Here is a 72,089-nt window from a genome sequence, read left to right on the forward strand (position 1 = left end):
GGGTATAACCTACTGACTTGGTGCAAATCCTTTAATATTTGTTTCCAATGTATTATTGCTCATGCCAAGTAAAAATAATGATCTATTTGCCAATTTCCTATTTTCGTCATTTTCCTTCCACTTGCACCTTTGCCTATTTAAGTAGAAAAATCCAGACACAGATGAGTATACAGTTGAAGAATACTAACCCCAGAGAGGCATAAAAGAAGGAAAATGTTTCCAGCCTGTTAGTCATATATTAAACTATAATAAATTTCCTTTGAAATTACCATCATCAATTTTGCACATTTTTGCCCATAATGTATATAATCTTTTAAAATCCTAAAATAACAGGACATTTCAAAATGAAATATTTCAAACTCTAATATAATAGGAAGCCCTGTAGAAAAACATGGCATTTTCTCATGTTTTCAGCATTAAATTACACCCATTTAGGAAGAGTTTCATTAGGGAGACAACAATATAACTGTTAGCACCGGAGTCAGATTATGGAATTTTTCCTCCCTGTGGTTTAATGGGCTTAAAGGTCCTCAGGACGGAGTATATCAGTGTCACGTCCTTGATGTAAAGTTTCAGCCTGCGTTGGGCTCCTAATTGAAAAAACAGCTGCATTGTAAATTATCTCACTAGGCCTTATCCTAATTGGTCTTATTTCTTCTCTGTTGCCCGGATGTTTCCACACTTGATACTATTAATCACAATTAAATCCATCATCCAGAAATAATTTAGGAAGAGTAATAAGATTTATCTTGGCTTACTTAGACAAGGAGAAAATATGACCTTGACCGCGTTTTTTTCTAACCCAGAATTACTTATGGTTTAATTATAAGTAGAATGGTTCAATTGGTACTCTATTTTATTAAAAAAAAAATCACATACTCTGTTTTATTACATATTTTCCACATATTTACAATTAAAGAGTTCTACCTTAAACAAGTGGAATGGAAGAAAGGAACATTGTTACATCTAATTGCTAAGGCTAGTTTCACACAACCATGTCTTGCAGTCCAAGTACATACCGGGGTGCACAGTATGGTCCCTAATCTCCTGGCTTGAATTGGACAGCCTCATATCTGCCTATGATCTGGATTTGCTACTATGAGCTGGGTGGACATTAAAGAGGGCACTATGGGAAACACACTGTAGGGTCTCCAAAACCTTGATCCTCCGGCACCCACTCTATACTCCCTCACAGAAGTTATGTCGCTTATCCATGTTATAATGATAATAATAATAATAATTTTATTTATATAGTGCCAACATATTCCGCAGCGCTTTACAAATTATAGAGGGGATTTGTACAGACAATAGACATTTTAGCGTAGCAAAAACACAGTTCAAAATAGATACCAAGAGGAGTGAGGGCCCTGCTCGCAAGCTTACAATCTATAGGATTTTTATATGGATTTTTGGCATGTTGTCAGAGCTCAAGTTGCAGTTCAAGTGAAGGTCTGGGGTGCTGGGTTTCTTTTTATACACACACACTAATTAACCGATCATTTACTGAGCACAGTTGAGGATGTAAACTAGGATTGGGTGCATTATATGACCAGGCGAAAAAACTTTTGTCTTGCCCAAATCTGACCATTCTGTGTCCATTAACTGATCAATATTTCTGCATTGATGCCAATTTATTTTCTTAACCTAAACCAAATTTCCGAGGGTTTCAGCTTTCAAAATAATAATTTATACAACCAATGGATGAATTTAACGTCAGGTTATAAGCTTTTATTTACATAACATGGATAAGCGACATAACTTCTGTCAGGGAGTGTATCCATATATCTGCTTTTAACAAGGGTGGCCCATGAATCATTTTTAGCTCTTATTTACCCCAATGGAATCCTTAGTCTTGAAAGGAATGGCGGTCTTGCTTTTTCACTTCTGCTTCATTCAGTATTGACAAGAATGTGCTTCACGCCACCATTCAAGACAAGGCTGCAGAGTTCTGTTCTCTGGATTGCTGGTGGTCCCAAAGTTGGAACCCCAGTGATCAGACAGTAGCTTTATTTTCTTCATTGCAATCATGACACTCTTGTGTCTGTGCTCTGCCTGTACTGGAATGGCAGTCCAGCTGTTAGAGATGAGCAAATTGATTCGTCTTACAGGAGTCCTGTGAACTGTGTCCTATCTGCCAGCATCCCAAGCTCCTCTTTTGATTAGTCAGCTTGGCGTGATATAGAGTATACATCGAAAACAGGTCAGCAGGGCTCCAGTCTGGCATCCACAGAATACTAATGAGGCCGCTAGCCCAGGTTCTTGCAAATTTATTCTCTAATCTATATCCAACACCAATAAATAGACCATTTTTTTTATTTATCTATGTAGCCTCAAACTCATTTTCTTTTCTCTTATTTTGGACACAGTTTTTGGTTTGACACCAAAGGATTCATTTAGCCAATTTATATAATATTCCTGACTTAAGGGTTTTAATTGGAAAGTGTTCTTTTAAGAAATTCCAATACAAGTCCAAGAAAAGATGTCTCCTTAATAAAAAAAAGGTGGAAAATTGTAGGAAAAGAGGAAACATGGTTATGCTGTTGTCAATATGATGTTTAGCACAGGCCCTTCATGTATGGGCAGAAACAAGGGTTGGTAATGGAGGTCACAACCTACGCTGTACATACCATAGAGGCACATAATGTCAATGATAAGAGCTTCTTAAGCTCAAATTGGTTACTTCACTTGTGCAACTCAGTGGAGCAAAGATTATTTAGTGGGAAACAAATACTAAGCCCTTCTATGTAACAGGGGTCCCATTTTGATAACTATTTGCCCTTTCTCTTTTATGTCTCATATCTGCTTGGGGGATCATCATGATGGCTTCATCATATTGGCCGTAGTCCTCTGATTGGGTGTAATTTAGCTGCCAAGATAGTATCACTGCATGAAGCAATCTGAGAGCATGTCAACAGTGAGCAAGGCTGGAAATAAAATGTGGCGCTATTATGTGTCCTTTAGGCACAAGGGTGTAAGTAGATTGCTATTGCACCCTGGCCCTAGAGTCTGGGGGGCTTCAAAAGTTTATTTGGCCCATATGAGAAGTCCAATACTATTAAAGACTAGTGTTGAGCGATACCGTCCGATACTTGAAAGTATCGGTATCGGAAAGTATCAGCCGATACCGGCAAAGTATCGGATCTCGCCGATACCGATACCCGATACCAATACAAGTCAATGGGACTCAAGTATTGGAAGGTATCCCTGATGGTTCCCAGGGTCTGAAGGAGAGGAAACTCTCCTTCAGGCCCTGGGATCCATATGAATGTGTAAAATAAAAAATTAAAATAAAAAATATTGATATACTCACCTCTCCGACGCAGCCTGGACCTTACCGCTGTGAACCGGCAGCCTTCTTTGCTTAAAACGAGCGCGTTCAGTACCTTCCATACCGCAAACGGTAGAGGAGGAAAGTATGACTGTGCGCGGTGGGGGTGAGTTAAATATCATTAACCTGTCTTGTTACAATCTCTCTGAAATTGAAAAGAAACTATTATCTAAGGGCCTGTCTTTTTCTCCAACAAATACTCTTGATAAATTTGAGTTAACCAAAGATCTGTACCTATTCTGCAGGCAATTAACTTTTCGGCTGCTATATCAAAATCCTTCAGCATTGGATAATTTAACGGATACAGATAGACAATTACTACGCGATCTCACAGATCTGCTGGAGGAGAATGAGAGTCATCAAGGTAGGCGAAAATTTTCGGGCAGGTTACCTTCCCAGGCCACTCCATCATTTACCCTTTTCCCCGCTATCCAAATTTTTTTTGATAAGACGAGCAGGGACATCCAGGAATTAGGACTGGACAGGTTTGGCCAAAATAATTTGTCTAAGGAGGAAAGAAGAGCACTTAAGGGATTGAGATCCAATGAATGTTTTGAAATCAAAGAGGCGGATAAGGGGGGCAACATAGTGCTGTGGCCCAAGGACATGTATTGTAAAGAAGCCAGAAGGCAATTGGATAACCGACAGCACTATGTTGCCCTGCCCTCGGACCCGACATTGACATTTAAATCAAGTCTGGACAGACTCTTGGATGAGGCCTTTGCTCGTGGTATAATTACTAAAAAGGAGTTGGACTTCCTCACAGTGAAATACCCGGTGGTTCCAACGTTCTATATGTTACCAAAGATACATAAGTCATTGTTGGAACCACCGGGTAGACCCATAGTCTCGGGGATTGGGGGACTCTACGAAAAATCATGTATTTACTTGGATTTTTTCTTGCAGCCCATGGTCCTCAGGCTTGATTCATACATACGGGACTCATCCTTCCTGATTCAGCAGCTGGACCCCCTAAGGCTACCCGAAGATACCATTTTGGCCACACTTGATGTGGAGTCATTGTACACCAGCATTAATCATGATCTAGGTATTGCAGCGGTGGGATACTTTCTGGATAAATGTACAACTGGTAATAGGGGCCATGACTCGTTTATACTGGACCTTTTGAGAACCATCTTAGAAAAAAACTATTTTATCTTTGATAGGGTCCACTATAGGCAAGTATCTGGTACAGCAATGGGGGCTAGGTGCGCGCCCCCATATGCAAATTTGTTTATGGGGTGGTGGGAGGAGACTCAGGTGACCAAGAACCAACAGTTTGAAGAACATGTCTTAAAATGGTACCGTTTTATTGACGATGTGATTGTCTTATGGACAGGTACGGCGGGAGCACTGGAGGACTTTGTTAAGGAACTGAATACCAACTGTTACAATATCCGGTTAACATCATATTATTCCAGTAGCTCTGTTGACTTTTTGGACCTGAGAGTGATGATCAAGGACAATCGGATCATTACTACCCTCTTCCGCAAGGAAACGGCTACTAACAATATTCTACACTACTCCAGCTTCCATCCACATCACCTACGCAACAGCATCCCTAAGGGACAGTTCCTGCGGGTCAGGAGGAACTGCAGCACCATGACGAACTTTAAGGAGGAGTCAAAACTACTCACAGACCGATTCCATGAACGGGGATATCCACGCAGGGTGATCTCGAGAGCATTTGAATTTTCACGACAGAGATCGAGAGAGGAGGTCCTGAGAATACAACAGAGAAGCAACAAGAACAAATTAAGCCTGGTGACCAAATTTAACAACCAGTGGAGGGATATCCACCATATCATGGAATCGAACTGGGGAATTTTACTGAGCGACACAAGACTAAAGACGATTATTTCAAGCAAGCCAAGAGTGGTGGCCAGGAGAGCGACAAATTTGAAGGATTGCTTATCAAGGAGCCATTACAGACGGCCGACTTCAAGAACAGCTTCAGGTAAAAAGATCATTGGCTCTTTCCCATGTGGTAGCTGCTCTGTTTGCCCATTTATGTTGGCTGGAGTAGGAACATCCGTTCCATCCCTGCCCTTTCAAGTAAAATCAAAAACGTATTTTAATTGCCGTACACGGAATTTAGTATATGCCCTGATATGTGGTTGCCAAAAAATATATGTGGGGCAAACTACTCAGGAGTTGCGCCGAAGGGTGCAACAACACATCTCAAGTATTACCACAGCCAAAACGGATAGGGAGAAGGGGAAACAAATTACGTCCGTAGCATCCCACTTTCTGGAGGCCCACAATGGGAGTCACAGGACACTTCAGGTAATGGGCCTAGAAGGGGTGACATCTAATATTAGGGGGGGAACACCAACGGATGAACTACTGAGGAGGGAGTCCCGTTTGATATACGAACTCAGAAGCTTGGCACCGGGGGGTTTGAACGAGGAGCTGCTTTACACAGGCTTCTACAAAAAGCTCTAGGCCATTGTTCCTATGTTCTTTTTGGGTTTGCCAGGAATACAACTGTGTATAGCATCACCTACAGGACGCTGGCTTAGCTCGCATTGCCTCCGGGCTGTTTATGATTTTTGTCACCCCATTTGAGCATGCCTTTTCTATTTTAGGTAGCCCGAAGAACTTGGGTTGCTACTCATATGATGTAGCTCTACCGTTATATAGGAAAGACTGGATCCCCCCCCAAAAAAATAAGGACTCTAGCTTCTAATGGAATGGTCGGAAACCGCAGGGGCTTCATCTCCTGGACAGCAAAAATTCATTTATATAGTCAAATTTCCGTGCGGATATTCTTTCCCAGTATGTGCCCTGAAAATGACTTCTTCTTTCTAAGCACCAATAAGGACACATGGACCATATCATTTGGACAAGGTGTTTTTTAATGATGTGTGGATATGTTTATTATCTTTGTTCTTATGATGATTCCACTCATGATACTTATAATAACATATATTTAATTGTGAAGGTACTTCTATAACATAGCCATGTGTATAGGTGCATAGCATCCCACTAGCAACAGGCTGTCTGTCAGTTTTGGTTAGGCATAATAATTACTGTGCCACTTGTGCAGACTTCTTACCTATCTAATATAGTTTATGGGCCATTGACTAAATCCCTTGGATAGTCCGACAGGATGTGCCCCCAACATGAATGATTACCTGAGTGTGAGGATCTTTGTGGTTGGTGTGTACCCTGGCCAGGGTGAGTGTGAGGAGCGCCTGTTTGTGAAGTTCGTATACTTTTCTGTGTGGTGTGAATCATTCACTGCTGCTCAGCACGACAGCCCAGATTGAACTAAACAGGACACCGTACCTGAGGGCAAAAGTGAAACTTACCAGCTCCATGGGAACTATCATAATGGCAACCCACACATGCGCACTAGGTCTGTGTCAGGAGCTGAGGGAATTTCCTAGCACCTGCGCAGTGTGATCTGGGAGACGCCGAGAGGAGGAACTCACACCACCATCGCTCTGCACACCTGGTAGGAGTTATACTGCTTATTCTTTTTATTTAAACCCAGAAACATACCACTTGGGAGCACACTGACCTTGAGGAAGACGCAGGCAGCGTCGATACGCGTGGGTCTGTGTATCCACACAGCCCCTCTGATCGGATAAACTGCACAGCACAGGGTTGCAGGGCATTTCACCCCGGAAAGCTGGGTAAGAGCCTTTATTGAAGGGTTGAAGTAGGTATAGGGCATTTTTGGTATTTTCATATATCTCTAGTATTTGGGACTTTTGTTCCATTGCCCTCCTTTCTTCCCCTCTATTTCCCTATGAGGGTTTATAGCTAGGAAATTAGGTTTTTTTGGCAGGCTCTTTTATATCAGCCAATCACACTGGTACACAGTGTGATTGTCAATGCAACCTTGTATATGGGTCGATATATGTGATCTGTTTATGTGCACTGATATTATATCAAATATTAGGCTGTGGTGTGTTTTACAATTATTTTGTGACATTTGTCAATTATTGTTATGGACTCAGTACCCCACTACGATGGTGTGGGTTTTTAAATGTTTTTAAATTGTTTTTTGTGGACTGTTTCTAAATAAAGATTGTGTATATTTTTTCTAATTACTGTGTGGTGATCCCAAGTTTGTGCATACACATTTACTTATGTGGTACACAGTACCTTCCATGACGTCACGGCTTCTGATTGGTCGCGTGCCGCTCATGTGACCGCCACGCGACCAATCAGAAGCCGTGACGTCATCCCTCAGGTCCTAAATTCCTAGAAGGGAATTTAGGACCTGAGGGATGACGTCGCGGCTTGTGATTGGTCGCGTGGTGGTCACATGAGCGGCACGCGACCAATCAGAAGCCGTGACGTCATGGATGGTGCTGAACGCGCTCTTTTTAAGCAAAGCAGGCTGCCGGTTACTACCAGGGCGCGTCAGAGGGTGAGTATATCCCTATTTTTTATTTTAATTCTTTATTTTTTACATGGATATGGATCCCAGGGCCTGAAGGAGAGTTTCCTCTCCTTCAGACCCTGGGAACCATACACTGGGAACTTCCGATTCCTGATACCACAAAAGTATCGGATCTCGGTATCGGAATTCCGATACGGCAAGTATCGGCCGATACCCGATACTTGCGGTATCGGAATGCTCAACACTATTAAAGACCTGTGCTAGTTTGGGACCCTGTTGGAGATTTTGCATTGGGACCCAGAAGCTTCAAGTTACACCGCTGTTGGGGTTCTGTTAGGTGAGAAAAAGGACATTTTCGGGAAATCTGAGGAACGACCCACTGCACACATGCAATGAGGTACTAAATAGAATTTGTGGCTCATGTTTGGAAGATTCCATGCCACATAAGCTTATCTTGCCCTAACTGCATATGATTTTACCACCTTTGCCGATATGGTAATGTAACAAAACAGTAAAATTTGCTGTGATGTGGCACAAGGCACATGCGCCCTGTATGTACTATAGGAATCTCTTCTAGCTTACCACCAGTATTTGCCGTTAGAATCTTGCTTGTTGCAACCTGCAATCAATAAACAGTAATTTTTGTAGAAACAACGTTGTCTTTTTGCAGGGAACAATGTGAAGTATTCCAGTTTTATACTAACAGATGAACACCTGTTATTTGCATGACATCTTGACTCCTGACACGCTGTCTCCTTGGAGGAGACTAAAGTGATTGATTATCTCTAAGGACAGGTGCTGGTAAGGTCAGCATGTCTGGCTGTGAGGCATTGTGCCCACTGGGGCTATCCATGGAGAATATTACTAACCCCCCTGGCTGAAAAAACAGATCTGGCTGTAACTGACATTACTTGTTGGGTCATAATTTATCTGGAATTCAGAGTCAACCACTTTTCCACATTGCTTTACAGAGGGTTACACTGGCTTAAGATGCCTGAGAAATATGCAATGAGCGTTACTTATATTACGACAAGCTTTTACTTTCATTCAACCTGTCTTGTAAGGACATTTAGATTGTAGATTTTTAGCATTACTGTTGCAGATTTCAGCTTTCAGCAGAATTATCATAATCAGTAGTGTTGAGCATTCCGATACCGCAAGTATCGGGTATCGGCCGATATTTGCGGTATCGGAATTCCGATACCGAGTTCCGATATTTATGCGATATCGGGAATCAGTATCGGGATGCATGCATATTCATGTGTAAAATAAAGAATAAGAATAAAAAATAGGGATATACTCACCCTCTGACGAGCTCTGGTTGTAACCGCTGCAACCGGCAGCCTCCGTTCCTAAGAATGAGCGAGTGAAGGACCTGCGATGACGTCGCGGTCTTGTGATTGGTCGCGTGAGCGGTCACATGAGCGGTCACGCGACCAATCACAAGCTGCCAGGTCATCGAAGGTCCTTCACTCGCTCATTCTTAGGAACGGAGGCTGCCGGTTAACACCGCTAGGTCCAGGGTCCGCCGGAGGGGTGAGTATATCCCTATTTTTTATTTTTATTCTTTATTTTACACATGAATATGGATCCCAGGGCCTGAAGGAGAGTTTCCTCTCCTTCAGACCCTGGGAACCATCCAGGATCACTTCCGATATTTGTGTCCCATTGACTTGTATTGGTATCGGGTATCGGTATCGGCGATATCCGATATTTTTCGGATATCGGCCGATACAATCCGATACCGATACTTTCAAATATCGGAAGGTATCGCTCAACACTAATAACACTGGTCAACAGCATTTTTGGTGCCAAAGATATTTCATCGAATTTAGGGTATTTTTGGGGTGCTGATTCTGAATATGTCATCAGTTTTGCCAGATTGGCTCAAGTTTTTGAGATTTTTGGTATCTTATTTATAGCACTTGTTGGTAAATGCGACGCATCATCTCATTAATTTCATTGGATTAGTACTTGAACTGAGCAGTTCTCAATATAGTTTTGTGTTAATTAGTGTTCTAAAAGTTTGTTCATAGCTTGATTTTTGCACTAACTTTATGTTGTTGTCTGTTTTCCAGTGAAAAGCATGAACTCATCAAGAAGAAGTTGTCTTAACGATCCAGACTCATTCTGTTACATTTGTGGTGAATACACACTGCCAAAACATAGAAGAAACATAACAGACTTCGTAAAAAAAAGTGTATTTTGCCTATTTTGGGGTTATGCTTGGGGACCAAGACAAGTTTTGGGCACCACACATAGTGTGCAAAGCATGTATCGAATTATTACGAAAATGGAGCAAAGGACAAAGAAAAAGCTTCAAATTTGGTGTTCCAATGGTGTGGAGAGAGCCAAAAAATCATCATGATGACTGTTATTTATGGTAAACACAGGTACAGGCACATCTTCACAATGAGGGGCAGGCCTTCTTGCAGATTCCATGTTACTCCCATTTTCGTTTCTTATGCTTATTGAATCCTTGCACTTGCACTGCACAGAAATAACAGTCATCATGATGATTTTTTGGCTCTCTCCACACCATTGGAACACCAAATTTGAAGCTTTTTCTTTGTCCTTTGCTCCATTTTCGTAATAATTCGATACATGCTTTGCACACTATGTGTGGTGCCCAAAACTTGTCTTGGTCCCCAAGCATAACCCCAAAATAGGCAAAATACACTTTTTTTACGAAGTCTGTTATGTTTCTTCTATGTTTTGGCAGTGTGTATTCACCACAAATGTAACAGAATGAGTCTGGATCGTTAAGACAACTTCTTCTTGATGAGTTCATGCTTTTCACTGGAAAACAGACAACAACATAAAGTTAGTGCAAAAATCAAGCTATGAACAAACTTTTAGAACACTAATTAACACAAAACTATATTGAGAACTGCTCAGTTCAAGTACTAATCCAAAGAAATTAATGAGATGATGCGTCGCATTTACCAACAAGTGCTATAAATAAGATACCAAAAATGTCAAAAACTTGAGCCAATCTGGCAAAACTGATAGCATATTCAGAATCAGCACCCCAAAAATACCCCAAATTCATTAAAATATTTTGGACACCAGAAAAAAAAAATTTTTTTGTTGACCTGTGTAATCAGACATTGTGGGAAAATGAACTGTTTTACATGTGATATAGAACAACTATTACACTGGTCTACAAAAAAAAAAAAAATTCTGGCATGGACTTTAAGAACAGTTTTAGACTAATTTGAGGGTGCTGAATTCAAATCTGATCTTATAATTTCTCTATCACATCACGTTTTTGCGCTATAGGTATATAGCCCATTTTCATGAATTCCATGATAAATATAAGTAGTGTATGAAAAGTGCTGGTTTATACGGTTCACTAAGGTAAATTTAGTTTAATTTGGGTGGTTAATTTGTGTTGATTTGAAAATGGTTAACTTTCTTTTGGGTCTGCAAGGAGGGTACACAAAACACCCTTGTTTTCTGTGCTACTGGGACAGTAGAGCTACAGCAGAGCATTGGGTGAAAACTGAATGGCCTCAGCGACAGAGTTTGGCATCTGGCAATAAGAATGTCATCCATGATCCTCTAGTAGATAGGAAGAACATTGTCTTTCCTCCCTTACACATAAAACTTGGATTGATGAAGCAGTTCGTCAAAGCTCTCAATCACAGTGGAGAATGCTTTAACTATAAATGTTCAACTTTTCCTGGTGTTAGTGAAGAGAAGAAAAAGGCTGGAATATTTGATGGACCTCAAATAAGAACACTTATGAGAGACCCAAATTTTATCACATCAATGAATGAGACAGAAGAAAGAGCTTGGAATGCATTTTGTAATGTGGTGCAGAATTTTCTAGGGAATAAGAAAGCAGACAACTATGAAGAGATTGTGGAAGAGTTACTAATGAGTCTGCAAAATCTTGGATGTAGAATGAGTATCAAGATTCACTATTTACACAGCCATTTGGACTTTTTTCCAGAGAACCTTGGGGATGTGAGCGAGGAACAAGGGGAGCGTTTTCATCAGGACATTAAAACAATGGAAGAACGGTATCAAGGCCGATGGGACTCACATATGATGGCGACTGTTGCTGGAGCTTGATGAGAGACAACCCAGAAGCTGTACATCACAGATCAGCCAAGAAAAGAAAGTTCAAATAACTGCCATTTGCCATTCATCTGTGTGCCATATATGTGTTTTTATATTTTGTAGTTTAATTCTGTAAGTATATTTAATTTGCTGTACATAGACTTTGTAATCTTTGTTATTCCTTGATTAACCCCTTAAGCTCCAAGGGTGGTTTGCACGTTAATGACGGGCCAATTTTTACAATTTTGACCACTGTCCCTTTATGAGGTTATAACTCTGGAATGCTTCAATGGACCTTGGCGATTCTGACACTGTTTTCTCGTGACATATTGTACTTCATGATAGTGGTAAAATTTCTTTGATATAACTTGCAATTATTTGTGAAAAAAAATGGAAATTTGGCGAACATTTTGCAATTTTCCAACTATGAATTTTTATGCCCTTAAATCACAGAGATATGTCACACAAAATAATTAATAAGTAACATTTCCCACATGTCTACTTTACATCAGCACAATTTTAGAACCAAATTTTTTGTTTTGTTAAGGAGTTAAAAGGGTTTAAAAGTTGACCAGCAATTTCTCATTTTTACAACACCAATATTTTTTAGGGACCACATCACATTTGAAGTCATTTTGAGGGGTCTATATGATAGAAAATAACCAAGTGTGACACCATTCTAAAAACTGAACCCCTCAAGGTGCTCAAAACCACATTCAAGAAGTTTATTAACCCTTCAGGTGTTTTACAGGAATTTTTGGAATGTTTAAAAAAAAAATTAACATATAATAATAATAATAATAATAATAACAATAATCTTTATTTATATAGCGGCAACATATTCCGCAGCGCTTTACAGTTTAACAATTTCAAACAACAATCATAGGTAACAATGTTAACAATACAATAATAAAGCAAAATAAGACGACCCTGCTCGTGAGAGCTTACAATCTACAATGAGGTGGGGGAGATACAAAGTACAGGTGTGTATTTACAATGATGTATTTACAATGATGGTCCAGCCATCTTCAGGGGGTGGGGGATAGATGGAGATAGTGAAAGGGCTACACACACAAACATAAAATGACATTGATTAGTTAATGTGGTAGGCAGCTCTGAACAAATGTGTTTTGATGGAGCGCCTAAAACTATGCAAGTTGTGGATGGTCCTAATATCTTGTGGTAGAGCATTCCAGAGGATTGGCGCAGCACGGGAGAAGTCTTGGAGTCGGGAGTGGGAGGTACAGATTAGTGCCGAGGTTAGTCGAAAGTCATTTGCAGAGCGCAGCAGTCGGCTAGGCCGATAGACCGAAATGAGGGAGGAGATGTATGGGGGTGCGCACTGTGGAGAGCTTTCTGGGTGAGAACAAGAACTTTGAATTGTATCCTGTAATGAATGGGCAGCCAGTGTAATGACTGGCGAAGATCGGATGCATCTGAGTAACGATTAGCCAGATGGACAACCCTGGCTGCTGCATTAAGGATGGACTGGAGAGGGGAAAGTCGAGTGAGGGGGAGGCCAATTAATAGAGCATTGCAGTAGTCAAGGCAGGAGTGGATCAGGGCGACAGTGAGGGTTTTTGTTGTCTCCATGGTAAGAAAAGGGCGGATTCTAGAGATGTTCTTTAGGTGTAAGCGGCACCAGCGGGCAAGAGATTGTATATGGGATGTGAACGAGAGATCGGAGTCGAACAAAACACCCAGACAGCGCGCCTGCTGCCGGGGTGTTATTATGGTGCCACCCATGGAGAGGGAAATGTCAGATTTAGGGAGGTTAGTAGATGGCGGGAGCAGAAGAAGTTCAGTTTTGGAGAGGTTGAGTTTCAGATAGAGAGCGGACATGATGTTGGAGACTTCAGACAGACACTCAGTGGCTTTCTGTAGTACAGTGGGGGTAAGGTCAGGGGATGACGTGTACAGTTGTGTGTCATCAGCATAAAGATGGTACTGAAAGCCAAATCTGCTGATGGTCTGTCCAATTGGGGCCGTGTAGAGGGAGAAGAGAAGGGGGCCAAGGACTGAGCCCTGAGGTACCCCAACAGTGAGAGGAAGAGGAGATGAAGTGGAACCAGAGAACAGAACACTGAAGGAGCAGTCAGAAAGATAGGAGGAGAACCAGGGGAGAGCAGTGTCCTTAATGCCTAGTGACTGGTGCCTAGAGAGTAGGAGAGGGTGGTCAACAGTGTCGAAAGCTGCAGAAAGGTCGAGAAGAATGAGCAGAGAGTGGTCACCGTTACATTTTGCTGTCAGAAGGTCATTGGTCACCTTGATGAGTGCAGTTTCTGTCGAATGTAGGGGGCGGAAACCAGACTGTGAAGGGTCTAGGAGGGAATGAGTGGAGAGGTAACGGGTAAGGCGGGAGTAGATCAGGTGCTCCAAGAGTTTAGAGATGAAGGGGAGATTGGAGACTGGTCTGTAGTTGTTTATGCAGGATGGGTCGAGGGTGGGTTTTTTTTAGTAATGGAGTAATGATAGAGTGTTTGAAGGAGGAGAGTAAAATGCCAGAGGAGAGGGAGAGATTAAAGATTGTGGTTAGGGGAGTTGTGACAACTGGAGAGTAGTGTTGAGCGATACCGTCCGATACTTGAAAGTATCGGTATCGGAAAGTATCGGCCGATACCGGCAAAGTATCGGATCCAATCCGATACCGATACCCGATACCAATACAAGTCAATGGGACTCATGTATCGGACGGTATCCCTGATGGTTCCCAGGGTCTGAAGGAGAGGAAACTCTCCTTCAGGCCCTGGGAACCATATTAATGTGTAAAATAAAGAATTAAAATAAAAAATATTGCTATACTCACCTCTCCGACGCAGCCTGCACCTTACCGAGGGAACCGGCAGCGTTGTTTGCTTAAAATTCGCGCTTTAACTTCCTTACGCGAAGTCCCGGCTTGTGATTGGTCGCGCGCCGCCCATGTGGCCGGGACGCAACCAATCACAGCAAGCCGTGACGTAATTTCAGGTCCTTCAGGATTTTAAAATTGCGTTCCGGCGTTGTGATTGGTTGCGTCGCGGTCACATGGGCGACGCAACCAATCACAAGCCGTGACGTCACGGGAGGCAGGAGACGCGCGCATTTTAAAATGCGCGCGTGTCCAGCCTCCCGTGACGTCACGGCTTGTGATTGGTTTCGTCGCCCATGTGACCGCGACGCAACCAATCACAGCAAGCCGTGACGTAATTTCAGGTCCTTCAGGATTTTAAAATTACGTTCCGGCGTTGTGATTGGTTGCAGGTAAGGTGCAGGCTGCGTCGGAGAGGTGAGTATAGCAATATTTTTTATTTTAATTCTTTATTTTACACATTAATGTTGTTTCGATACCGATACCCGATACCACAAAAGTATCGGAATACCGGTATCGGAATTCCGATACAGCAAATATCGGCCGATACCCGATACTTGCGGTATCGGAATGCTCAACACTACTGGAGAGAGAGACTGGAGGAAGTGTGAGGGAATGGGGTCGGTAGTGCATGTAGTCGGACGAGAAGAGGAGAGGAGCTTGGAGACTTCTTCTTCTGTGATGGGATCGAATGTGGAGAGTGAGCCAGGGGAGATGTAGGGAGGGATGGGAGTCATTGCACTTGGTGTCTGGGAGTGGATTTCCTGATGGATATTGTCTATTTTCTCTATAAAGTGGGAGGCCAGGTTATCAGCACAAATGTCTGTGATAGGATCTTGTGCTTTTGGCCTGAGGAGGGAGTGAATGGTGTTAAAAAGTTTCTTGGGGTTGCTGGATAGTGAGGAGATCAGGGTGGTGTAGTAGGTCTGTTTGGCGAGGTGAAGGGCAGAGTTATAGGTGCTTAACATAAATATGAAGTGTATGAAGTCTTCTGGTGTGCGTGTTACCCTCCATAAGCGTTCAGCACTCCTAGAGCATCGCTGGAGAAATCGGGTTTGCGATGTTAGCCAGGGCTGTTTCACTCTGTGTTTGGAGGTTCTGAGGGTGAGGGGAGCTACTTGTTCAAGGGTGCTTCTAAGAGTGTCGTTGTAGTGATGTACAGCCAGATCAGGACATGAAAAAGAAGAGATTGGGGACAATGATGAGTGTAGGGAGTCTGAAAGTGTATGAGGGTTAATGGCATGTAGATTTCTGAATGTGTTGTAGGTAGGAGAGTGCTGGGGTGGGGGAGGAATTGTGAGTGTGAAGGACAGAATGTTGTGGTCAGAGAGAGGAAGCGGTGAGTTATCTATGTAGGAGATTGAACAGAGCCGGACAAAGACCAGGTCCAGGGTATTACCGTCTTTGTGTGTTTTAGAGGTTGAGAGCTGTAAGAGGCCTAGAGAAGTGGTTAGTGATAAAAGCTGGGATGCAGATGTGGAAGTGGGGCTGTTAATGGGAATGTTGAAGTCTCCCAGGATAAGGGTTGGAAGTTCTGAGGACATGAAGTGCGGCAGCCAGGCTGAGAAGTGGTCCAGGAAGTGGGTGGGTGAGCCAGGGGGGCGGTATATGACCGCTACTCTGACATTTCACTTTTTTCACAAAAAATTAACTTCAGCTCCAATTATCAAGGGTAACAGGAGAAAATGGATCCAAAAAGTTGTTGTACAATTTGTTCTGAGTACGCTGATACCCCATATGGGGGGTAAACCACTGTTTGGGCGCATGGCAGAGCTCAGAAGGGAAGGAGCGCCGTTTGACTTTTCAATGTAAAATTGACTGGAATTGAGATTGGACGCCATGTTGCGTTTGGAGAGCCCCTGATGTGCCTAAACATTGAAACCCACCACAAGTGACACTATTTTGAAAAGTAGACCCCCTAAGGAACTTATCTAGATGTATGATGAGCACTTTAACCCACCAATTGCTTCACAGAAGTTTATAATGCAGAGCCGTAAAAATAAAAAAATCATATTTTTTCACAAATATGATCTTTTCGCCCCCAATTTTTTATTTTCCCAAGGGTAAGAGAAGAAATTGGACCCCAAAAGTTGTTGTGCCATTTGTTCTGAGTACACTGATACCCCACATGTTGGGGTAAACCACTGTTTGGGCGCATGGCAGAGCTCAGAAGGGAAGGAGAGCCGTTTGACTTTTCAATGCAAAATTGACTGGAATTGAGATGGGACGCCATGTCACGTTTGGAGATCCCCTGATGGGCCTAAACATTGAAACCCTCCACAAGTGACACCATTTTGGAAAGTAGACCCCCTAAGGAACTTATCTAGATGTGTTTTGACAGCTTTGAACCCCCAAGTGTTTCATTACAGTTTATAATGCAGAGCCGTGAAAATAAAAATTCTTTTTTTCTTCGCAAAAATTCTTTTTAGCCCCCAGTTTTGTATTTTCCCAAGGGTAACAGGAAAAATTGGACCCCAAAAGTTGTTGTCCAATTTGTCCTGAGTACGCTGATACCCCATATGTGGGGGGAACCACCGTTTGGGCGTATGGCAGAGCTCAGAAGGGAAGGAGCTCCATTTGGAATGCAGACTTAGATGGCTTGGTCTGCAGGTGTCACGTTGCATTTGCAGAGCCCATGATGCATCTAAACAGTAGAAACTCCCCACAAATGACACCTTTTTGGAAATTAGACCCCGCAAGGAACTTATCTAGATGTGTTGTGAGAACTTTGAACCCCCAAGTGTTTCACTACAGTTTATAACGCAGAGCTGCGAAAATGAAAAATCATATTTTTTCCACAAAAATTATTTTTTAGCCCCCAGTTTTGTATTTTTAAAAGGATAACAGGAGAAATTGGACCCTAATAGTTGTTGTCCAATTTGTCCTGAGTACGCTGATACCCCATATGTGGGGGGGGAACCACTGTTTGGGCGCATGGCAGAGCTCGGTTGGGAAGGAGTGCCATTTAGAATGCAGACTTAGATGGAATGGTCTGCAGGCGTCACGTTGCATTTGCAGAGCCCCTGATGCAACTAAACAGTAGAAACCCCCCACAAGTGATACCATTTTGAAAACTAGACCCCCCAAGGAACTTATCTAGATGTGTTTTGACAGCTTTGAACCCCCAAGTGTTTCACTACAGTTTATAACGCAGTCGTGAAAATAAAAATTAATTTTTTTCCCACAAAAATGTTTTTTTTAGCACCCCAAATTTTTATTTTCCCAAGGGTAACAAGAGAAATTGGACCGCAATAGTAGTTGTCCAATTTATACTGAGTACGCTGATACCCCATATGTTGGGGTAAACCCCTGTTTGGGCACACGGGAGAGCTCGGAAGGGAAAGAGCACTGTTTTACTTTTTCAACACAGAATTGGCTGGAATTGAGATCGGACGCCATGTCGCGTTTGGAGAGCCCTGATGTGCCTAAACAGTGGAAACCCCCAATTCTAACTGAAACCCAATCCCAAACACACCCCTAACCCTAATCCCAACCATAACCCTAACCACCCCCCTAACCCTGCCACACCCCTAACCCTAATCCCAACCGTAAATGTAATCCAAACCCTAACCCTAACTTTAGCCCCAACCCTAACTTTAGCCCCAACTCTAACTGTAGCCCTAACCTTAACTTTAGCCCCAGCCCTAATCCTAACTTTAGCCCCTACCCTAACTGTAGCCCTAACCCTAGCCCCAACCTTAACCTTAGCCCCAAACCTACCCCTAACCTAGCCGTAACCCTAGTCCCAACCCTAACCCTAGCCCTAACCCTAGCCCTAACCCTAGCCCTAACCCTAGCTCTAGTCCTAACCCAAGCCCTAACCCTAGCCCTAACCCTAACCCTAGCCCTAACCCTAGCCCTAACCCTAGCCCTTGGTTACTGATTGCCGGTGGCTGTGAGCGCCCCCCTGTGGTCGGCGCTCACAGCACACCTGCAAATCTGCTGTGTAGCAGCGATCTTATGATCACTGCTGCATAGCAGAGCCGATCGGGCTGTGCCTGATTCTAGCCTCCCATGGAGGCTATAGAAGCATGGCAAAAGTAAAAAAAAAAAGTTTTTAAAAATGTGAAAAAAATAAAAAAAATATAAAAGTTTAAATCACCCCCCTTTCGCCCCAATCAAAATAAATCAATTAAAAAAAAACCCAACCTACACATATTTGGTATCGCCGCGTTCAGAATCGCCCGATCTATCAATAAAAAAAAAGCATTAACCTGATCGCTAAATGGCGTAATGAGAAAAAAATTCGAAACGCCAGATTTACGTTTTTTTGGTCGCCACGACATTGCATTAAAATGCAATAACGGGCGATCAAAAGAATGTATCTGCACCAAAATGCTATCATTAAAAACGCCAGCTCGGCACACAAAAAATAAGCCCTCACCTGACCCCAGATCACGAAAAATGGAGACGCTACGAGTATCGGAAAATGGCGCAATTTTGTTTTGTTTTGTTTTTTGCAAAGTTTGGAATTTTTTTTCACCACTTAGGTGAAAAATAACCTAGTCATGTTAGGTATCTATGAACTCGTAGTGACCTGGAGAATCATAATGGCAGGTCAGTTTTAGCATTTAGTGAACCTAGCAAAATAGGCAAGCAAAAAACAAGTGTGGGATTGCACTTTTTTTGCAATTTCACTGCACTTGGAATTTTTTTCCCGTTTTCTAGTACACGACATGCTAAAACCAATGATGTCGTTCAAAAGTACAACTCGTCCCGCAAAAAATAAGCCCTCACATGGCCAAATTGACGGAAAAATAAAAAAGTTATGGCTCTGGGAAGGAGGGGAGCGAAAAACGAAAACGGAAAAACGGAAAAAGCTCCGGGGGTGAAGGGGTTAAACTAAAGTAAATAATGACAACATTCAATAGCGCTTACGCAGGTGTTAAATTAACTTAAAATGAAGTTAATACCAATAATAATAATTAAAAATCAGAATAATACTAATACAATTTATTCACAGTGTAAAATCAAAAGCAAACTGGATTTGTGTGGTAATGTGTGGGGACAGAGCCTCGTGTGGCAATGTGTGGGGACAGAGCCTCATGTAGTAATGTGTGGGGATGCAGCCTCATGTGGTAATGTGTGGGGACGCAGCCTCATGTGGTAATGTGTGAGGACGGAGCCTCGTGTGGTAATGTGTGGGGACGGAGCCTCGTGTGGTAATGTGGAGGGACAGAGCCTCATATGGTAATGTGTGGGGACAGAGCCTCGTGTGGTAATGTGTGGGGACAGAGCCTCGTGTGGTAATGTGTGAGGACGGAGCCTCGTACCGTAATGTGTGGGGACGGAGCCTCGTGTGGTAATGTGTGGGTACGGAGCCTCATGTGGTAATGTGGGGGGACGGAGCCTCGTGTGGTAATGTGTGGGGATGGAGCCTCGTGTGGTAATGTGTGGGGACGGAGCCTCGTGTGGTAATGTGGGGGGGGCGGGATTATGTGTGGTAATATGGTGGAGGGGCGGGATTGTGTGTGGTAATGTGGTGGGGGGGCGGGATTATGTGTGGTAATGTGGTGGGGGGTGGGATTATGTGTGGTAATGTGGTGGGGGGCGGGATTATGTGTGGTAATGTGGTGGGGGGGCGGGATTGTGTGGTAATGTGGTGGGGGTCGGGATTGTGTGGTAATGTGGTGGGGGGGCGGGATTATGTGTGGTAATGTGGTGGGGGGTGGGATTATGTGTGGTAATGTGGTGGGGGCGGGATTATGTGTGGTGATGGGGTGGGGGGCAGGATTATGTGTGGTAATGTGGTGGGGGGCAGGATTATGTGTGGTAATGTGGTGGGGGGGCAGGATTATGTGTGGTAATGTGTTGGGGGGCAGGATTATGTGTGGTAATGTGGTGGGGGGTGGGATTATGTGTGGTTATGTAGTGGGGGCAGGATTATGTGTGGTAATGTGGTGGGGGGCGGGATTATGTGTGGTAATGTGGGGGGGCGGGATTATGTGTGGTAATGTGGTGGGGGCAGGATTATGTGTGGTAATGTGGTGGGGGCGGGATTATGTATGGTTATGTGGTGGGGGCAGGATTATGTGTGGTAATGTGGTGGGGGCGGGATTATGTGTGGTAATGTGGTGGGGGGTGGGATTATGTGTGGTAATGTGGTGGGGGGCAGGATTATGTGTGGTAATGTGGTGGGGGGCGGGATTATGTGTGGTTATGTGGTGGGAGCTGGATTATGTGTGGTAATGTGGTGGGGGGGCGGTATTGTGTGTGGTAATGTGGTGGGGGTGGGACTATGTGTGGTAATGTGGTGGGGGCAGGATTGTGTGTGGTAATGTGGTGGGGGCAGGATTGTGTGTTATAATGGGGTGGGGGGCAGGATTATGTGTGGTGATGTGGTGGGGGGCGGGATTATGTGTGGTTATGTGGTGGGACGGGATTATGTGTGGTAATGTGGTGGGGGGAGGATTGTGTGTGGTAATGTGGTGGGGGCACGATTGTGTGTTATAATGGGGTGGGGGGCAGGATTATGTGTGGTGATGTGTGGGGGCAGAGCTACTGTGCAGGGGGCGGGATTAGCGAGTAATCACGATGCCTCTTATATATATAGATGGAAGAACAGACACTAACAATGCAGAACTACACAAATTAAAAAACTTTAACAGTTAACATAGTGCCATCTGCTGTGTGCTCAACATAGTCATTCCAACATAAGGCTGCAGCTGTTGTATACTGCTACAGTTACAGCCTGTATTAGTCAATGATTGGAATCAAAGTGTATAATTATTAACCATTTAGATAAGAACCATTACTTCCACAGCACTTTACAGACTTCATCATCACTGTCCTCATTGGGGCTTACAATCTAAATTCAATCTCAGTATTTCTTTGAAGTGTGAGAGGAAACGAAAGAACCCTGAGAAAACCCACTTGAACATGGGGAGAACATACAAACTCCTTGTAGATTTTGTCCTTTGTAGGATTTGAACCTAGGGCACCAGTGCTGCAATTTCAATCTAAGATGAACTAATAAGGGATTTGGATGCACTATCGAGGTCATAAACCCTTCAATATGGGCATGAGATACAAGGTTGGCAAGGTTGTGTTCCAGTTCTAAGATAACTCCATGTCTTTCCAACAGATGTTGTCTTTCTCTCAATAAAATATAGAATTACTGAAACACTCAATTTTTTCCTAACCTAAATGTCTGTCTGCTAAGGCTGTCCTACAAAGCTACCTTTGGAAATGGAACTGACAGTTACTGTCAACACAAATTGGGTGTCATCCATATGGCACTATCTGGACTAACTAAACTCTAGCTGGAAGAGCAAAATTCCTTAGCGGCACCACCTTCTCCCCTACTATCTACACAACTGCAACAGTTAGAAGAAATAATTACCCGGATATCAATGACCTTGACACTGCTAGATATCCTGGTGTAACCTGTTAGATGCAGCCTCTTGTGCACAGCTGTAAATAACACTACTAAAGAAATGTGCTGATATAGGATTTTAGTCAGTTTTACAATGGGAAAGGATTTTTCATTATTATTATTATTATTATTTATTTATATAGCACCATTAATTCCATGGTGCTGTACATGAGAAAGGGGTTACATACAGGGTTAGAGATATCATTTACAGTAAACAGGTTTACAGTGACACACTGGTACAGAGGGGAGAGGACCCTGTTCTTGCGGACTTACATTCTATGGGATAGTGGGGAAGAGACAGAAGGTAGGGGTGAGGCGGCGGTGGCTCTGGCGGTGGTGAGGCGGCGGCTCGGTTATTGTAGGCTGTAGGCTTTCCTGAAGAGATGGGTTTTCAGGTTCCGTCTGAAGGATCCGAGGGTGGTGGATAATCGGACGTGTTGAGGCATGGAATTCCAGAGGATGGGGGATATTCGGGAGAAATCTTGGAGGCGATTGTGTGAGGAACGAATAAGTGTGGAGGAGAGTAGGAGGTCTTGGGATGAACGAAGATTACGTGAGGGAAGATATTGGGAGATTAGTTCAGAGATATAGGGAGGGGACAGGTTGTGGATGGCTTTGTAGATCAGTGTTAGTAGTTTGAACTGGATTCATTGGGGGATTGGGAGCCAGTGGAGGGATTTGCAGAGGGGAGAAGCAGGGGAGTAGCGAGGAGAGAGGTGGATTAGGCGGGCAGCAGAGTTGAGGACAGACTGGAGTGGTGCAAGAGAGTTAGCGGAGAGGCCACAGAGGAGGGTGTTGCAGTAATCGAGGCGGGAGATGATGAGAGCATGTACAAGAGTTTTGGTAGATTGTGGGCTGAGGAAGGAACGGATTCTGGCAATATTTTTGAGTTGGAGGCGACAGGAGGTGGCAAGAGCTTGGACGTGAGGTTTGAAGGACAGGGCAGAGTCAAGAGTTACCCCGAGGCAGTGGATTTCAGGAGCGGGAGAGAGCGTGATGCCGTTTACCATAATAGATAGATTGGGTAGGGGGGATTCCCCTTCTTATTATTTCAACCAACTTTTCCCACCCTAACCATCTTGATATGAAGAGAAATATTTGCAGTACAATGTTGTTCAGTAGCACTCTTGTACAACTTAGGCCGGTTTCACATTTGCATTTGTAGGAGCTGCGGAGGGCTGCGGACTTCCTCCGTGAAGCCCCGCCCTCGGTCGCACCTCCGCCTCTAGCTCCGCCTACTTCTGCATGCGGCCTGCATACGGCCTGCATACCTATCTTTAACATTAGGTACACAGGTCGTGCCTCTGTATGCGGATGCTTCCGCATGCGTCGTTTTGACGATGCGGCGACCAGCGTAGAATGCAGGTTGTAGCAATTTCCTTTGTTTTTCCGCATCGTCAAAACGACGTATGCGGAAAGATCCGCATACAGCCGCACGACCTGCGTACCTAATGTTAAAGATAGGTACGCAGGTCGCATGCAGGCCGCATGCAGAAATAGGTGGAGCTAGCGGCGGAGGTGCGGCCGAGGGCGGGGCTTCACGGAGGAAGTCCGCAGCCCTCCGCAGCTCCTCAAAACGCTAGTGTGAAACTAGCCTTAATGAACTTACGAAAAACTCATGTCTGCCCATGTGTAAAGAAGAATCAAATATGACAAATATGTTAACAATGAGCTTCTACCATGTCACCACATTGCTACTAAGAGGGCTCAGCAAAGAAGCAACAGCCTCAGAGAGTTTCAAACATGTTCATGAAATACAGGTGCTTCTCACAAAATTAGAATATCATCAAAAAGTTAATTTGTTTCAGTTCTTCAATACAAAAAGCGAAACTGATATATAGAGTCAGTACAAACAGAGTGATGTATTTCAAGTGTTATTTCTGTTAATTATTATGATTATGGCTTACAGCCAATGAAAACTCAAATGTCATTATCTCAGTAAATTAGAATAATTAACAAAAAAAATACCTGCAAAGTCTTCCTAAGCATTTAAAAAGGTCCCTTAGTCTGTTTCAGTAGGCTCCACAATCAGGGAAAAGACTGCAGTGCTGACTTGACAGATGTCCAGTAGGCAGCCATTGACACACTCCACAAGTGACAAAAGGCAGGTGTCTACCAGGAAATTTTAGAGCACTTCATGCTTTCCTCCAGCAGGACTTGGCACCTCTCCACACTGCCAAAAGTACCAATGCCTGGTTTAAAAACAACAGTATCACTGTGCTTGATTGGCCAGCAAACTCTATGGGTATTGTCAAGAGGAAGATGAGAGACACCAGACTTGAACAATGCAGACGAGCTGAATGCTGCTATTAAAGCAACCTGGGCTTCTATAACACCTCAGCAGTGCCATAGGCTGATCGCCTCCATGCCACGCCCCATTGATACAGTAATTGATGCAAAAGGAGCCCCGACCAAGTACTGAGTGCATTTACTGAACACACATTTCAGTAGGGTAACATTTGGCATTTTAAAATAATTTTTTGAGCTGGTGTTATAAAGTATTCCAATTTACTGCGATAATGACTTTTGGGTTTTCATTGGCTGTAAGCCGTAATCATCAACATTAACAGAAATAAACACTTGAAATAGATCACTCTGCTTGTAATGACGCTATATACAGTAATATATGATTTTCACTTTTTGTATTGAAGAACTGAAATAAATTAAAGTTTTGATGATATTCTAATTTTGTGAGAAGCACCTGTGGGAAAATTCCAAGCCCTGATACATATATGATGTATCCATAAGTCCTTTGAAGCATATTTGGCAAATAAAGATGACTACTGAAGAATGAGTGAGAAAAACGAGAGTGCAGGTTGAGCTTGTGTTTGCTCTCTTGAAAGAAATGGGAACTGAAAAATGGAGTTGAGACCTCATCTATCAGGCATGGGTACACCAAAAACATTTGTGATTGGACCAATTCTTTTAGTATTGTAAGGTTAATAATCTGATTTCACAATAGAGTCAGACTGACCTACCTATGGGTCAGAAGATGTTGTATTCCCAAGTTCTGACATAATAATGATTCCAAGCCACAGCAGGACCTAAAATGTTTACCAATTAACAGCCCCATCTGAAGCTAGTAGAAGAGTAGCCACTTGTACTTGTACATATTTATAGGAGCAATTCTGAGTATTTATTTTTCATTTTTGTTAAATATTATATGTATATTTGCTTTCAGGTCCATTCTGGCCATCTGGCAAATGCCAGAAGAGCCTGTCCAACCGAGGGCTGCATTGTGTGCTACACTGTGAACAGAATTGGCTACGATACTGTTAACAGTTGTGATGGAGCACAGAGCCACCGGCTTTGTCACTTACTCCAGCATGCTTCCTTTTAGACTGCAACCTGTCAGAGGCCAGCGCCATGCAGGGGACGTTGGTGGTGCGATGATGTCACTGCATCGTGCCACCAGCATCCACTGCAAGACCAGATAGAAAAGTAGATGGAGGCTGTGGAGGGTGAGGTGTCTGGATTAAGTGAACATAAGGTTTTTTATTTTGGGGGGCTTGTGGGTAACCATTATATTATATAGGGTGCTGTGGGATGGACCATCATACTATATAGGGGGCCTTGGGTGGACAATCATACTATATAGGGTGCTGTTGGGGGACCATCATATTATATAGGGGGTGTCAGGGGTACCATCATACTATACAGGGGGCTGTGGTATGAACCATCATACTATATAATGGGCTGTCAGGTGGACTATCATACTATACAAGGGACTGTGGTGTGGACTATGTATATACAGGGCTGTAAGGTGAACCATCATACTATAAAGGGGGCTGTGGGGTCAACCATAATGCTAAATAAGGGGCTTATAGGGGGCTGTTGGGAAGAGCTTCATATTACATAAGTGGTTGTGGATCGATTAACACAGTCTTATATAAGTAAGGCAAAAACCGTCTGCTCAGAAATTTATATGCACATCCTCAAAGCGAATTTAGAGGAAAAAACGTTAAAATGCAGAAATATAATTTAAAATACATCTTTATTGTAGTTATGCATAAAATGAAATATTCAAACAATAGGAATAAAAAAGAGGGGGCAGGAGCATGGAATCACAGAAAAAAGTTTTTTAGTTACAATGATATGCACATGAAATATTGTGTTATAGTAAAAACATGGAGCAAAAGTGACTCTCAGAAAAAAATTATATACCGTATTTTCCGGCGTATAAGACGACTGGGCGTATAAGACGACCCCCCAACTTTACCAGTTAAAATATAAAATCTTCTTAAAAGTCGGGGGTCTTCTTATACACCATATGTCGTCTTATAGGGCCGGTGAATATGTGCCTTTTGGGGGGGGGAGTGATCCTGATGACGACGAGGGGGCGTCTCACAGGAAAGTGAGTATCCCCCATTACCTTATCGTAGCGCTGCAGCGTGGGGTCTCTGTGCTGGGAGCGGCGGCTGCTGTGCTGTGGTGCGGTGGCTCCTCTTCTGCAGTGTGGGGCCTCTGGTGCTGTGGGGCGGTGGCGGCGGCGTATCTTCATGCAGTCGGGGCTCCTCCGGCATCTCCTTAAAGCCTGGAGGCCCCGCCGGCAACTCCATCGGTGCAATGCGGGGGCCTCCGGGAAAATGGCCGCTGCTCAGATTCAGATCTCGTCCCGAGATCTCGGGAGACGAGATCTGAATCTGAGCAGCGGCCATTTTCCCGGAGGCAGCTCAATAGGTGCGATGCGGTGGCCTCCGGGAAAATGGCCGCTGGGGGCTGCGCATGCTCAGATTCAGATCTCGTCCCGAAATCTCAGGACACGAGATCTGAATCTGAGCAGCGGCCATTTTCCCGGAGGCACCGATTGAGTTGCCGGCGGGGCCTCCAGGCTTTAAGGAGATGCCGGAGGAGCCCCGACTGCATGAAGATACGCCGCCGCCCCACAGCACCAGAGGCCCCACACTGCAGAAGAGGAGCCGCCGCACCACAGCACAGCAGCCGCCGCTCCCAGCACAGAGACCCCACGCTGCAGCGCTACGATACGGTAATGGGGGATACTCACTTTCCTGTGAGACGCTCCCTCATCGTCATCAGGACCACTCCCCCCCCCCCTACCATATACACCCGGCGTACAAGGCGATTCCCGGCGTATAAGACGACCCCCGACTTTTAAGAAGATTTTCAGGGGTTAAAAAGTCGTCTTATACGCCGGAAAATACGGTACGTATATATCCATATATGTGCACATGAAGTGACACTAATTCATATCAATTCATGTATAGATAGATCATAAAGTGCATAGTGCAACTGTAAACAGCCATACTGAATTGAAAAAGATCTCACAAAAATAAAGACAACTATGTGTCATAGCCAAAATTCACAAAAGACGTGATTAAAATTGTGTCCAAGTCATATTGAAGTAAATATAAACACAGAATAAAGTAAAGAGGTGAAATACCTATAAAGTGCACCGTGCAAAAGGATCCAGCTCCTGCGTCCTCTCCCCCCGACAGCACCGTTTCGCACAATGCTTCCTCAATGGGGGCGTGATCAAGAGAATGCCAAGAGTGCGCAAAGCAGTCATTAAAGCAAAAGGTGGCTACTTTGAAGAACCTAGAATATAAGACATAATTTCAGTTGTTTCACACTTTTTTGGTAAGTATATAATTCCACATGTGTTAATTCATAGTTTTGATGCCTTCAGTGTGAATGTACAATTTTCATAGTCATGAAAATACAGAAAAATCTTTAAATGAGAAGGTGTGTCCAAACTTTTGGTCTGTACTGTAGGTGGCAGTAAGGTAGACATCATATTAAATAGGGTGCTGTTGGGGGGAGAATCATACTATATATTACTCTATATGGGGGCTATGGAGTGGACCAACATATTATATAGGGAGCAGTGGGGTGGACCATCATACTATATAAAGGGCTATGAGGTGGACCATCATACTATATAAGAAGCTGTGATTGGACCATTATACTACATAGGTGGTTGTGAGGGGAGAAGGCTAAAAGCCAAAAAAGTCCATATTAGTGGATACATAACTTTATTAAATATTAATAACAGGCATGGATTGGTGGGGGTTAAAATGCGACATGCATACGCATCTATACATGCAGGGAGCGCATGGGACCATATGGATAGTTAATATTGTTTGTAGTTATATTATCCACAGAGATTTATGGTTAAAGGTAAGTAATTCACAACAAATCGTTGGGGTGAAAAACGCAACAGATAGTAGTCATTAACAACGTAATATAAGAAATATCATAGTCACTCTTTACCCGATTCACCCACATAGGTCCCATGGTCCGCCCACTTGCCCCAATGCATGTTTCGGAAGTTACTCCTTCTTCAGGGGCCATAGCATGTCTCATGTGCGTCTAGTTTTTATATACATAGTCCCGGAAATACTATGTGGCCGTAAACCGGAAGTAATGCTGCATTGTTATAGTCACCGCAGCGTCCTCCAAAACCGAATATACAGTATATTCTCCAATCGGTATATGAACCTAGAAAATGAGTACAACATAGACATATCATAACGGGGGTAACGCCAGAATAGAGAATGAAAAGAGGCATATATATCTATAACACAGATGACTATAAGGCATCAACATAGGTGCAGTACAAAGCCATGTGTTTACACTATGGCATAAATAGTAAGGTAATGTCCTTATAGACTGTCATAATATATATAACAATGTAAGGCAGCACTGCACCAATGTATCATGCTGGTAATATAGTGATTTCATTGGAAAATTCCTGATTTTCATACCCATAATCAGAAAATAAAGAATAGCGATGTAGATGATAGAAAATCAATTAGAGTCATAGTGAATTTGGGTATGTTCAAGCTATATACGGTATTCTTGATCCACAAAAGGCACGTACTCAAGAGGACAATTGATTGGCACATAAAATATATATATATAGAACCTAAAATGAAATATAGTGATTAATAACGATAAAAACAATAAATTAAAACAACATGGATGCATGTCAAGCAACTAAATCGTACGCAGCAGTGTGGCAATCAAAGAAATGGTGCAAAACTTAAATTTTCATTCAAGCCCTGTGGATGAATGGTCTGTAGGGTCCCTATCCACCTAGCTTCCAATCTATCAAGGCGTTGAGAGAGTCCACCCCCCCCCGAATTCCAATCTCAAATAAATCAATACCTCTTACCCGCAGTAGTGTACTATTACATTGATGGAAAGTTTTGAAAAGGAGTGGCAAGGTTTTGAGAGTGGAAATGTCTGCATGGCCCGCCGTTGCCTGAATACCCAATACATGTTCTCTCACCCGGACTTTTAATTGCCTTGTGATAAGACCAACATAGATCAAACCACATGGACAGGTGGCATAATGTATAACACCGCAAGGTGCATGTAATTGGTTTTTTGATTTTGAAATATTTAGAACCAGTCGAATCAGTGAAAAAATCGCACCTATCTATATAGGGACAGGCCACACAGCGGCCACACAGAATATAACCACCCCCAAGCCTATAGTTATCCAGAAATTTGTTTTTTCTGTTCACCTGAATAGTGACTCCTAACAAGATGGTCACGCAAGTTTCGTGCATGCCTAAAGGTAATAGCAGGTCTTTCAGAAATTAGTTTATTAATCACTGGATCGATCTTGAGTATCGGCCATGATTTTTCCAGGTTGCCTGTACCTTTTCAGATTTTGATTGGTAATTTGTAATGAACCTAACCTGGTCCCTAACTTTAGGATTATCACCACCCTAATTTTTGTACAGGAGAGAGTTACAGGGGGGAGTGTTTAGCCCTATTATATGCCCTCTTTATCAGGCGCCGCGCTCTAAAAAGTATTTTTCTAGTTCCTCGGCTTGTATTTCGAAATCATTCTCGGTAGAACATATCCGTCACAACCGAAGAAATTGGATGATAGGGACAGATCTAATCATATGTCTCGGGTGACAAGAGGAGGCATGGAGAAGCATATTGGTAGAGGTGGGCTTCCTGAAGATGTCAGTCTGGATTTCACCACCAGGACTTTTCTTGATGGTGACATCAAAGAATTCAATCCTGTCAGGGTCCCAGTTATAGGTCATTGCTGTTCTAGTTTGTCAAAAAATGTTGGTAGATCAAGAGGATGTCGTCGATGTACCGTGTCCAAAGTGGGACGTGGTCCATCGACGCCTGTTGATCCGACAGGAGGAGGTCCCTCTCCCACAGCCTCAGGAACAGGTTGGCATAGGATGGTGCGAACCTGTAAGCAGCTCCCATGGCTGTTCCCTGGAGCTGTAGGAAGAAGGACCCATTAAAAATGAAAAAAAATTCAAGAAGTTCTAATATATGTTCCCACATGTCAGGAGATACATTGGATGTGTCCTGGAAATGCCGTGCAGTCCATCATAGTGTTTGATATTAGTATATAAGGACTCTATGTCCGCAGTAACTAATACGGTATATCTATCCAAAAAAAGACCATCAAGTTTACCGAGGAGTTCGCCAGTATCTCTTAGAAAAGACGGGAAGCTTTCAACAAATGGTTGTAGCTGGAAATCTATCCATTGGTTCCCCTTGCCATAAATGATGGGTGAACCATCATACTATAGAAGGGGCTATGAGGTGGACCATCATACTATATAAGATGCTGTGGGTGGACCATTATACTACATAGGTGGTTGTGAGGTGGACCATCATGCTATATAGGGGGCCATGAGATGGACCATCATACTACATAGGGGGCTGTGCGGTGAACCATCATACTATATAAGGAGACATTGGGGGACCATCATAGTGTATAGGGGACTGTGAGGTGGACCATCATACTATATGGGGGACTGTAAGGTGGTCCATACTGTGTGGGGTGGCTGAGGTGGACAATAATACTGTGTGGGGTGGCTATGGTGTGAATCAACATACTTTGTGGGGTGGCTGTGGTGGACATTATACTGTTTGGAGTGGCTGTTGAGGCCATCATAATATGTGGCAGTCTTTGGTGGCCATTATACTGTGTTGGGAGCTGTGTTGACATCATACTATATTGGGTGGTTATGGGGACATCATATTGTATGGGGGGCTTTGGTAGACATCATACTTTATATAGGGGCCTGTGGTGGACATAATGTTGTTTATTGGGGGCTGTGGTGAATACCATGGATGTAGCCCAAGGGGGGCTATAGTGATTATCTTATTGTGTGGGGTTTGTGGGGCAATCATACTGTGTTAGGTAATCATACTTTATGAAAATCATGAAAGGGGTATCCTAGTGGGTGAAATCACTTAGGGGCATCAGTAGGGGCAAAACAATTGTGCAAATTCATAAAATATTCAATACATACCCCTCACCGTGTCTTAAAGAAGCAATTTTCCTCCTCCCATCAAAGTTTGTACTCTCTTATTACATTGCAGTGATCATATTTAAGGCACTGTGTACTTACAATTGCTTATTTTGCCTTTCTGTCTAGCTAATTCTTCTCTTTTCTCTGCTCTATGTAGAAAGAGGAAATCTCTTGTTCTTCATTTATCATTCATCTCTTCAAATTCTGACCCAGCTTTTCCCTTCTCCACCTGTGAATTACTTTTACAGTGACTCATGACTCATACAGTGAAAATTGACCTCCTGTTTCTACATACAGCTTAGAAGGATTCAACTAGTCAGTATTTAATCACGTGATGCCATAGACATAATGGAAAAGAGAACAATTAGCTGAGTAGAAAGGCAAAATGAAAATTGTAAGGACACAGTGCTATATAATATGATGATTGTAATATATTAAGAGGATAAAAAGTTTGATGGGTGAGCTTCTTTAGAAAGTTGGGAGGTATGCCTTTCTGTGACTCTGACTTTTGCTATGGGGTGCCTGTTATTTATATACAGTACAGACCAAAAGTTTGGACACACCTTCTCATTTAAAGATTTTTCTGTATTTTCATGACTATGAAAATTGTACATTCACACTGAAGGCATCAAAACTATGAATTAACACATGTGGAATTATATACTTAACAAAAAAGTGTGAAACAACTAAAATTATGTCTTATATTCTAGGTTCTTCAAAGTAGCCACCTTTTGCTTTGATGACTGCTTTGCACACTCTTGGTATTCTCTCACAGAGCCTCAAGAGGTAGTCACTGGGAATGGTTTTCACTTCACAGGTGTGCCCTATCAGGTTTAATAAGTGGGATTTCTTGCCTTATAAATGGGGTTGGGACCATCAGTTGTGTTGTGCAGAAGTCTGGTGAATACACAGCTGATAGTCCTACTGAATAGAATGTTAGAATTTGTATTATGGAAAGAAAAACACAGCTAAGTAAAGAAAACAAGTGGCCATCATTACTTTAAGAAATGAAGGTCAGTCAGTCCAAAAAATTGGGAAAACTTTGAAAGTGTCCCCAAGTGCAGTGGCAAAAACCATCAAGCGCTACAAAGAAACTGGCTCACATGAGGACGGCCCCAGGAAAGGAAGACCAAGAGTCACCTCTGCTTCTGAGGATAAGTTTATCCAAGTCATCAGCCTCAAAAATCGCAGGTTAACAGCAGCTCAGATTAGAGGCCAGGTCAATGCCACACAGAGTTCTAGCAGCAGACACATCTCTACAACAACTGTTAAGAGGAGACTTTGTGCAGCAGGCCTTCATGGTAAAATAGCTGCTAGGAAACCACTGCTAAGGACAGGCAACAAGCAGAAGAGACTTGTTTGGGTTAAAGAACACAAGGAATGGGCATTAGACCAGTGGAAATCTGTGCTTTGGTCTGATGAGTCCAAATTTGAGATCTTTGGTTCCAACCACCGTGTCTTTGTGCGACGCAGAAAAGGTGAATGGATGGACTCTACATGCCTGGTTCCCACCATGAAGCATGGAGGAGGAGGTGTGATGGTGTGGGGGTGCTTTGCTGGTGACACTGTTGGGGATTTATTCAAAATTGAAGGCATACTGAACCATCATGGCTACCACAGCATCTTGCAGTTTGCGTTTAGTTGGACCATCATTTATTTTTCAATAAGTGCTAATCATCTCTGGGAACTCCTTCAAGATTGTTGGAGGACCATTCCCGGTGATTTCATAATTTTCCCCCTATGCTTGGTTAAAAAAAGTAACCATTACTGACTACCACATTTTTTGTTCTTGAGTTCTTTTAGTGTTTCTTAAAGCCAGAAAGTTGCCTTTTGAAATGACTTTAGTTTTGTGCCATGTCTGTGATCTGCTTTTTTTCTACAACATTAAACTGAATGAACATCCTCCAAGGCCGGTGATTCCATAATTTTTGCCAGGGGTTGTAGATAGAAGAAGAGGTCATGGCGGTCTGGACCAAATGGAAAAGAAAAGGGAAAATTAATTATGACAATCAGCGAGAACATCACTGGTGAGAACATGCACATTATACACTGTATATGTGTATATGGTCTGCAGAGCACTGGTGCAGATCTGATATTATCATTATATGGTCACTGTATGGTGGTGATATCAGTCCTAGTACAGTGGTTTTGGTCAAAGGTTCTCCAGGCTTGAAGTTAAAGTATGGAGTCACTGTATGTGCAGAATTATTATAATTAATAATAAGCTTTATTTTTATATAGCGCTAACATATTCCGCAGCGCTTTACAGTTTTGCACACATTATCATCGCTTGTCCCCGATGGGGCTCACAATCTAAATTCCCTATCAGTATGTCTTTGGTATGTCTTCAGGTTACCATTGTAAATGTAAAAAAAAAACACTACATACTCACCTTCTGATGTCTGTCACGACCCTCGCCGTCAGCTTCCCGCACTGACTGTGAGCGCCGGCCATAAAGTAAAAGCAGAGCACAGTGGTGACGTCACCGCTGTGCTGTGCTTTACGGCCGGCACTGACACAGTCAGTGCGGGAAGCTGACGGCGAGGGACGTGACAGTCACCGGAATGTGAGTATGTAGTGTTTTTGGTTTTTTTACATTTACAATGGTAACCAGGGTAAACATCGGGTTACTAAGCGCGGCCCTGCGCTTAGTAACCCGATGTTTACCCTGGTTACCCAGGGACTTCGGCATCGTCGGTCGCTGGAGAGCTGTCTGTGTGACAGCTCTCCAGCGACCACACAACGACTTACCAACGATCACGGCCAGGTCGTATCGCTGGTCGTGATCGTTGGTAAATCGTTATGTGAGACGGTACCCTTAGGCTCAGATGAACAAGGTTGCTCTGTAGAAGACATAAAGAAGACAAGATAAGAGAAGATCTCAATCAGATTCAACCCTTTGGTATCCTCCTAGACAAGAGGCCAATTGTCTTTCCATGTCAGAGTAGAGGTTATAACTTACATGGTGATGGTGTAGTAATACTACACCATCACCATGTAAGTTATAACCTCTACTCTGACATGGAAAGACAATTGGCCTCTTGTCTAGGAGGATACCAAAGGGTTGAATCTGATTGAGATCTTCTCTTATCTTGTCTTCTTTATGTCTTCTACAGAGCAACCTTGTTCATCTGAGCCTAACAGAATTAAAAATCTCCTGTCCTAAGTTTTTAAAGTTCCAAATTTAATCCTAAAAGTTAGCTCTGGGTCTGAAAATTACACATAGATGGAATGTCATTAGCTTGCTATTAGAGCACGTAATCTACAAAAGAAAACTAATGAAAATGTTTTAGAAAACTAAAATATCTAAATTATGGATTATGTTTCTGAATTGTAAAGTGCTGCAGAATATGTTAATGCAAAATAAATAAAAATTATTATATTTCATACTTACCTTCTGGACCTACACTGCTCATCCTCTCTAAGCGCTGTTTCCACTGGCAATCTTGTGGCATTGTTTGTGTTGTGTGAGCACTGCTCCACAACGCTCAGAGCGAAAGAACAGCCCTGGTCTGAGAGGTAAGTATGCTTTTTTTTAAAGATTTTACTTATCACATTGGGGATGATCAAAAAGGGTTTTTATGTGGTGGACAATACCCTTTAAGCATTGCATCTAGATAAGAATTCCTCTGAAACATGGTGCCACATACAGCATCCTTGATTCACCATACAGATTCAAGACCATGGTTCATTTTAGTATAATAACAGTGGTATAATTTGATCCTTATAATAGATATTTTACATTAATTCCCGTTAACTAATGTAAACTGCTTTCAGCTTCATGTGAGCTAGCTATAAGGAGTACAGAGGTAACAGTTTCTTCCAAGAACAAAGTTCCTCTTCCACATAAGATGGCAGTATTTTTTATGACACAGGAGAGATGAGGGACCCTTTTAAAAATGTTGTGTCCTTAGGACCTATGAGCTCTAAGCTATTCCTCTGTCTTCATCTGATGATAGAGAGAGAGAGTCTGTGATTCTAAATTGTAGCAGTAAAGTTGAGGGTTTCTTTACGATGTGCAGTGTCAAACGAGCACCAATCGGCAAAATGCTTGCCAGACGGCGAATGTACAATATCCTGTTTACACAGACAGACCCAGATTCTGATGTGCACGGTGTATAACACATCAGTCAATGCACGGAGGCTACCAATGTACCCAGCAGCACAGGTCTTGCTTACGCAGGGTGATGTGCTGCCGAGAACGATGGTCTTTTGGCAAGTACAAAAGATCATTTCTCCAGATGATTTCCAGAAGCTTTCATAGGGTGATCTGTAGCCCGTTTAGACTGCAATATTATCATGAAACCAGCGTTTAGGAAAGTTTGCTCATGATATTTAGATTGTGTGCCCCACTGGGGACACTGCCAATAATGTATGTAAAGCGCTGTGGAATTAATGGAGCTATATAAGTGAGTAAAATAAATACATAAATAAATGAAGATCTTACAGTGTAAATGGACCTTAGCCTTCCTTAAAAACATAACTCATTTAACTGTAGAATATACCGTAATTGTATTAGAGATGTTAGAGATTGCCCTGGGTGGTACGGTCAGTGCTTGAATGAATAAAAGACACAAGTGGCAGTCCACAGAGACAATACAGAGCTGTTTTACAGTACAACTGCACTTACTCATCTTTTGTAAGGGGACAGACACCCTGGATATCAAAGGACTCTGTTAATCTGACAGCTGGGATAGCTGGTGGGATTGTATCTGCAGATAATGGCTGCATTCACAACCAGTTACAAAGGAGTAAAGGAAAGCAGGACTTGCTACAAGTCCAAAGAGTCAGCCAAAAGGTGAAGGATTATTAGCACTAGTCTTTGATTAGGGTGTTTTCTTTGTCAGCAAACTGTTACCTTCAGGGGAGAGCTGACAATGTTTGACCTCAGGGGCAAGATTAAATAGGTGGTGGATAGTGTGCCCTTCTTCAGATTTTCGGATACGCAGAAAAGATCTCCTTTTCTACACATCTCTCCCAAAAATAATAATCCAAAAAGATAGTTAATACTCAGTTAAAGGCAGTAAATGAAGACATGAAGAAGTGACTAATATATGTATAACCATTGGCTTTAAATTGAAGATGGACCTCTTTGTTTTGTGGCTATCCATTCATGTTCAGATGTAAAAATGCTTTCTACTATATCAGGAGCTTTTTCTGTTCTCCAATGTTATTCCTTAAATAATAAATTATTCCCTATACCAGCGACCAGACCCTCAGTGATCTCGAGAAATGGGCTCAGGAATGGATCCCAGGAACCATGTTCTGCAGATCACCGTCTTAAATTCGACACAAATGGCCAAATGCCAGCCAATTCTCTGAGGCAAATTGTGCATGATCCACTTGATTTGAGGAAAAAGTCGGACATGTGCACAGCCCCATAGAAAAACATGGGTACAAGTGTTACCCGTCAAAACCATGGATAGCACGCATCCGATTAAAATGATCATCTGCATGAGCCCTTAGAGTCCTCATCCATTACTTCAACAGCCTCTTTTTAATTGAAACAGTGCTCCTTGTATAATAAGAACATTTGCTCACTTCACTGAATGTTTCCTTTTTAGCAATTGTAGCGCTGGTGGGTTTGGACCCACTGCGCCATGGGTCAGGTTTACCGTGGAGGCAGGGTCGGTTTTAGACAAAGTGGGGCCCTGGTCAAAAGTTTAAGGTGGGGCTCCACATGCTTACATATTACACCACGACACAGAAACATTTTGGTTGCATTTACATGTGCTGAGTTCAGGCCATTAAACGAGCGTGATCAACAATATTGAATTCATTCGACGCTTGTTTCCCAGCCTCTTTACACCGACTGAGGAAGAGTGACAGGCAAAGAACGATCACTAGTTGATCAATCTGTCCCCATATACTATCATGTTATCAGCAGCATATCTGCAGTTTACAGTGGGCAATGTGCTGCTGAGAACAATGATTTTGTTCTGGCATAAACAATCCAATCTTGATGACTACACAGCATTTTGCTTGTTTGGTATAATGCACCCCATAGTCCGACTCCTCAGTATAATATAATGCACACCCCATAGTCCGCCATATAGTATAATGTGCTCCATACTCCTCCATATAGTATAAAGTGCCCCATAGTCCTTCACATAGTATAATGCATACCCCATAGTCCTCCATATAGTATAATGTGCCCCATAGTCCTCCACATAGTATAATACACTTCCCATAGTCCTCCATGTAGTATAATACACTCCCCATAGTCCTCTATATAGTATAATGCACACCCCATTGTCCTCAATATTAAATCCAATTACCCATATATAGGTATTATGGGAAAAGGAGGCTAAGGCAAAAATGTAACATAAAATAAATTTTAATGAAAATATTTAAAAACATAATAAATGTACAACAGGAAATGTTCTCATAAAAACAATGTGTGCCGAGAACAACCTCTAGGCAGAACACAAACTAATCCAAAAATATAACACAGTATATGAGTCCACTTATAGCAATAATATAAAGTACACTAAAGTAAATGTGCCACATAGATAATTTGAGACAAAGCACAAAAAGGAGACATGGAAACTCCATGGAGTCACCATGTACTCACTGATTTAAAAAAAAAAAAAACATACTCACTTCTTCTGGTTCCCCCGCTGCTTCGGTTTCTGCAGCATGTTTGCTCAGCAGCTCCACATCCCAAGACAGCATGGCGCACGATGAAGTGATCTCAGACATAGAAGTGGAATGATGGGAGAGGGAGCATCACCTGACGCTCTCTCCTGAATCATTGCTTTCAACTGTATTGGCATCTTTAATTCTGATAGTTGAATGCGCGATGCAGGGGGGACAGGGGGGACCAGTGCTGGCACTAGGCCCCACCTGACTCACGAGCCGCATAGTGGCACTATTAGCTGCATGTCACTGGCTGGGGGCCCCTGGGGGAGTAGAGGCCCTGGGTAAATGCCTAGTTTGCCTGCCCCCAACGCCGACTCTGGCTGGAGGGGTGTAACTAAGTAACTACCAGGTATTCACTAGAACCTCTGCTGGTGAGGATAGGCTTTGCTGCCAATAGTCACCAGGTGCCACTCCAGGGCACTCCCCGAGTCAGCAGCAGCGGACCAGCGGGCCAGAGACATGAGTACGAGGTACAGGTCAACAGAAGCAAATACGTGGTTAGACAATCTGGGGTCAGGTCAGGCAGTATGGGTTCAATGTGTGTATCAGAGTTCAGGAGCGGAGAGGTCAGGATAAACAGTTAGGCAAGTCGGGTCAGATACCAGGAGAGACAATACAAGAGTACACCTTAAAGTAATCTAGACAGAGACTGAACTAGAAACTTAGGGTACCGTCACACAGTGCCATTTTGATCGCTGCGACGGCACGATCCGTGACATCGCAGCGATCGTATGATTATCGCTCCAGTGTCGTAGACTGCGGTCACACGTTGCAATCACGGCGCTGGAGCGATGCCGAAGTCCCCGGGTAACCAGGGTAAACATTGGGTTACTAAGCGCAGGGCCGCGCTTAGTAACCCGATGTTTACCCTGGTTACCAGCGTAAACGTAAAAAAACAAACAGTACATACTTACATTCCGGTGTCTGTCCTCCGGCGTCTCAGCTTCTCTGCACTGTGTAAGCACAGCGGCCGGAAAGCACAGCGGTGACGTCAGACGTCACCGCTGTGCTCGCTTTCTGGCTGGCCGGCGCTCACAGTGCAGAGAAGCTGAGACGCCGGAGGACAGACACCGGAATGTGAGTATGTACTGTTTGTTTTTTTTACGTTTACGCTGGTAACCAGGGTAAACATCGGGTTACTAAGCGCGGCCCTGCGCTTAGTTACCCGATGTTTACCCTGGTTACAAGCGAACACATCGCTGGATCGCTGTCACACACAACGATCCAGCGATGTCAGCGGGTGATCAAGCGACGAAAGAAAGTTCCATACGATCTGCTACGACGTACGATTCTCAGCAGGGTCCCTGATCGCTGCTGCGTGTCAGACACAGCGATATCGTAACGATATCGCTAGAACGTCACGAATCGTACCGTCGTAGCGATCAAAGTGTGACTGTGTGACAGTACCCTGAGATCAGGCTAGGATTGGTGGGAGGAGCTTCTTAATAACGCCCTGCTGCTTGGTAATAGGCAGAGAATCTTCCCTCTGCAGGACACTATAAGGTTAAATGTCTGCATAAGTTGTGTGCCTCCCTATAGCCAGTTGGAGACTTATCAGCAGCAGGATGGTTAACCATAGAATAGACTTACTAATGGAGCAGTCAAAAGAAGCGAATAATAATATTAAAACCATCAATATTTATCTAAACTTTTTTTAAAAACATATGACAAAAAACATGATCAAACAAAAACATCCAATAGGAGGGGGTGAGGAGAGTCTCCTTGGCAGGTTTTGGCGTCCACTCTGGCACTGGTTGCTGTGTAGCACCTTGGCAGGTAATATAACGATGATGTAACAACCCTGCTGGCATCACTGCATAGCCTTCCATCCCCCACCTGCCTGATACATTAACTCACTCACCCTGCGCCATGCTGTGAGATCTGTTCTGCCGGCTCCATGCCGTGTGCTTTATGGCCACTTGCTCTGTGTACACTTCCTGGCTGTGAGCATAGGGGGGCGGCGCTGGCAAATCCGGATTCTTATTGAGACTGTGTGCACCTCCCTATGGTGTCGGCCAATGGCCTAGAGGCCTCTGATTCTTAAGGCGTCCTCACCCAGTGGAGGGCGCTTGAGCAAACTATTTCCCTCAGTTAGTATTTGCTACTGAGCTGCCAGGTCGCGTTCTGTCTCTAAGTGTTGCAATACGCAGGCCTTTATTTTGTTCTGTGGGTGCCAGGCGCAGGACCTTGTGGTGCGTTCCCCACTGCTGATATATGCTTAGCCGCATACATGTGGGACCACCCGTTGCTGCCAGAAGGTGGACCGTGTGTATTCGTGTCCGTTCCTGTCTGAACTCTAGTATCTGTGTCTGTTCCTGTCTGAATGCTGGTCTATGTCCGTTCTTGTTCCTTCTTTGTTTGTTTGTCATTCCCACTCTGCTGTGTGTACCTCTGCATTCCCTCTCTGCTCTGCTTGCCACTAACAGTGGCTCTGCACCTCTTTGCTCGCCACTACCTGTGGCTCTGCATCTCTCTGCTCTGCTCGCCACAATCAGTGACTCTGCACCTCTCTGCTCTGCTTACCACTACCAGTGGCTCAGCTCTTGGCTCCGCCTCCAGCATCTCCGCTCTTGGCTCCGCCTCCAGTGTCTCCGCTCTTGGCTCCACCTCCAGCGTCTCTGTCCTTAGCTCTGCCTTCTTCTCTGCCTTCTCCTCTGCTCTTAGCTCCGTTTTCCTCTTCTCTGCTCTTAGCTCTGTCTTCTCCTTCTCTGCTCTTAGCTGCGTTTCTGTTCTTGGCTTCGCCTCCTGCTCTTAACTTCACCTCCGGTGGTTCTGCTTTGCATCCGCTCTTGCAGTCTTGCTCTATCTCCATTCTGCAACTTGCCGCACAGGTCTCTACCTGTTTCTTTATATTCACCAGTCCGAACAAGTCCCTACCTGTTCCCATATACCCTCCAGTCTGAACAGGTTTTTACCTGTTTCCATACACCCGCCTGTATACCAGTTCCTACCAGAGTATCAGCCCTGTCCGTCTGACTTGCCAGAGTGCCAGCGGTGCCCACCTGTCTGCCAGAGTGCCAGCCGTGCCCACCTGCCTGCCTGTGTCTCCGTCAAGCCCGTCTGCCCATCAGGGCCTCTGCTGTACCCATCCGCCAGCCAGTGTCACAGCCGTGCCTGCCTGTGTCCTGTCCCCAGTGGGATCAGCAGCCACAGCCAGACACCACTCTGGAGTGGTACCTGGTAGCAACCTGCCGCACAAGTCTGACCTCATCATCAGAGCCTCCAGCAAACACCTAGGAAGCTACTTAGTTACGCCCCTTCCAGGGTAGTCTGGTCAGTGGTCCAGTGGGGCCACACCCCCGGACGCCCCGCTAACCAGTCTGGGCGCGAGCGTTACAGATGAATTTATGTACTCCATTGGAAACTATGCATTTACCACTGGGGGTGATAATTTTTTAGGTACATAATATATGCCATTTTTTTACTTTTATCTTTCACCTCCTATAATTAATTTGGCATTTATGCTTTGAGTACTGGGAGTACATTACTTTATATTGCAGCGGCAAGTGCCAGTGTGTGATTATTCAGCTCTAAGTTTTCTTGACATAGTATATAGGTATATTCTATAACATACTACCCGTTGTAGAATGGACATATATCCACTATATCACTGGGCATTATTTTAATGTTATAATAGAGCTGCACATTTACCATCTTTCATAAGGTTAACTGCTGTACCGTCAGGAGCCCCTCCTATTGGATGTTTTTGTTTGATCATGTTTTTTGTCGTATTTTTAAAAAAAAATGTTTAAATAAATATTGATGGTTTTAATTTTATGGTTCACTTCTTTTGACTACTCCATTAGTAAGTCTATTCTGTCGCTATGCATTCTTGAAGTGCCATAGTGGTTACAATTAGGGAAATTCTACAAGAGGCGGTAACTCAGTGAGACATACCACGACTGGGGAGAGCAGGGCGATGACCACAGTGAGTAAGGTGGTGCTTAGTGCCCATGCGAGATGCCGGCGTAACAGCAGTGACGCTACTGTGTCTGCTGTTGGCTATGTTACATTGGCTGCAGCAGTGACGTGAAATAACAATCAGTGCCTACTTATTGGCTGCAGGGCTCACACTCGCCTTAGACTAAACAATTTTAGACAAGTGAAATGTGAGCACTACAGCCCATCAGTGGCGCTGATAGGCTGCAGTGATTACATGGTATAACAATGTCTTGCAGGCACCTTTAGATTTCGCTAGAATGGAGCTGATCCGGGAGGTGAGTATATGGTGTTTTCATTTTACATGGAGCACTTAAATCATTTATGAAGGGTTTGACCAGTTAGAGGGCAACCATTTTAAATTCAAGTACATTTTGGAAAACACCTTTACGTAATATACTGTATACTGGTACATTCACTTGTTCCAAGGTTGGCAATTTACCTCATTCAGTCTGTTGTTAAACAACACTCAATTTTTCCGATGAGCCATACAATGAACATGTTCTTCATGATACGTGTGGCCTATCAAAGCCCTCTTCTAACTACAATTCCTGGCAAACCAGCATGACTTGAGTTGCATGGATAGATTTACCCCAGGGGGTTATTTATAAATATTTTGCTTAAAAGTTTTGGACACACACCAGGCCACTGCAGTATGAATACTGGCATAAAAATCCTCCCACCAGTAAATATGTTTCTACAAAATACCTACTAAATATCTAAATATCTAAATATACTGAATAAAACATGAAGAAAACCCATTAATTACTTTATTTTTTTTAAATCATTGCTTCCTGATAAGAACATTCATTTTGCAGGTAATTTAGAACTGAATTGCTTAACTTATCTGCTACTTAACATGTGAAATTTACCGAAAGAAATTTGCCTTACTTTACACTATGAAAATTACTACTGAAATAAAAATGTATATCAGTTATTACTATTATTGTGGTTTGCAGAATTTCACCACTGTTTTTATTCAGCATTAGAGAAAGTGAACTATACAAACTAACGCTGTGAATACTGATAATATACTCATTAACCTCTTTACCTCCGAAGGTGGTTTGCACGTTAATGACCGGGCCAATTTTTACAATTCTGACCACTGTCACTTTATGAGGTTTTAACTCTGGAACGCTTCAATGGATCCCGGGGATTCTGAGATCGTTTTTTCGTTACAAATTTAACTTAATGTTAGTGGTAAAATTTCTTCGGTATGACTTGTGTTTATTTGTAAAAAAAAAAAAAAAAAAAGCGGAAATTTGTTGAAAATTTGGAAAATGTCGCAATTTTCCAACTTTGGATTTTCATGCCCTTAAATCACAGAGATATGTCACACAAAATAGTTCATAAATAAAATTTCTCACACTCTACTTTACATCAGCACATTTTTGGAACCCAATTTTTTTTTTGTTAGGAAGTTATAAAAGGGTTAAAATTTGACCAGCGAATATTAATTTTTCCAGCAAAATTTACAAAACCATTTTTTTTAAGGACCACATCACATTTGAAGTCACTTTGAGGGGTCTATATAATAGAAGATACCCAAAATGATACCATTCTAAAAACGGCACCCCTCAAGGTGCTCAAAACCACATTTAAGAAGTTTCAGGTGCTTCACAGGAATTTTTTGAAAAAAAATTAACAACTTTTTTTCACAAAAATTTTTACTTCAGATCCAAATTTTTTAGTTTGACAAGGGTAACAGGAAAAATGGACCCCAAAATTTGTTGTGTAATTTCTCCTGAGCATGCCGATAGCCCATATGAGGGAGAAAACCACTGTTTGGGTGCATGGCAGGGCTCAGAAGGGAAGGAGCGCCATTTGACTTTTTGAATGCAAAATTTGCTGGACCAATTGACGGATGCCATGTCGCGTTTGGAGAGCCTCTGATGTGCCTATGAGTCGCCCGCCTGGGCAGTGGGGTACTAGATGGTATAACTTCCCACAGGTGAAGTAGGTTCCCAGGGCTCCCAGTGTATGGTGAAGATGGTGAATGGTGCGATGAAGAACGAGGACTCAGGTTTGCAATGTCTTTACCTGGTTTACTGTAGGCTTCAGACAATCGCAGTCCAGGGCACCAGACAACAGGTACAGGCAGGGTCCAGCCGGCTTGGTATCGACTCCAGAGTCCTCTCACCAGGTGGCGATTAAAGCCTTCCTAAAAGTGTGGTGGTGATGCGGTTCCTTACTGCCTAAGGCTTCAAATAAGGTCCTCACAGATCCTCTCTGTCCCCCATAAAGGTTACAGGGTCTCCACCATGACTCGGGCCCTATAGATATCACTGTGTCTCCTGGGTATCAATGCGGACAGGTGATGTACAATGCAGCTGTCCTGCCAGTTTCTGCTATGCCACTATAAAGTTCAGCACGGCCACGTTCTTCCGGCTACCGGAATCTGCACTAGCCAGGGAGATAGCCACTTCTCAGCTCTGTTCCTCTGGCGATATTCTCCTGCGCTTCTTCCTCCTGCAATCTCTTCCACAATCTGTTCGTCTTTCTTAGTCCTTTCAATGCTTGAGCTGCAGCACCTCCGGCTGCACGGCTCCAAACACGTCCCTGTGCTCAGACTGCTCCAGTCTGCTGTCAGGTGCTCTCTACTCCCTTGGTCTCTCTGGACCAACCGCTCACTAACTTCCCCTCCAGCCAGAATATATAAGGGCAGCTCCACATAATCCGGGTTCAGAGCTCCCCCTTCTGGCCTGGAGTGTGAACGTGTTGTATGTGAGATTTACCTGGTGAAAGTTATCCTTCATCGCCTCTAAGCAACCCCATTTTGGAAAATAGACCCCTCAAGGAATGTATTTAGATAATAAATAAAAAAAAATTTATTTTCCCTACAAAAATTTATTTTAGCCCAAAATTTTCCATTTTCAAAAGGGTAACAGGAGAAATTGCACCATACAGTTTGTTGGGTAATTTGTCCTGAGTATGCCAATACCCCATATGTAGGGGCATGCTACTTTTGAGGCACAGTGCAAAGCTCAGAAGGGAAGAGGCGCCACATTGGAGTTCTGATTTTGCTGGAATGGTTTGTGGTTTGATGGTGCCCTGTCACATTGTCGGAGCCCCTGAGGTGCCAGAACAACAGAAACCCCCCCATATGTGAACTCACTTTACAAACTACATTCCCCAATGAATTCATCTAGTGGTGCAGTGACCATATTGATACCACATGTGCCTCACAGTATTTTGTGCCACTGAGTGGTGAAGAAAGAATAAATTATATTTTTACCACTAAAATGTTGTTTTAGCGCCAAGTTTTTTTTATTTTTCTAAGGGCTAATAGGAATTTTGTTTTACAACAAACTGAGGTCCATTTTTTCCTGAGTTCGCCAATACCCTATATGTAATCGGGAAATATTTTTCAGGCACAGTGCAAAGCTCAGAAGGCAAGGAGCACCAGATTTTACTGTTATGGTTTGCAGGTGCCATGACCCACTGGAAGAGCCCATTACTTGCCAGAACAGCAGAACTCCCCATAAGTGACCCTATTTTACCAACTACACCTCTCAATGAATTCATCTAGGGGTGCAGTGATCATATTGACACCATGGGTGTGTCACAGAATTTTATATCATTGGGCAGTGAAGAAAAAATAACTACATTTTTACCACCAAAATTTTGTTTAGCCTTAGATTTTACAATTTCATGCAAGAAGTGGGTAAAAATGGCACCAAAATTTGTCCCTCAATTTCTACTGAACGTGGCAATATCCCATATATGGCTGTACAGTACTACTTAGCCATACGGAGAGACTCTGGAGGAAAAGAGAGCTATTTGCCTTTTGGAGCGCAGATCTTCCTAGAAGAGTTTGTGGACTCCGTATACAGAGCCCCTAATTGCTAGAAGAGCAGAATCCCCCCTCAAGTGACCCCATTTTGGAAACTATATCACTTGGGGAATTTATCTACCTGTGTAGTGACGATTTTGACTCCATGGGTATTTCACAGAAACAAGCAGTAATGAATGTTGCTGAGTGAAAATTGCAGACTGCCGTTGTAGTGACCAGTATGCTGTAGTGACCAGTATGTTGTAGTCACCAGTACGTTATGCCCAACTCGTGCTTCTGGAGGCATGCGGGCTCTCATCACTTTAGAAATACCAAACATGGACACTATATGTGGTTTAGGCACACTGGTGGGCTCATAAGGGAGGGTGGGGCATTTGGATTTGAGAGTGGAAAATTTGCTGAATTTCTTTCGGCGGGTGAGGAGCCATTTAGCTTTTCCAGAGCCTTTGTACTACCAGTAACGTGGAAGCCCCCTATATTTCTGTTAACAGATGACAGACCTGAGTGGGGAGTTGTTGTTTTTTGTGGATTGAGTTGAAGCTTTTATAGGGAACATTTTACATAACATTTTGGATCACAGTTATCCGGCGCTCTACACTGACCACTTAATTTGTGGTTTCCATCTAAATCTCTGAATGACATGATTGAGATGAAACTCCTGAGGGATCCATTTGCTATAATGAGGCAGCAGAGTTACTCTGGACTGGCTTTTGTTTAGCGGTGTCCTTTTCAGAAGCGCACAAAACTGTAGCCGACAGCACTTTTGTGCAATCCTAAAAAGACGGTCACCGCTGGATCACAGGTCAGACGGCATCAACAGTGCTTCCATTTGCCTCATTATAGGGAATCTTCTGCCAGAGGTTCTGTCTGAATCACGTATTCAGAGATTTACACGGAAACCCCGTTGCAAGCACTCAGCGCAGAGAGCAAGATAAATATGCGCCGAGCCTTAATGCGATCTTTGTGAAGCAGAATGAAAAAAAATCAACAGCAGGTGAAGAATTGGTTTTATTTTTTACGCCATTCTTTGTGCAGTATAAGTGATTAGGCAAGTTTATTCTTCATGCTGGTGCGATTACAGCGATAACAGATTTTTATTGGGTTTTTATGTTTGGCTGCTGACACACACCAAATGGTGCTTTTTATTGCAAAAACGTATTTCTTGGTACCATTTTCAGGCACATGACATTTTTTGATTGCTTTCTATTCCGATTTTTGGGAAGCAGAATTAACAAAAAACAGCAATTCAGAATTGATGCTGCTTTCTTGACAAAGGGTAGTCACACCAAATATTGATCTGATTTAAATTTCTATTTTGATTGTCACTTTAAAAAAATGCAAAGTAAATAAACTATTAACTCTATTTTTTAATCCCTTCCCGACATGCGCCTTACTAGTACTGCTCTGCGGCAACTGCATTCCCACAAACCACAGTAATAGTACGCCAGCATGATCACGCGATCTCACGGTGAGCACCGTGGCGATCACGTGCGAGTGTCATTTGTATGTGACAGCTGACACCCCGCAGCAATGCCCACAATCGGCGCTAGCGCCGATCGTGGGCATTTAACCCCTCTGATGCCGCTGTCAGTAGTGACAGCGACATAGAGGAGCATCGCGCAATGTGATCGCTTTGTTCCGGTGGTCTCCAAGGAGTCCCCGGATCCAAAATAGCCACGGGGCTCCTCCCGGGTCCTGAAGTGAGGTGGCTTCCCAGCGCCTGGAAGGCTTTGGCTGCTGTCCTCTGTCTGGTCCTTGACAGGTACGACCACCAGGAATCTGGAGTAATGGTCCACAATGGTCAGAGCTTAGACATAGCCTGACCGGCTTGGAGTTAGCTTCACGTGGTCTAAAGCTACCAGTTCAAGTGGCTTTTTGGTGACTATGGGCTGTAGGGGAGCCCTCTGGGTGTCACGGTCCTTTCTGCGCAGGTTGTATGGGCCACACTCTCGGCATCACTTTTCGATGGCTTTTCTCATGCCAATCCAGTAAAACCTTCCACGAAGTAGGATCTCTAACTTCTTCCATCCAAAGTGTCCTGCTCCATCGTGGTATGCTTCCAGAACCATTGGCGCATCTTGTCTTGGGACCACTATCTGCCAGACCAGCTCGTTGCATGTGTCAATATTCCTCCGACACAGCTTACCGTCGTACATAAACAGTTTGCCTTTCTCTTTCCACAGCTGTTGAGTTTCTTGTGGAGCATCTGGACCAGGGTGCGAATTGGCTTGCGTCAGCAGCTCCTGGGTTCAGCGTAGCTTCTTGCTTGTCCTTACGCCTGTTCCTCACATAATGGGAATACTGAGTCACCCCGGGGCGATGAAAAGCTGTGGTTACTTTATCTCTTCAAGTTCTTCCGAATCTCCTCCCATCTCTGGTAAGTTAGGCATCCTGGACAGCGCATTGGCATTCTTGTGCCCTGCCCAGTACTTGATGGTGAATTCATAATTGGACAATCGGGCCATCCATCGCTGCTCCAAAGCACCTAGTTTTGCCGTCTCCAGGTGTGTCAGCTGATTGTTGTCCATGAAAACTGTGAATCTTGCGGAGGCCAGGTAGTGTTTGAACCGCTCTGTTACCGCCCAGACTATGGCAAGGAACTCCAGCTTGAAGGAACTGTAGTTTTCAGGGTTCCTTTCGGTGGGATGAAGTTTCCTGCTGGTGTAGGCAATTACCCTTTCTTTGCCTTTCTGTACCTGGGACAACACGACTCCCAGTCCCACGTTGCTGGCGTCCATGTACAGCATGAACGGTTGGTCATATTCTGTGTAGGCCAGTACCTCATCTCCGGTGAGAGCCAACTTCAGCCGAGCGAAGGATCTCTCCAGTCTGTCGTTCCAGTCAAACGGGGTGTTCTTTCCCCTGTTTTTTTAGATTGGCCCACTAACAGGTCTTGTAGTGGTGCGGCTATCTTGGTGAAGTCATTAATAAATCTTCTGTAGTAGCCTACCAACCCGAGGAACTGTCGGACTTCATGATTGTTGCTGGGCTTCGGCCAGTCTCTGATCACGGTGACCTTGTCAGGGTCTGGTGCCACTCCTTCGGCGCTTACCACATGGCCCAGGTACTGCACTTTCAGCTTTAACAGATGACATTTGGATGGTTTTACCTTTAGGCCAAAGTTGGACAGAGCATCGAACACCTCAACCAGGTGCTTCAGGTGGTCCAGGTGCTTCAGGTGGAGAAGACAATGACATCGTCCAGGTACAGCAAGATGGTTTTGAAATTCTTGTGCCTAAGACAGCACTCCATCATCATCTGGAATGTTCCTGATGCGTTGCACAGTCCGAACGGCATGTAGTTAAATTCAGAGAGACCCATCGGTGTTGTGAAGGCCATCTTTTCCTTATCCGCCTCTGCTACTGGAACCTGCCAATACCCACTAGTGAGATCCAAGGTACAGAAATAGCAGATTTTAAAGCAGCTAATGACTCTTCAATTCTGGGTAATGGGTAGGCATCCTTATGTGTAATGCGGTTTATCTGCCTGTAATCAACACACATCCTCATTGTACCATGCTTCTTCCTGACGAGAACTAATGGAGCTGCCCAGGGGCTACAACTATCTCTGATTACCCCAGCCTCCTATATCTCTCGTAACATACTTTTGGCACATTGGTAGTGAGCTGGAGGTACAGGCCGGTACCTCTCTTTAATGGGCGGATGATTTCCCGTGGGGATATGATGTTGAACCCCTTTTACCTGCCCAAAATCTAGTGGCTGTTTGTTGAATACCCGCTCATACTCATGAACCACCCGGTAAGCCCCTTAGGGGTAGAGTCAGTGCCAAAGTGTAATTTCTGACATCAATCTTCTAATTGTCCTGCAGAGCCATTGTCCTCCACCTGGTTGGATGGGACCAAGGGTTCTGTTGCCTGTACTGCATTATTATCAACAGCAAACAGTTTGGCAAGTGTGGCATATCTGGCTAAGTGGACCTCTTTCTCTCCACAGTTAAGGACACGTACTGGTACCCTCACCTTCCGGACATCAACCACCCCTCTAGCTGTCAGGATTGTGGGCCTACTATCTGAATACACAGGTTCCACCAGGGCCTGGTAGTCTTTACCTCTGAGGCCTATTGCTGCCCGACACCATATTAACATTTCACTCCTGGGGGGTATTGCAATGGAGATCGGATCACTCACTGTGACACATCGAATTTCTCCACCATATGATTCTACCTGTTGTCTCTGCACCAGAGCTCGTTTAAATGACAGCACCTTGCAATATGTCCTGCCTGGTTGCAGCGGCGGCAGATGGGTCGTCCGTCCCGATGATAGCGGTCATTATCTCTTCCTCTGGTCGGCGGAATCCTCTTCAGTCTTCGCCAGGGGACTGTTATGACCCCAATGGCGAGGGTCTCAGAGGAACGTGGAAGTCTGCAGAGTACAAAAATCCAGCTCATAGGGCAGTGGTAACTGGGTTGACCATATATCTACTCCTAACGCCAACACTAGAAGTAGCCGGGGATCATTCCTACGTTGATTCTAGATGACACGCGCCAGCCGGAGAATCTAGCTACCCCTAGTAGAGGAAAACAAAGACCTTTCTTGCCTCCAGAGAAGGGGACCCCAAAGCTGGATAGAAGCCCCCCACAAATAATGACGGTTAGGTAAGAGGAAATGACAAACACAGAAATGAACCAGGTTTAGCACAGAGAGGCCCGCTTACTGATAGCAGAATAAAGAAAGGTAACTTATATGGTCAACAAAAACCCTATCAAAATCCACACTGGAAATTCAAGAACCCCCGAACCGTCTAACGGTCCGGGGGGAGAACACCAGCCCCCCTAGAGCTTCCAGCAAAGGTCAGGATATAGATTTGGAACAAGCTGGACAAAAATACAAAACCAAAACAAATAGCAAAAAGCAAAAGGCAGACTTAGCTGATATAACTGGAACCAGGATCAGTAGACAAGAGCACAGCAGACTAGCTCTGATAACTACGTTGCCAGGCATTGAACTGAAGGTCCAGGGAGCTTATATAGCAACACCCCTAACTAACGACCCAGGTGCGGATAAAAGGAATGACAGAAAAACCAGAGTCAAAAAACTAGTAACCACTAGAGGGAGCAAAAAGCAAATTCACAACAGTACCCCCCCCTTAGTGAGGGGTCACCGAACCCTCACCACGACCACCAGGGCGATCAGGATGAGCGGCATGAAAGGCACGAACTAAATCGGCCGCATGAACATCAGAGGCGACCACCCAGGAATTATCCTCCTGACCATAGCCCTTCCACTTGACCAGGTACTGAAGCCTCCGCCTGGAGAGGCGAGAATCCAAGATCTTCTCCACCACGTACTCCAACTCGCCCTCAACCAACACCGGAGCAGGAGGCTCAGCAGAAGGAACTACAGGCACAATGTACCGCCGCAACAAGGACCTATGAAATACATTGTGAATAGCAAACGACACAGGAAGATCCAGACGAAAAGATACAGGATTAAGGATTTCCAATATCTTGTAAGGCCCAATAAAACGAGGTTTAAATTTGGGAGAGGAGACCTTCATAGGAACAAAGCGGGAAGAAAGCCATACCAAATCCCCAACGCGTAGTCGGGGACCCACACCGCGGCGGCGGTTGGCAAAGCGCTGAGCCTTCTCCTGTGACAACTTCAAGTTGTCCACCACATGATTCCAGATCTGCTGCAACCTATCCACCACAGAATCCACCCCAGGACAGTCAGAAGGCTCCACATGACCCGAAGAAAAGCGAGGATGGAAACCAGAGTTGCAGAAAAAAGGCGAAACCAAGGTGGCGGAACTAGCCCGATTATTAAGGGCAAACTCAGCCAACGGCAAGAATGTCACCCAATCGTCCTGATCAGCAGAGACAAAACACCTCAAATAAGCCTCCAAAGTCTGATTGGTTCGCTCCGTCTGTCCATTAGTCTGAGGATGGAAAGCAGACGAAAACGACAAATCAATGCCCATCCTACTACAAAAGGATCGCCAGAACCTGGAAACGAACTGGGATCCTCTGTCTGACACAATATTCTCAGGGATGCCGTGCAAACGAACCACGTTCTGGAAAAACACAGGAACCAGATCGGAAGAGGAAGGCAGCTTAGGCAAAGGAACCAAATGGACCATCTTGGAGAAGCGATCACATATCACCCAGATAACGGACATGCCCTGAGATAGCGGAAGATCAGAAATGAAATCCATGGAGATATGTGTCCAAGGTCTCTTCGGGACAGGCAAGGGCAAGAGCAAACCGCTGGCACGAGAACAGCAAGGCTTAGCTCGAGCACAAGTCCCACAGGACTGCACAAATGACCGCACATCCCTTGACAAGGAAGGCCACCAAAAGGACCTGGCCACCAGATCTCTGGTGCCAAAAATTCCCGGGTGACCTGCCAACACCGAGGAATGAACCTCGGAAATGACTCTGCTGGTCCACTTATCCGGGACAAACAGTCTGTCAGGTGGACAAGACTCAGGCCTATCAGCCTGAAATCTCTGCAACACACGTCGCAGATCCGGAGAAATAGCTGACAAGATAACTCCATCTTTAAGAATACCAACAGGATCAGTGACTCCAGGAGCATCAGGCACAAAGCTCCTAGAAAGAGCATCGGCCTTCACATTCTTTGAACCTGGTAAATACGAGACAACAAAATCAAAGCGGGAGAAAAACAATGACCAGCGGGCCTGTCTCGGATTAAGGCGTTTAGCAGACTCGAGATACATCAGATTTTTGTGATCAGTCAAGACCACCACACGATGCTTAGCACCCTCGAGCCAATGACGCCACTCCTCAAATGCCCATTTCATGGCCAACAACTCCCGATTGCCCACATCATAATTTCGCTCGGCAGGCGAAAACTTCCTAGAGAAAAAGGCACAAGGTTTCATAACAGAGCAACCAGGGCCTCTCTGCGACAAAACGGCCCCTGCCCCAATCTCCGAAGCATCCACCTCAACCTGAAAGGGAAGTGAGACGTCAGGCTGGCACAAAACAGGCGCCGAAGTAAACCGGCGTTTCAACTCCTGGAAAGCCTCCACGGCAGCAGGAGCCCAGTTAGCTACATCGGAGCCCTTCTTGGTCACATCCGTCAAAGGTTTCACAATGCTAGAAAAATTAGCGATAAAACGACGGTAGAAGTTAGCGAAGCCCAAGAACTTCTGAAGACTCTTAACTGACGAGGGCTGAGTCCAATCAAGAATAGCTCGGACCTTGACTGGGTCTATCTCCACAGCAGAAGGGGAAAAAATGAACCCCAAAAAGGGAACCTTCTGTACACCAAAGAGACACTTTGAGCCCTTGACAAACAAAGAATTTTCACGCAAAATTTTAAAGACCAACCTGACCTGCTCCACATGCGAATCCCAATTATCAGAAAAAACCAAAATATCATCCAGATAAACAATCAAAAATTTATCCAGATACTTCCGGAAAATGTCATGCATAAAGGACTGAAAAACTGAAGGCGCATTGGAGAGCCCAAAAGGCATCACCAAGTACTCAAAATGACCTTCGGGCGTATTGAATGCGGTTTTCCATTCATCACCTTGCTTAATGCGCACAAGGTTGTACGCACCACGAAGGTCTATCTTGGTGAACCACTTGGCACCCTTAATCCGGGCAAACAAGTCAGACAACAGCGGTAAAGGATACTGAAATTTGACAGTGATCTTATTTAAAAGCCGATAATCAATACAAGGTCTCAAAGATCCGTCCTTTTTTGCCACAAAAAAGAATCCCGCACCAAGAGGGGAAGAAGACGGACGAATATGTCCTTTCTCCAGAGACTCCTTGATATATAAACGCATAGCGGTATGTTCAGGTACCGACAGATTAAACAGTCTTCCCTTAGGAAATTTACTGCCTGGGATCAAATCTATAGCACAGTCACAGTCCCTATGAGGAGGCAGTGCACTGGACTCAGACTCACTGAAGACATCCTGATAATCAGACAAATACTCCGGAACTTCCGAAGGCGTAGAAGAAGCAATAGACACAGGCAGGGAATCCCCATGAATACCACGACAGCCCCAACTTGAGACTGACATAGCCTTCCAGTCCAGGACTGGATTATGGGTCTGTAACCATGGCAGCCCTAAAACAACCAAATCATGCATTTTATGTAAAACCAGGAAACGTATCACCTCGCGGTGTTCAGGAGTCATGCACATGGTAACCTGTGTCCAATACTGCGGTTTATTTGCTGCCAATGGTGTAGCATCAATACCCCTAAGAGGAATAGGATTTTCTAATGGTTCAAGAGTAAAACCACAGCGCTTAGCAAATGAGAGATCCATGAGACTCAGGGCAGCACCTGAATCTACAAACGCCATGACAGGATAAGATGACAGTGAGCAAATCAAAGTTACAGACAGAATAAATTTAGGTTGCAAATTACCAACGGTGACAGGACTAACAACCTTAGCTATACGTTTAGAGCATGCTGAGATAACATGTGTAGAATCACCACAGTAGTAGCACAAGCCATTCCGGCGTCTATGAATTTTCCGCTCATTTCTAGTCAGGATTCTATCACATTGCATTAAATCAGGTGTCTGTTCAGACAACACCATGAGGGAATTTGCGGTTTTGCGCTCCCGCAACCGCCGGTCAATTTGAATAGCCAGTGCCATAGTATCATTCAGACCTGTGGGAATGGGAAAACCCACCATAACATTCTTAATGGCTTCAGAAAGGCCATTTCTAAAATTAGCGGCCAGTGCACACTCGTTCCAATGTGTCAGCACGGACCATTTCCGAAATTTTTGGCAATACACTTCAGCCTCGTCCTGCCCCTGAGACATAGCCAGCAAGGCCTTTTCTGCCTGAATCTCAAGATTGGGTTCCTCATAAAGTAAACCGAGCGCCAGAAAAAACGCATCAAGATCAGCCAATGCCGGATCTCCTGGCGCCAGCGAAAAAGCCCAATCCTGAGGGTCGCCCCGTAAGAACGAAATAACAATTTTTACTTGCTGAGCAGAATCTCCAGATGAACAGGGTCTCAGGGACAAAAACAATTTACAATTATTCACGAAATTCCTAAACTTAAACCTGTCTCCGGAAAACAGTTCAGGAATCGGTATTTTAGGTTCTGACCTAGGATTTCTGATAACATAGTCTTGTATGCCCTGCACACGAGTAGCCAGCTGGTCCACACTTGTAATCAAGGTCTGGACATTCATGTCTGCAGCAAGCATAGCCACTCTGAGGTAAAGGGGAAGAAGAAAAAAAAAAAAAAAAAAACTCAGAATCTTCTTTCTTATAATCCCTCTTCTGCAATGCATTAAACATTTAATACTGGCCTGGCAAACTGTTATGACCCCAATGGCGAGGGTCTCAGAGGAACGTGGAAGTCTGCAGAGTACAAAAATCCAGCTCATAGGGCAGTGGTAACTGGGTTGACCATATATCTACCCCTAACGCCAACACTAGAAGTAGCCGGGGATCATTCCTACGTTGATTCTAGATGACACGCGCCAGCCGGAGAATCTAGCTACCCCTAGTAGAGGAAAACAAAGACCTTTCTTGCCTCCAGAGAAGGGGACCCCAAAGCTGGATAGAAGCCCCCCACAAATAATGACGGTTAGGTAAGAGGAAATGACAAACACAGAAATGAACCAGGTTTAGCACAGAGAGGCCCGCTTACTGATAGCAGAATAAAGAAAGGTAACTTATATGGTCAACAAAAACCCTATCAAAATCCACACTGGAAATTCAAGAACCCCCGAACCGTCTAACGGTCCGGGGGGAGAACACCAGCCCCCCTAGAGCTTCCAGCAAAGGTCAGGATATAGATTTGGAACAAGCTGGACAAAAATACAAAACCAAAACAAATAGCAAAAAGCAAAAGGCAGACTTAGCTGATATAACTGGAACCAGGATCAGTAGACAAGAGCACAGCAGACTAGCTCTGATAACTACGTTGCCAGGCATTGAACTGAAGGTCCAGGGAGCTTATATAGCAACACCCCTAACTAACGACCCAGGTGCGGATAAAAGGAATGACAGAAAAACCAGAGTCAAAAAACTAGTAACCACTAGAGGGAGCAAAAAGCAAATTCACAACAGGGACATCCTCTGGGCTGGCAGCCAGCTTGATCTTTTGTTTCATAGATTCCTGCAGGGACTGCAGAGTCCTGGCTAGTGCAGCTACGCTTTTCGTCAGTTCCTGGACCTGGAGGCGTAGTCCTGTGGAAGGATCATCATCCAGGGTCTGTGCATCGGCCTCAACGGGAACCTGAGGATATTATGCCACCTCCTGGTGGTACATGAGGGCTGGATGCCTAGGGGGCGCTGTACGGCTGGGCTGAGGTTCGTGCAGAACCCGGATGGCCCTGTCTTTAAATTGCGCAAAGTCCAGGTCAGGGTTTTGCAAGGCCAGGATGCGTAGCTGGGTCCTGTGGGAGCTGGACAGGAGTCCCTCAATGAACTGTTCCTTTAAGAGCTTGTCTCCATCCTGTACGCTGTTAGGGTCAACTTGTTTGATGGCCCGCACTGCCTCCTGTAGATTAAGGGCATAGTCCCGTATGCTATCCTGTGCTCTCTGCTTGCACCCAAAAAACTTCATTTTAATTTCTGCAACATTGTGGATGTCAAAGGTGATTTTAAGTTTGGCAAAGATTTGCTGCACAGTCCTTTTTTCTATATCTGGCCAGGATTTTACCTCTCTTAGGGCTGCGCCAATTAGTTGGCCAATTAGAATGCTGACCTTTTGATGCTCTGTCAGAGGATATACTTCAAATAGGCTGCAGACTCAGAGTCTTTCCTTAAAGTCACTGAGTGTATGGGACTCCCCAGAATATTGTGTTAAGCCAGGTCGCTCCCGGTATATAGGGCATGGATAGCGGCATTATGGGAGCAGTTACTGCGGTGGGGTCCGGCCGGCTGGCAGGAGCTGCGGGTGGCCTGGTGGCATTATGGGACCTGCGGCTGCGTCCACCGCGCGGTCTAGGGGCATCATGGGACCTGCGGCTGCGACCGCTGCCAATTTTTCTCCCGGGTCAGACAAGTTCCCTTGCTAACCTTATAGAGGCCCGGCGTTTCTCTTCCGGAGACTGTAGCGGTTCCTCCGGTGCGCGGTCTGCAGCGGTTCCTTTTGTCAGCGGTCGGGCTCTTTTCCCGACCCTCTGTCCAGGGCTGTGCAGCGTCTTCACTTGCGGTGTTGCTGCACGGTGTCCTCACTTGCAGCTCTCACTTCAGGCTCTGCCCACAATGGCACACCCCTCTTTTCCTGTGCTCCTCACGGCGCTCCTTCTGGTAGCTGTTGGCGGTTATTTTTAAAACAAAGTGCGCACCGTGTGACGCAGTGATGGTGGCAGATATGGTGTGACATAGTTATGGCGATGTTTTGATGGGGATGTTGTAGAAACCCATTAAAGTCTCTGGCATACAACTTATTAAAGTCTCTCTTTTAAGTACAGTTGCTTAGGCGCACAAGACCCACTTCAAAGAGTCAGTCCATCCTGTTCGTGACACCAAAATAAGTCACCCGTCAGGGCCGTGGGGTACTTGGTACCGTTACTTAACGGGACATGTCATGGCGGCAGTGACCTGGTCCGTGGCCCTGGGACAGTCGTTAAAGGGGTAGTGGAAATAAGGAACGTTCGTGACGCCACCTGTGGTTCTCGGTCAGAGGTGATCGACGCTGCTTAAAGGGGTCCTCTGGGGACGATGGTTCTGCAGCAAAGATGGTGTCGCTTCCCACAGGTGAAGCGGTGTCCCTAGGGCTCCCGGTGTATTAGGCAGGGATGGTGAATGCCGCAAATAATTGGAGGACACAGGGTTGCAGTCTTTACCTGGTTTACTGAGATGGTATCCAGCCTCAGTCCAGGGTACCGGTAACAGGTGTAGCTGGAGTCCAGGCAGCCTGAAGACAGGTGGGAATCCCCTTGACAGGTCAGTTTGGGAGCCTTCCACAATGCGCTGGTCTGTGGTCCCTTGCTGCCTGTTGCTCTCTAACAAGGCTCTCTTTCTTCCCTGTCCAGGGACACTACCTGCATGGTAGGCAACTTGAGCCTTCTATTTTGGGTTTCTGTTTACTGTGACTCTGATTGCTGCTGTACCTCAGGTATTATGTGGGCAAGTCCCTTTTAGTTTCCTGCCCTCCGGTTCTGCCGTGGGGCTTGCAGTCCCCCTCAGCCTCGGGCTCTCGGTACCCGGTTTCTGCGCTCAGCAGAGAGGCCCAGTAGCAGTCTTTCTCTATCTCCTAAGTACCTCTGTGCTCCTTCACTGTCTGCTACCAACTGTCAACTCTCTGCTTGTCTGCCTAGCAACTGCCTAGCAACTGACTCATCCTCCCGACCAGCTCCCCTTAAGTCGGATGTAAAGCTCCCCCTTCTGGCCGCCTGAAGTCAGAATATGTTGCATGTAAGATTACCTGCCAAAGTGATTCCTCCTGTCTCCAGGCATGGCATTACCCTCCCTGAGCGGAAGGCAATACCACTGTGGTACCTGAACTCCTGGGGTGCCACATTTACACCAATCCTTCTGTCCTCATGAAATCCCAGTAAGGCTCAATGATGTTTAGATCAGAGCTCTTGCGGGGTCGGAACATAACTTCTATGACTTTTTGTTATTCTTCTACAGAATAAATTTGTAGCCAATCATACTTCTCCCTGATAGTATTGCATGATGGATAAGTATCTGCCTGTATTTCTCAGCAGGTGTGGGATTACATGAAGAGCCAGAAGGAATTATGAAAGCCAACCACATATCTTCTGTGGATTTATTCTCCAAGATGTGTGGCACAACCAACCTACTGAGTTCTTTCAAAACTGTGTACAAGAAGAATTGATGCTTTGATGCTTTTTTTATGCAAGGAATGGTCATGTCAAATTTTGATTTGATTTTGATTTTGCTTTGTTCATTCACTTTGCATTGTATTAATTGATAAAAATATTAACAATTTTGTTGTTTAAGCATTCTTAAAGGGAATCTGTCACCCCAAAATTCGCCTATAAGATGAGGCCACCGGCATCAGGGGCTTATCTACAGCATTCTGTAATGCTGTAGATAAGCCCCCGATGTAACCTGCAAGATGAGAAAAATAGGTTATTTTATACTCACTCAGGGTCAGTCCCGGTGTGGTCCAGTCCAATGGGCGTCGTGGTCAGGGTCCAGCGCCTCCCATCTTCATAGGATGACATCCTCTTCTTGTCTTCCTGCCCCTCCTCCGGCGCAGGCATACTTTGTCTGTCCTGTTGAGGGCAGAGTAAAGTACTGCAGTGCGCAGGTGCCGGGCCTCTCTGACCTTTCCTGGTGCCTGCGCACTGCAGTACTTTGCTCAGCCCTCAACAGGACAGACAAAGTACGCCTGCGCTGGAGCCGTGGCAGGAAGCAAAGAAGAGGACGTTATTGTAAGAAGATGGGAGGCGCCGGACCGCGAAGTGTTGTGAATTCCGTTCTCGGGCTCCCTCCTGTGGTCGTGAATGGTACTTTGTTGAGTTCTGTTCGTGGCCTCCCTCTGGTGGCTTTGAGTGATACTGCTGGTCTTTAGCTGGGCTCCAGCTGCCTCGTTTTCTGCAGTGCTGGTTGCCTATTTAACTCCACCTAGATCTTTACTTGTTGCCAGCTGTCATTGTATTCAGTATTGGTTCAGTTCTCTCTGGGACTTCATGTGTGACCTGTCTCCTCCTGGAGAAGCTAAGTTCATGCTAGTTCATTTTTGCTCATTGCTTTTGGAAAATGTTTCTCAGTATATGATAAGTTCAGTCCAGCTTGCTTATATGCTATTTTCTTGCTAGCTGGAAGCTCTGGGGAGCAGAGTTGCTCCCTCACATCGTGAGTCGGTGTGAGGGTCTTTTGTACTCTCTGCGTGGATATTTTGTAGTATTTTATACTGACCACACAGTTCCCTTGCTATCTTCATACTATTTAGTACTAGTGGGCCTCTTTTGCTAAAACCTGTTTTCATTCCTATGTTTGTATTTTCCTCTTATCTCACCGTCATTATTTGTGGGGGGCTGACTTTACTTTGGGGAAATTTCTCTGAGGCAAGTGAGGCTTTTGTTTCTCTCTAGGGGTAGCTAGCTCTCAGGCTGTGAAGAGGCGTCTAGGGAGAGTTAGGTACGCTCCACGGCTGCCTATAGTGTGTGTGATAGGATCAGGTTTGCGGTCAATAAAGTTCCCACGTCACCAGAGCTTGTCCTATATTTCTGGTTTACCTATCAGGTCATTCCAAGTGTTCCTAACCACCAGCACCATAACAGCGAAGCCCATCGGACCAGACTGCACCGCACCGCCCCTGGGTGAGTATAATCTAACTTGTTGTACTTATCTTTCAGATTACATCGGGGGGGGGGGGGGCTTATCTACAGCATTACAGAATGCTGTAGATAAGCCCCTGATGGCGGTGGCCTTAGCTTATAGGCGAATTTTGAGGTGACAGATTCCCTTTAACTTGGTAACATGTTTTCCAAACCTGCCTAAAACTTTTGCACAGCAATGTATATCACACCATTGCTTTTAATAAATAATAGTAATAATGGCACAGTTATCTGACTATTACATTAATTCTATAATGAATATTTATTGTTGCAGTTTTCACATTGGCCACGAAGACACATGGTAGGTTAGGTTAACAGTTTCTGCCACTTTTTATCTTGTGCTGTATATAAGAGGCAGCATTATGGTAGGACAGAAAGGATGTTAACAACCTTTTTAATGTTTTAACCACTTTCCAATAGATGCTAGAGTGTATAAATTAATGTTAGACCCATAAATTCATTTCCTCTGGTGGGCTTGAGGAACCTTGGTAGGACAATGCCATATGGTAGTTGTTATTGTATGCGCAAATGTTTTTTTTTTAAGAGAATCTGTCACCAGGATTTTGTTATGTAATCTGAGAGCAGCTTGATGGGGTTGAAACTCTGATTCCGTTGATTTGTCACTTGATGGTCTGCATGCTTTGATTTTGATATTTTTTTCTGCAGATCTAACAGAGCTCAGAATGCTGAGCCCTGTATAACCCCACCTACACCACTGATTGGCAGCTTTATTTGTACACTGTATATTCACAGAAAACTGTCAATCGGGTGGTGGCAGGGTTACACAGAGCAGTTGACTAGGAGGCACAAGACACCTATTCCTGTAGTGAAAATCTCTTGCCGATAAAACACTGATTGTATTGAAACAGAAACACACAGGCCAGTACGTGACACATCACTGGAATCAGGGTCTCTTCCCCTACATCATACTGATCTCTCATTACATAGCAAAAATCTGCTGACAGATTCTGTTTAATGCACATAAACATTTCCCATACCTAAATTTACGTTTGCATCTGAATTTCCTTGGAATCCCTCAAAAATCAGATATACACTGGGACTTTCTGACTTTCTTCCAATGATAGACATGGTGGGAAATAGAATTGTCATGTAGAAATACATATTTAATTACCAATGGAAGATAAGTAGTGCTCCTGGCATCCATTTATCCCAATCACTGCAGTTATGCGTGCTCAGCTGACCCAACCATAGAACAGTACTTTGTCTATCTAGGCAGCCTTTGTCATTTTCCATCACTTTATGTGATTTTCCTTTGACGTACTAGTAAATCTACTGAATCGGGATGAGATGATAGAATTAATAGATCTAAAATATCATGTTACTGAAATGTTGATTAGCTTTGTCTTCTTCATAAATGTTATACAGTGTCGTCTGTATTTTGTGCCCTATTAATATGTATTGTGATGCGAGCTACAGCAACAGCACACGTGTTGTATATTTTAGGACATGTGGCGTAGGAATATTCTTCATCGCACAGCATGAACGTTCATTTCGTTCCACATGAAAAGCACCAGCACAAGATGTATGGGTTGTTGCCAGACTGCTTATGAACCAGGAAATGTGCTGCTCGCAGGAACAGTAAGACTAATGGCTATAGACATTTGTGCACTGTCCTCTGCTGATACTACTGATTGCAGTGAGGCCGAGGAAAACTCAATATTCCCTCTTAATTAGTGTTGAGCGATACCGTCCGATACTTGAAAGTATCGGTATCGGAAAGTATCAGCCGATACCGGCAAAGTATCGGATCTAATCCGATACCGATACCCGATACCAATACAAGTCAATGGGACTCAAGTATCGGACGGTATCCCTGATGGTTCCCAGGGTCTGAAGGAGAGGAAACTCTCCTTCAGGCCCTGGGAACCATATTAATGTGTAAAATAAAGAATTAAAATAAAAAATATTGCTATACTCACCTCTCCGACGCAGCCTGGACCTCACCGAGGGAACCGGCAGCGTTCTTTGCTTAAAATGCGCGCTTTTCCTTCCTTCCGTGACATCACGGCTTCTGATTGGTCGCGTGCCGCCCATGTGGCCGCGACGCGACCAATCACAGCAAGCCGTGACGTAATTTTCAGGTCCTTCTAGGCATTCAGTATTTTAAAATTACGTTCCGGCTTTGTGATTGGTCGCGTCACGGTCACATGGGCGACGCGACCAATCACAAGCCGTGACATCACGGGAGGCAGGAGACGCGCGCATTTTAAAATGCGCGCGTGTCCAGCCTCCCGTGACGTCACGGCTTGTGATTGGTCGCGTCGCCCATGTGGCCGCGATGCAACCAATCACAGCAAGCCGTGATGTAATTTCAGGTCCTTCAGGATTTTAAAATTACGTTCTGGCTTGTGATTGGTCGCGTCGCGGTCACATGGGCGACGCGACCAATCACAAGCCGTGACGTCACGGGAGGCTGGACACGCGCGCATTTTAAAATGCGCGCGTCTCCTGCCTCCCGTGACGTCACGGCTTGTGATTGGTCGCGTCGCCCATGTGACCGCGACGCGACCAATCACAAAGCCGGAACGTAATTTTAAAATACTGAATGCCTAGAAGGACCTGAAAATTACGTCACGGCTTGCTGTGATTGGTCGCGTCGCGGCCACATGGGCGGCACGCGACCAATCAGAAGCCGTGACGTCACGGAAGGAAGTAAAAGCGCGCATTTTAAGCAAACAACGCTGCCGGTTCCCTCGGTGTGGTCCAGGCTGCGTCGGAGAGGTGAGTATAGCAATATTTTTTATTTTAATTCTTTCTTTTACACATTAATGTTGTTTCGATACCGATACCCGATACCACAAAAGTATCGGATCTCGGTATCGGAATTCCGATACAGCAAATATCGGCCAATACCCGATACTTGCGGTATCGGAATGCTCAACACTACTCTTAATATATCAATGACCTGTATTCTCTGGAGGGTGGCAATGCTGAATATTAGATGCAGACAGTTCTAAAAAAATAATCAATATTGCTGATTGAGTATGAATTATGCACAGCATACATGTCCAACAACCATAATGTAAATCGATCAAGTGTTTGCATTTAAACAGTCTGCAATTTGCAAGTAATTTCCTTGAAGTCAAGACTTAGAAAGACATTAAAAAATCATTTTACTAAATTAACCATTCAATGAGCCTTATGTCTCAAAGAAAAAGTGCCCGATGGTGCTTTCTCCTCTGTATGATGAAAACTCTTATGCAGAAATTTTGTATTAGCATAGCCTACGGTTGCATGTAAAAGTGTAGGCTCCCCTGGTCAAAATTACAGGATCATGGGGTGCATGGTTAGACCGCACATGAGTACTGTGTACAGTTTTGGGCACCGGTGCTCAGGAAGGATATAATGGAACTATAGTGGACCATTCCCTATTACTACAGACCCTCTCATCACTTGGCATCACAGACTTGGCCCTATCCTGGATCTCGTCATACCTAACTGACCGAACATTCAGTGTCTCCCATTCACACACCACCTCCTCACCTCGCCCCCTATCTGTCGGAGTCCCGCAAGGTTCAGTTCTAGGGCCCCTGCTCTTCTCCATTTACACTTTTGGCCTGGGACAGCTAATAATAATAATAATAATCTTTATTTTTATATAGCGCTAACATATTCCGCAGCGCTTTACAGTTTGCACACATCGCTGTCCCCAATGGGGCTCACAATCTAAATTCCCTATCAATATGTCTTTGGAATGTGGGAGGAAACCGGAGTGCCTGGAGGAAACCCACGCAAACATGGAGAGAACATACAAACTCTTTGCAGATGGTGTCCTTGGTGGGGTTTGAACCCAGGACTCCAGCGCTGCAATGCTATCCACTGAGCCACCATGCTGCCCATAGCTCATAGAATCTCACGGTTTTCAGTACCACTTCTATGCTGATGACACACAGATCTACATCTCTGGACCAGATATCACCACCCTACTAACCAGAATCCCTCAATGTCTATCCGCTATTTCATCCTTCTTCTCCGCTAGATTTCTAAAACTTAACATGGACAAAACAGAATTCATTGTCTTTCCCCCATCTCACGCAACCCCCAACTAACCTATCCATTACAGTAAACGGCTGCCCACTCTCCCCAGTCCCACAAGCTCGCTGTCTCAGGGTAATCCTTGACACCGATCTCTCCTTCAAACCGCATATCCAAGCCCTTTCCACTTCCTGCCGCCTTCAACTCAAAAATATTTCACAGATCCGTATATTCCTAAACCAAGAATCTGCAAAAACCCTAGTACATGCCCTCATCATCTCCCGCCTCGATTACTGTAACCTCCTGCTCTGTGGACCCCCCTCTAACACTCTCGCACCCTTCCAATCTATTCTAAACACTGCTGCCCGACTAATCCACCTGTCCCCCGCTATTCCCCGGCCTCTCCCCTCTGTCAATCCCTTCACTGGCTCCCCATTACCCAGAGACTCCAGTACAAAAGCCTAACCATGACATACAAAGCCATCCACAACCTGTCTCCTCCATACATCTGTGACCTCGTCTCCCAGTACTTACCTGCACGCAATCTCCGATCCCTCACAAGATCTTCTTCTATATTCCCCTTATCTCCTCTTCCCACAATCGTATACAAGATTTCTCTTGTGCATCCCCTACTCTGGAACTCTCTACCACAACACATCAGACTCTCACCTACCATCAAAACCTTCAAAAAGAACCTGAAGACCTACCTCTTCCGGCAAGCCTACAACCTGCAGTAATCACCGATCGACCAAACCACTGCACGACCAGCTCTATCCTCACCTACTGTATCCTCACCCACCCCTTGTAGATTGTGAACCCTCGCGGGCAGGGTCCTCTCTCCTCCTGTACCAGTTGTGACTTGTATTGTTCAAGATTATTGTACTTGTTTTTATTATGTATACCCCTCCTCACATGTAAAGCGCCATGGAATAAATGGCGCTATAATAATAAATAATAATAATAACTAGAACGAGTACAAAGGAGGGTAACAAAATTAATAAAGGGGATGGGGGAACTACAATACCCAGAGAGATTAGCAAAATTAGGATTATTTAGTCTAGAAAAAAGACGACTGAGGGGCGATCTAATAACCATGTATAAGTATATAAGGGGACAATACAAATATCTCTCCGAGGATCTGTTTATACCAAGGAAGGCGACGCTCACAAGGGGGCATTTCCTGCATCTGGAGGAGAGAAGGTTTTTCTACCAACATAGAAGAGGATTCGTTACTGTTAGGGCAGTGAGAATCTGGAATTCCTTGCCTGAGGAGGCGGTGATGGCGAACTCAGGGGTTCAAGAGAGGCCAGGATGTCTTCCTGGATTGTAACAATATTGTATCTTACATACAGACCACCTCGGGGCCTGCTGTTTGCACATAGTTTAGCAATTCAGGTTTGGCGGGAAAGTAAACGTATTTTAAAGTTTTCTGACCAGGTCGAGGAGACTTCAATATGGGATAATCCTGAATTTTCACATCTCCAAAACTTACAAGACCCAGGTTTCTGGACACAATATAATGTATCAACGCTCAATCAGATTTTTGAAAATGAAATTTTAATATCATTTGAACAATTTCATATAAAAGTTGGAATCCCTCAGACATTTTTATAGATATCTGCAGCTGAGACATGCCATAATGTACCAATTCCCACTTCCTAGATTGCGAATATCTAGATATCCACTAATAGGAATATTGTCAACTCAGGGACCTACAGGTGTGATTTCCTCTTTGTATACCTTCTTGTTAAATTCCAAAATTGCTTCTACCCAGTTGGCTGTGGAGGTTAAATTGGAGGCACCTAATCCCATCTATCACTGATGACCAGTGGATTGAAGCACTGGAAGCGCATACGATGGTGTCTCCAGCTGCAAATAACAAATTAATTCAGTTATATACTGTATATGCCACCAATCCTATTTAACCCCGAGTAGATTGCAAAAATTCGGTAGAAGAGTAAATGATGAATGTCATAGATGTGGGGAGGAGGGTGCGGATTTTTGCATCTCATTTGGGATTGTAGACTTATAAGAAGATATTGGAAGGATGTGATTTTTACACTAGAAAGGATACTTGGGATACCTGTTGAATGTAGTTCAGAGCTGTGTGTGTGTTGGGTGTTGTGGATGAAGCAATGTGGACTCATTATGACAGAATATTTCTCAGGGAAGCTCTCTTTATGGCTAGAAAAGCGATAGCGCTGAGGTGGATGGGGGAAAGTCTCCTTCAATCCATCAGTGGAAAAAATTAGTGAACGATATAATTCCACATGAAAATATATTATACAGGAACAGAGGATGTCTCCCGAAATTTCATAGAATTTGTGAAAGGTGGTGCGACTCACCCTTAACACACCTAGCCCCTGGTGCTGTGATTTCTTCAACCGCGAGATATAATCCATGAGGTTTCTCTTTTTCAGTGCATGAATGTGATGCTCTATGTCAGAGGTGTCAAACTGCATTCCTCGAGGGCCGCCAACAGGTCATGTTTTCAGGATTTCCCTAGCATTCCACAAGGTGCTGGAATCATTCTGTGCAGGTGATTAAATTATCACCTGTGCAATACAAGGAAATCCTGATAACATGACCTGTTGGCGGCCCTCGAGGAATGCAGTTTGACACCTCTGCTCTATGTGGACTCAGGAATATTTGCTTATTATAACCTGAACTGTTACTCAGAACCTTGATAAAGAACTTTTTGGTTGATGGTGCAATGCTGCTGAGAACACATTGTGTTTAAGGTTCTATTTTACTTATTTTATTTATTTGTTTGTTTTGTCATTGAAAGTATGATTTTATCATTGATATTGTGAATGATGATTTGATTACTGTGATTTTACACTGCAGTGTCACATGCCTGTTATATTATTTTGTGGAATCTTTCAATAAAAAGAGTTTAAAAAACAAACAAACCAATATTGTATCTTACAGTTATTAGGTTCTTTAGAAGGTTGTAGACATGGGCGTTTATTCTGACGGAATATAGGCTGAACTGGATGGACAAATGTCTTTTTTCGGCCTTGCTAACTATATTACAGTTATTGTGAATAGTTAAGCAAGTTGAAGATGAAATGATCTCTAAAATGGCTATAGTAAAAGACAACACATTCCCTTTGTATTTTAGGCAAGGATAATATATATATATATATATATATATATATATATATATATATATATATACAGTACAGACCAAAAGTTTGGACACACCTTCTCAATTAAAGATTTTTCTGTTTTTTCATGACTATGAAAATTGTACATTCACACTGAAGGCATCAAAACTATGAATTAACACATGTGGAATTATATACTTAACAAAAAAGTGTGAAACAACTGAAAATATGTCTTATATTCTAGGTTCTTCAAAGTAGCCACCTTTTGCTTTGATGACTGCTTTGCACACTCTTGGCATTCTCTTGATGAGCTTCAAGAGGTAGTCACCAGAAATGGTTTTCACTTCACAGGTGTGCCCTGTCAGGTTTAATAAGTGGGATTTCTTGCCTTATAAATGGGGTTGGGACCATCAGTTGTGTTGAGCAGAAGTCTGGTGGATACACAGCTGATAGTCCTACTGAATAGATTGTTAGAATTTGCATTACGGCAAGAGAAAAAGCAGCTAAGTAAAGAAAAACGAGTGGCCATCATTACTTTAAGAAATGAAGGTCAGTCAGTCTGAAAAATTGTGAAAACTTTGAAAGTGTCCCCAAGTGCAGTTGCAAAAACCATCAAGCGCTACAAAGAAACTGGCTCACATGAGGACCACCCCAGGAAAGGAAGACTAAGAGTCACCTCTGCTTCTGGGGATAAGTTTATCCGAGTCACCAGCCTCAGAAATCGCAGGTTAACAGCAGCTCAGATTAGAGACCAGGTCAATGCCACACAGAGTTCTAGCAGCAGACACATCTCTACAACAACTGTTAAGAGGAGACTTTGTGCAGCAGGCCTTCATGGGAAAATAGCTGCTAGGAAACCACTGCTAAGGACAGGCAACAAGCAGAAGAGACTTGTTTGGGCTAAAGAACACAAGGAATGGACATTAGACCAGTGGAAATATGTGCTTTGGTCTGACAAGTCCAAATTTGAGATCTTTGGTTTCAACCACCGTGTCTTTGTGCGACTCAGAAAAGGTGAACGGATGGACTCTACATGCCTGGTTCCCACCGTGAAGCATACAGGAGGTGTGATGGTGTGGGGGTGCTTTGCTGGTGACACTGTTGGGGATTTATTCAAAATTGAAGGCATACTGAACCAACATGGCTACCACAGCATCTTGCAGCAGCATGCTATTCCATCCAGTTTGCGTTTAGTTGGACCATCATTTATTTTTCAACAGGACAATGACCCCAAACACACCTCCAGGCTGTGTAAGGGCTATTTGACCAAGAAGGAGAGTGATGGGGTGCTACGCCAGATGACCTGGCCTCCACAGTCACCAGACCTGAACCCAATCGAGATGGTTTGGGGTGATCTGGACCGCAGAGTGAAGGCAAAAGGGCCAACAAGTGCTAAGCATCTCTGGGAGCTCCTTCAAGATTGTTGGAAGACCATTTCCGGTGACTATCTCTTGAAGCTCATCAAGAGAATGCCAAGAGTGTGCAAAGCAGTCATCAAGGCAAAAGGTGGCTACTTTGAAGAATCTACATCTAAAATAAGACATACGCGTATTTTCAGTTGTTTCACACTTTTTTGTTAAGTATATAATTCCACATGTGTTAATTCAGAGTTTTGATGTCTTCAGTGTGAATTTACAATTTTCATAGTCATGAAAATACAGAAAAATCTTTAAATTTTATATATATATATATATATATATATATATATATATATATATATATATATATATATATATATAGTATGTGTCATAGAGATGTCTGCTCTCTGTGATGTAACCTGGAGTATTTTCTTTGGTGCACGTAAGCACTAAGAGGTTCGTTTGGTGCACCTGGGACCGGGTTGCGGGTAGCTATGAGAGATGGGTGTGTTTGGCTACCCACATATCTCACCTCTGGGTGTGGTTACAGCCTATATAATGGATGCTGTTGTTTGGCACATGGTTCTGTGACTGGGGGCAGGCAGACCTCCAGTGAGTGTTTGCTAAGACTCTGACCTGAGCAAGCGGACCCGCAGTGCTATATGAACTGTTTGTTTTTCTGTTTGTTTTCTTTTTGTGCCGCAGAAGGCTATCTTTTTTTTTGCTTAAACTTAGGCAGGTTTATGGAGCGCATAAACCTGATGGAAAATTTTATGAAAACTGCTTCCTGTGCTTACCTCAACCTGCAGTCGAGTGAGTAAAACCTTATAATCTATCTATTTATCTATCTATCTATCTATCTATCTATCTATCTATCCATCTACTTCCTTTTCACCCCAACGGGGGTGGTCTTTGTTGTCCTTTCTCATTCTTGGATCCTCTACCAGAGGCCTGGGAGTTTGAGGGTTCTGCGTAGGATCTTAGTTGTTCCCGGTATTGCGCTTTTCTGGACAGAGAGCTCAGATGTTGCTCCTGGGATCTGTTGTAGCCGTTTTTCCAACATAGGGGTCACTGCACCAAGTGCTTCTATCACCACTGGAATCACTGTTGCCTTCACCTTCCACATCTTCTACATTTCTCCTTTGAGGCCCTGGTATTTCTCAAGCTTCTCATATTTCATCTTTCATCAACAGGAAGAACAACAGAAGTATGTGCCCCCCTTGGAAAAGAAGACTGGTGATAAAAATCAAGGTGACACGAAGGGAAGTCAGCCAACTAACAGACATACAGAAGGGTGCAAAGATCAAGAATAAGACCAAGCTGAACACATACAAAGACCTGACCCCAACTGAAGCCCTAGAGACGGCTAAACAAATGCTCACAGCACTTGCTGCAAGACTAGGGAGATACACTAGAGAAGCTGAGGCCAAGAAGATAAATGCCCTGTTCTCCAAAGAGCCATGTAAGGTGTACTCCCAACTACAGAGAAACAGCACAAAGGCAGCAACTCCACCAATAGCAGAGACTGAATAATACTGGAGGAACATATGGGAGAAGGAAAAAACACACAACACCAGGGCAATGTGGCTGCAAGATTTAAGAATGAAACACAGCAACAACCTAGAGCAAGAACCAGTCACCATTACAGAAGTAGACATCAAATAGGGGGTCAAGATCAAGAGCATAACATAGTTTGTTACATTTTAAATACCCCCCCCAAAAAAAAAATGGGAAGATGCAAAAGTTTGGGCACCCTGCATGGTTAGTTGGTTAGTACCTAGTACAATAGAAGTCACGTCTGGCACGGGAGGAGAGAGGACCCTGCCCATGAGGGTTCACAATCTACAAGGAATGGGTGAGGAATAGGATACAGTAGGTGAGGGTAGAGTTGGTCATGAACCAGTTTGGTGGATCAGGAGTTACTGCAGGTTGTAGGCTTGTCGGAAGAAATAGGTCTTCAGGTTCCTTTTGAAGGTTTCCATGGTAGGCGAGAGTCTGATATGTTGGGTTAGAAAATTTCAGAGTAGGGGGTGTGCATGGTAGAAATCTTGTATGTAATTGTGGGAAGAGGAGATAAGAGGGGAGTAGAGAAGGAGATCTTGTGAGAATCGGAAGCTGCGTGCAGGTAAGCACCTGGAGACCAGGTCACAGATGTATGGAGGAGGCAGGTTGTGGATGGCTTTGTATGCCATTCTAAGGGTTTTGAACTGGATTCTCTGGGTGATGGGGAGCCAATGAACAGATTGACAGAGGGTAGAGGCCGGGGAATAACAGGGGGATAAGTGGTTTAGTCGAACAGCAAATTTAAAATAGATTGGAGGGGTGCAAAAGTGTTGGAAGGGAAGCCACAAAACAGGAGGTTGCATTAGTCAAGGTGGGATATGATGAGTGTATGGACTAGGGTTTTTGCAGATTCTTGGTTTAGGAATATACAAATCTGGGAAATATTTTTGAGATGAAGTCGGAAAGGGCTCGATATGTGGTTTGAAGGAGAGAACAGAGTCAAGGATTACCCCAAGGCAGTGAGCTTGTGGGACTGGGAAGAGTGAGCAGCCATTTACTTTAATGGATAGGTCCATTGTGGGGGGTCGAATGATATGGGGGAAAGATGATGAATTCTGTTTTGTTCCTATTAAATTTTAGAACTCTAGCTGAGAAGAAGGACTTCACTTGTTAACTGCCATTTCTTAATTACATTTCAAACTGAGGAAAGGGCAATTTGAAAATAAACAGCAGCTGCATAGAAGAGCCCATGGCTGCTGTTTATTGGCAAAAGGTTAGAGGGGGCTGGGTTTTTATAAAGCTAGGAAATTTGCATCACCTGGCCTTTCCTAACGATAATACTGAACAAGTCATAATCCCAACAGGCTAATTAAGGTCTGAAACCTTGGTCACAGTTATTGAGCAAACAAATCTCCAAGGATGCCAAACTTTAACATTGGCCCATTTTCCTTTTTGTAATTTGTAAAATGACAATATACTTATTTTTTTTGCCTAAAATACAAAGGAAATGTATCATGTTTAACTTTAGCCCTTTTAGAGAACATTTCATCTTCAATTTGCTTAATTTTGACCAGGGGTGCCCAAACTTTTACATGCCACTGTAGGTCCAAAATTCATGTTATGAGCATCCAGGGTAAATTATGTGGTACACAAATGTCACGTTTTTATTCTGGCAGAAGCAATCTGACTGATTTCTTCCTGTTAGTATACATCTGGAGGGGGTATGAGGGGATGCCCAAAAGAATCAGGAATCATCTTCTGGAAGGCAAGAAGCTTGTAGAAAGGCTGTTGCCGATAGCTGAAAGTTCACAGAATCTTTCTGAGTCGGTTTGCCAGACAATATTGTAGGGGAACGTTGCATTTGACTCCAGTGATTATTTGTTTTCCAGAGAGTTGTTTAGTCTTCTGTCTATTTTTTTATTGGTATTACAATCAGACGCTCAGAGTGAAGATTTTGTGCTGAAAAATCGTCAGTTCATTCTAGAAGATTTCCGATGGACCATTTATAAACTTGTGGAGTTGATTGGGATTTCTGGCAGTGAATTTTAACAGAGTTACAGCCAAATGTGTGTCTGGTCTGCTTATTCCTGACCAGAGAGACAGTTGTCTGGCTGCGAAAGGAAAATATTTTGAAGGAGACTCAAGTTTTAAATACATTACTTTTATAAATGAATTCCGGTTTCTTTTTGGTACCCCTTCGTAACAACCATTTCCGATGCTTTTTTTCCCAAAGTCAAAAAAACTTCATAGTTCTGCAGTGCGCAGGTACTGG

Source organism: Ranitomeya variabilis, chromosome 1, assembly GCF_051348905.1.
Source record: "Ranitomeya variabilis isolate aRanVar5 chromosome 1, aRanVar5.hap1, whole genome shotgun sequence".
In the NCBI taxonomy this organism is placed as follows: domain Eukaryota; kingdom Metazoa; phylum Chordata; class Amphibia; order Anura; family Dendrobatidae; genus Ranitomeya; species Ranitomeya variabilis.